The 72,089-nt window shown below is 36.2% G+C and overlaps 4 protein-coding genes across 8 annotated transcripts; 1 reads left to right on the top strand and 3 right to left on the bottom strand.

Moving 5' to 3' along the window:
• Positions 1-49,261: 49,261 nt before the first annotated feature.
• Positions 49,262-50,765, bottom strand: LOC129884929 (uncharacterized protein At4g06598-like). The gene is made up of 5 exons (XM_055959196.1): positions 50,307-50,765; positions 50,064-50,221; positions 49,826-49,901; positions 49,580-49,706; positions 49,262-49,485 (listed from the first exon to the last, which is right to left on the bottom strand). The coding sequence occupies exons 1-5, from the start codon at positions 50,763-50,765 to the stop codon at positions 49,262-49,264; spliced, it is 1,044 nt and encodes a 347-aa protein (XP_055815171.1).
• A 3,075-nt stretch (positions 50,766-53,840) lies between these two features.
• On the top strand, positions 53,841-55,811 carry LOC129887201 (uncharacterized). 2 transcript variants are annotated; one of them, XM_055962197.1, is made up of 3 exons: positions 53,841-54,056; positions 54,164-54,209; positions 55,339-55,811. In XM_055962197.1, exons 1-3 carry the CDS (start codon positions 53,910-53,912, stop codon positions 55,410-55,412), a joined length of 267 nt encoding a protein of 88 aa, XP_055818172.1. In that variant the 5' UTR covers positions 53,841-53,909; the 3' UTR covers positions 55,413-55,811. The 2 variants fall into 2 exon arrangements, with proteins under 2 accessions (XP_055818172.1, XP_055818173.1); XM_055962198.1 differs by having other exon boundaries at positions 53,845-54,056; positions 55,538-55,811.
• Positions 55,812-55,965: 154 nt separating this feature from the next.
• On the bottom strand, positions 55,966-56,872 carry LOC129887200 (peptide methionine sulfoxide reductase B5-like). The gene is made up of 3 exons (XM_055962196.1): positions 56,691-56,872; positions 56,399-56,555; positions 55,966-56,301 (listed from the first exon to the last, which is right to left on the bottom strand). Exons 1-3 carry the CDS (start codon positions 56,771-56,773, stop codon positions 56,137-56,139), a joined length of 405 nt encoding a protein of 134 aa, XP_055818171.1. The 5' UTR covers positions 56,774-56,872; the 3' UTR covers positions 55,966-56,136.
• Positions 56,873-64,566: 7,694 nt separating this feature from the next.
• Positions 64,567-70,682, bottom strand: LOC129887198 (probable protein phosphatase 2C 35). Of its 4 annotated transcripts, none has more exons than XR_008766306.1 (5): positions 69,117-70,680; positions 65,897-66,028; positions 65,344-65,537; positions 65,188-65,256; positions 64,567-65,065 (listed from the first exon to the last, which is right to left on the bottom strand). XR_008766306.1 is itself a non-coding variant. In XM_055962194.1 (4 exons), the coding sequence occupies exons 1-4, from the start codon at positions 70,026-70,028 to the stop codon at positions 65,250-65,252; spliced, it is 1,245 nt and encodes a 414-aa protein (XP_055818169.1). In that variant the 5' UTR covers positions 70,029-70,680; the 3' UTR covers positions 64,567-65,249. The 4 variants fall into 4 exon arrangements, 2 of the variants coding, with proteins under 2 accessions (XP_055818169.1, XP_055818170.1); XR_008766307.1 differs by having other exon boundaries at positions 65,344-65,533; XM_055962194.1 differs by having other exon boundaries at positions 64,567-65,256.
• Positions 70,683-72,089: the final 1,407 nt, after the last annotated feature.

The raw sequence follows: 72,089 nt of genomic DNA, 5'->3' as shown, positions 1-72,089 counted from the left end.
AAGTATGTAAGACATCCAAGTTGGTATCTTACGCAGGAAAGTTGAGTCCCACGACTTGTCATTTGGCCCCCAACTCCTTTCAAATCCTTATAACCCTTACTTCCAACCTTCAGTCTTGTGGAGCCTCATATCCTTCCTTCCTTAGAGTTATTTAATAAAATTAAAGATAATCTGGGTCACATGGTAACTTTTAAGAAGTTTCAAAAAACATTCTAAAGTACAAAAGTATGGGGCATAACACCCCTATAGGTTCCGGTCTAAGGTTATCAGTAGATATGTATCATAGGATAGACATGCATCACGATATTTGACATTGTATTTGCATTTATTTATTCCTATGCCTCCTTTTCATAGCTTCCTTGTAGATTAGACCGAGATTCTAGATGTGTGAGAAGTAGCAGCTTGTTTCCTTCAGCAGACCCTCACCTTCATTTACCTTATGCCTTGTTCTATTTGAGAACTGATACATATAGACTTATATTTTATTTTTATTTTCATTTTTATTAAAGTAGTAGCTTGTACATGAGACACCAAGTCTTAGGTTATTTAGAATTTACTTTTTGCTTACCCTTATTTATATCATATTAGACTTTACATTTCCGCTTTCACTTTTCCTTAATTTGTGTTGTTTAGACTCTCAGGCTGACTCATCTTAGTGGGTTAGGCGAGTGTCATCACACTTGATTTTGGGTCATGACAAATTGGTATTAGAGCTCCAGGTTCATAAGTCTCACGTATACAAGCCAAGTCTAAGTAGAGTCTGTAGGATCAGTACGAAGACATCTGTACTTATCTTCGATAGGCTATGAATACTGTTAGGAAATACTTTCACTTCTTGATTCTTTATTGTGCATCCTTGATCCGGTCAAATTCCTATCATTTCACTCTGTCCTCTCTTTTATAGTGATGACTCATGCTTGGTCCTACGAGTACGCAATTAAGGTGTCTTTGCTTGGATTTAGTGTCAAATATGTCATTGAGTAAGAAGTGGTATAATTATAGGAAGAATGTGTAGTCAAACTTGGAATGCTCTCTGATCGAAAGGGATGAGTAAGGTTGTGGTTCGATGATATGTTTAGAGGTTATAGCATTGAAGGATGAACAATTATTAAGAGACTCATGAACAGCTCATCCTGTCTGATTATTTATTCAGTAATGAAAAACAAAATATTAGTGTGACTTATTCGATATCTGAAGTGGTTTGAAAATGAAGAATTGTATAATTAGGGGAATGAGTATTCAAAAAGCACTATGACTTTGGGGACTATAGACTATGAAATTCATCATGACAAGATAGGTTGCATGGTGTATGATGATGATGATGTTACGTCATTTGAGACTAGAATTTCTAAGGCAATTTATAGAGTGATTCTATATCAGGAAAGGTTATGAGATGTCTGATATCGATGTACCTCTGTATACTTAGGTGAGGTTATGGGTTGTGTTGCTTCTACTATCGACCTGACTTATGAAATGATGCATATCGCTTTCATCCAAAGACTGAAATGCTTTGTAGCTATTTAATGGGTATAAATATGTGGGTATTTGAGTACGTCCTTCTCAATGGATATAATGTGATATAGTGGTAGATCGAGTGGATATTCGCGGCGTGGTACTGGTGATTCATATAAACATAGACATTTATGGAGTCATCAGTTATTTCTCCTACTCAGGTAACGAGGTTGATGTTGCATTCTCAGTTGAGGAATCAAGTAGTTGTTACTATGAACACTTGGATTAAGCATTATTTATAAGGAAAGCTATAGTGGTAGATCAAGTGAATCGATCCTATTCTGTCTCTTCGGCAAGGTATGACATTTGAGTTAACATGGTTAAATTGGGAAATGGTGACTTCATTATAAGCTAAAAGGAGTTGATTGATATTGAAATGACAAGTTTATGGGTAAGAAAAGTCCCAAAGAGTATATCTGTATGGAAGGCAAGTAAGTATACGAAGGAGAAAGTACACATGAGAATTGGATAATTCATGGGATTTGACTGTACTACGAGTTTGAGGTATCACGTCAGTGATAGTATTAACTTCGTGATGATAGAAAGGGTTGTTAAGTATGGTAATATAGTTCGAGAGAGACTATAATTAGGGTGAAACTATATGGTAATGGCTTTTGGTTAATGGGTCTAGTGTGATAATAACAACCTTCGAGCATCGAAGGTCATGGCTGCCACCACTTGATAAGTAGTGTAGATATATGGAAGGTGGTACGATGTGTCAGAGATTACTCGAATAGAATCAAGAAAAGTTTTAACTTATAATGGAATTTGAGGATGTAGTTTGGCCTTTGCAATGAGGTAAGGACAAGAATGCTTACAAATATCATAAAATTCAAGGATTTTACTTAGAGGATGTTGGAGAGTTGGGTCCAGAAAACACGTGGCCTCATCTATCTTGTTCTGATTATGGAAATAGCACCCGATGTTCATCATTCTGGTTGAGTATACTTTGAGAGTAGAGTCCATAAACATGCGGCTTTGGCGTCGTGATATGTTTTATAGAGATACCAAGTTTGATGACTAGCACATTTTGGGCTCCTAATGAGGGCATGGTAAGATGGACATATAAGTGTTTAATGATAGGTTAAGTTGTGTGATTGCATAAAATATTCAAGGTATGGACTAATGTCGACCGATAAAGGGAGTGTCTTACATGGTTAGGATAAAAATTCAAGTTTTGTATCATAATGTCTACTTATGTAGTGGTTGGGTTTTTAATGTATAGTTTGGCAAGGTAAGGAATAATTGATTATGTCAATTGTTGAGCAGTTGAAGGAACTTGTGCATGATTCAAGAATGGAGTTATTACTTTCGGTTGTAAAAGATTTCAAAAAATTCTTCATTTGAGAAGTTTGATGTAAGGTAAGAGGTAATACTTGTGGATGTTTGGCCAAGAAATAATGATGATAAATGAGTTAAGGAAAGGAACACAAGACTTGTACATCAAAGAGTTCAAGCATTTGGTATTGGGTCATGAGTATGAGTTAAGAATTTGAATTTTTTGTCGTATTGTGTGGTGGATACAAGCTAAGAAATGCGAAAAATTAAGGCCTCAAATGTAGATTCCTAGGTTCAAAGTTGAAGGTTATATGGGTTTTCGCCTTTGAGTTCAGGTATGACAATGCAAGATGGGCTGATTGAGCACAGATATATGATGGGTCATCAATGATTTTCTGAATGTTTGGTTTAATTTTTGATGGGATGAAAGATAGTAAGGTATCAAAGATTTTGTGTTTTATGTGGGGTTAGATTTCTCAACTTATTGTATGTGACTTATGGGCACACTGTAGGAAGGGCTTATAACTTTTTTGTGGTTATTAAATAATTAAAGTTGGATTAAAACTACTCGACTGGTGGGACTACATATATTGTTGCGATGCAATATATATTCACTTGATGGTACATAGGGGTTGTGTGCTCATGGTATGCGGAACTATCGGGGTGACAATGAATTTTTCTAAATTTTGTCATGAAGTACATGATGGTTAAATGGTAGTTAAAATTGGGAAAGTATAAGCTTGTGTGGAATTAATATTAGTCGTGTTTTAATAGTTCTATCTTATTAGAAGGGTACTATGAGATTTGAAACTTGGAATTTGGCAATTGGTTGAGACTTGTACCTATCATGGAATGCATAAATGGAAGGAGAGAGTTCAAAAGTTCAAATTTTCAGAGACCACAATGTGATGCTAAGAGGACCTTGATACTAGTCACAGTTTGAGTAATAAAGTAACCGGCTGGTGTGACTATGATGTTTAGTAGTATTGGTTGGGTTAGCTTCATTGGAGTATTGTAGAGAGAATGAGAAAGTTGATAAATTAAGTGTGTCTACGATTGTATGAGACCAGGCTAGCTGATTGTGGAGTTAAGCGAATGGGAATGTTTGTTATAGACACTATGGAAGGAATATCTTATGTCATTCGACTTGGGTTCTATACATTCTTTTGTGACCACCTACTCTGTTTTAGATATGGTTCAAGAGTATGAATCTTTGTCTATGCCTATGTATGTTTTCACTTCTGTGGGTGGATTCCTAGTAGTGGATTAGATGTACCGATCCATGCCCTTTTTGGTAGGGTAAGATACTAACGTAATTTTAGTTATTTCAGATGTGATGGATTTGGTGTTGCCTTGTGGTAGTTGAAGGTTTCAGAAATTCTGCAAGTGTCATCTAGTTTAAGAGAATTTATAAAAGAGCTACCTTATATATTGCAGTTTCTTGACGGTCTTGGTTTTACCTTGTCATTGAGAACATGTTCAGCTAGGTGTGATTTGATACTTGTAGGACCATTAGGCCTAGTTCTTCTATTTGGGAATTGACTGCAATCACTGCTATTGTTTCAGTTTTTCAGCGGCATTATTAGAGGTTTTGTATGCTTAGATTTACTGTTCATCAGGTGGTTACGTGATCATCTCCTTCTTTGGATAAAATTAGTTGGGTCCTCCTTTGAAGAGTATGCATTGTTTAAAGATCAGGTGTTTGCAACTAATGGTCGTGGAAGGATTAGGCTAAGAAAAGGAAATTTAACTAAGATTAGTGATGGGTATGTGCATTATGCATGTTTGCTGGTTGGTTCTTGATTCACTCTGGGTTTTAGCAGGTAGTAGTTAAGAATCTTGTCATGGTTATATGAAGAAAGGGTTCATTCAGATGGTTGTGCTGTGATTTAGAGATTTTTGATTCAGGTTTGGTTCATGGATTAACTTGTGGTTTGGTAATCACTCTTGGGTTGTAGATTTTTCAATTTTGATTCAGAAGTTCAGTTTTGATAGTTGATCCAGATGATATGGTCTAAGGATGAATTCAATTGGGAAAGAAAAATACCGAACTAGAGATTATGCCTCAGACTCTTGGTAGCGTCGAGTATCCTACTTTCTTTTACTTTATGTTCGAGGACGAACATGGTTTTTGGTGGTGGATTATGTAATGAATCGAAAGGTTATTTTTGATAAAATTACTATTTTACCCCTCTCATTAGTTGTCCCGAGTCATTTTAGATTGGATTTGAATGTTGGTTTTTAGAAATCTTGTGAAAAGTGGAGATTTTGCTAAAGAAGTGGGTTTTAAAGGCTTAAGTTGTCAAAAATTGAGTTTTGGAGCCATTCAAAGTTTCGAGTCTCGGAATGGAATTTCGTCAATTCCATCAGCTCCGCAATGCAGAAATTAGTCTAGGAGAGTTGTTGAAATTAGATTTGGAGTTAATCGTGGATTTTAGGTCCGATGTTGGAAATTGAGTTAAAGTTTGATCCAAATTTGACTTTGGTCAACATTTGGGGTTCGGGTGCTCGGATGGATTTATGATTGTTTCAATGGTTTTGAAAGGTGATTCTAACGTTGGAAATGACTTTGTTATAATTTTTAGAGATCCCAAGGCTATTTTGGGTATTTTAAGTGCCAAAACTAGTTTAGTTGTGACTTATCAGATTTTGAGTTAAGAGGGCCTCGAACTCAAATTCTTATAGTTCTATTGAGTCCGAAACATCAAATTTGGTAGGGTTGCATATATGGTTTGTGAATATGGGGTTCCGAATAAATCTCGAGGGTCCAATTAGAGGCTTGAGTGTGACTTAGCTTATTTTGCTGGTGCTGATACAGGGTCCACTTAAACGAAGGGACTTACTAAGGCGGGGTTCACAAAAGTGAACCAGGTTCACAAAAGCGTAAACCCAGTCTCTTAAGTGACATCTGAGGGTTGTAATGTCGGGATTTCACCATTTTCACCATTTCTTTTATATTCCAAAGCTAGGGTTGGCTGATTTCTTCAAGGTGTTTTTGACAAAACTCTTGGGTAATGCATTTCTAAGACTTTCCTTCTATTTTCATTGAATATTTCAAATTTTAACTTCAAATTGTGGATTTCAAATTGGAGTTTGAGTTTTCTTGAACATGAACTTTTGAAAGAGAAATGGGGATTTTGAACTCATTTTGACCTCATTTATGAAACGAATATCACCATTAGATTCTTCATTTCTTGAGGAATATTTTCATCTAAAAATAATCAAATTCCAAGTTTGATTTTTGATATGAGATTTTTGACCATTTTACCCTTTGCACCCGAATTTATTGATTTTACTGTCAATAGATTTGAAATGTGATTGTGAGTCTATATTTAATTAGATTGTGGTGATTGGAGTATCGTTGGAGAGGAAAAGCAGCGATTTCGGATAGTTTGTGACTTTTTGGCTAAGGCGAGTGGAATTCTAACTTTGTTAATTATGTTGAACCTTGCATTTTCTATGTGAGGTGATTAGGGTGTGTTGGATCATTAGATTAAATTGAATTATATGAGTGGAAGGGTGATATTGGATTTGAACAGGGATTAATCGTATAAGTGTTATGGATTTTGGGACAGTGATATATTATGTGATTGTGGTCTATATGACATACACAACAACAACAACAACAACAACGACCCAATAAAATCCCACAACGTGGGGTCTAGGGAGGGTAGAGTATACGCAGACCTGACTCCTACCAAGGTAATTTGTGGTCTATATGACATCATTATAAATATTTATCTTGCTCACTCTTTATTTGTGCATATATTACATCTGTGATTGCTGAGAAATGATATTAGTAAGGTACTGAATATTGGGACCGAGGTTTCTTCCGATCGAGGTGATTTGCCTAGGTTTCTTTTGGTGTCTAAGGTCTCTTCTAGCTGATATTGGTCCAGGTCTCTTCTAACGGGTATTATGGCTTAGGTCTCTTCCGACAAATATTGGCCGAGGTCATTTCCAGTGGATTCATGGTCTATGTGAGGCCCCCGTGGGTTCCGATATGAGGTGATCAGCGGATGTGTATCGTAGAACAGACATGCATCACGATATTTGACATTGCATTTGCATTCATTTATTCCTGTGATTGATTATGATCTAAGATTATATGTGTTACCTGACTGTATTTGCACCTTCTGTTATGGACTGTCTAGTATTCTAGTACAGTTGTGATATAAACTATATAGATTGGGCTTGTTGAGTGCAGGTGTGTAGTTGTGGAGGATTGTATTTGGGATGTCAAGAGTACCCGTGTTACGCATTACTTTACTTAGGGTTTAGTTTCCATTTTGCTGAGTACTGTATTGTTGGTGCTCACCCTTTGCTTTTACACCGGTGTAGGATCTGAGCTCGGTGCCTCCTATTCATAGCTTCCTTATTGATTAGACCGAGCTTCTGGCATGTGATGGGTAGCAGTTTGTCTCCTTTGCCAGACCCTCATCGTCATTTAACTTATGCCTTGTTCTATTTGAGGACTAAGACATGTATATTGTTTTTTTAATTTCTGCTAAAGTAGTGGCTTGTACATGTCGCACCAAGTCTTGGGTAGTTTAGAATTTACTTTCCGCTTATCCTTATTTATATCATATTAGACTTTACATATCCCCTTTAACTTTCGCTTAATTTGTATTGTTTAGACTCTCAGGCTGACTCATATTGGTAGGTTAGGTGAGTGTCATCACACCCAATTTCAGATAGTGACATGGTCACTTCTGCAGGCCCTCCTGCAGGACCTACACCACGGCCATAGTTCGCGGACTGTGATGCCCTCCATGGACCGTGAAGGTCTCCGCGGAGGAAGTTCGGAGACTTTCCTGCAAACCCCCAAAATCTTCCTCTAAGTCATTTACCATGGGAGACCACCACAAGCCATGGTGAGCACCACGGACCATGATAGGTCCCTATGAAGGTGAGTCTGGTTAGTTTTCATAGGGGTATTTTAGTCATTTCCCATATTTTAACACCAAAGTGTGGTCATTTTGGGGTCTGAATTAACTCTATCTAAAGGACCCTATGCTTTACCAAACTCATTTCTCTCCCTCACATTATAAGATCCAAAACCCTAACCTTTCAAGTTTCACTCAAGTCCTCCTCCTCACTAAGAAAGCTAGGGTTTTATTCCAAGAGCTTCAAGCCTCCATTTTCAAGCGTGCATTGGGAGTTATTCCCCAAGGTATGTGGGTCGATTCATGGGTTTTTCTACCCATGGAGCCCAAGTAATTTCTAAACTTAGCAATTCAATTTCGAATGATGAAATCTTATGGATTTTTATGTCATGATTCCAAATGCATAGATTATTGTCTACTAGAAGTTTATTCACCTATATTGACTTATATTGACTCTTATTTACATGAAATGGAAGATTTATCAAGGTCCTTATATGAAGGTATGAAAGAAGTTTTAAAGTATATCGGTGGGTTATTTTAAGATGCTTTAAAAGGTTTATCGAGGTCATTTACTCTCATGCATGCTAGCATTGATTTAAATGACTAGAAAGTTAATTGATTTGAACCCACCTAGTTTTATTATGGTTCAATAAAGTTTGAATTGAGAGCTTTGAGTCCAAAATGAATGTTTATGAAAGCAAATATTTATGATCAAAATTAGTATCATGAAATGAAAGAATGATTGAATATGATGAAAGGGCTTCTTAGCCAAATAATGGATTCTATGTGATAAGGAGAATTCTTACATATTTGAATCAAAGAAAGGTTTTTAATGAGCTATTCTACCAAATGATGTTTTAGTGATCTAAAGTTATGTAAATGATTATGTTCTTATTATATAAACTATTTCATTGGATTGACTTAACAATGAATGGGGAATTGAGGTGGAATTCAGTAAGGGAATCCTAATAGCAATCCCTTATCTCATTAACTAAGCGCCAACATAGGAGCCCTAGTAGGCTTAGGCTAGTGCATCCAAAAAGAGCCCTTAACATTAAAGTTAAAGAAATGAATGAAGTTTACGGAGCTCTACCTGGAAAGTAGTCTCCCTATGCCAATATAGGGGGTTATGTTGGATTCCATGTAATAGCTCGCATAGTATTAAATGTCAGTTACAGTCATCTTCCTGCAAAATAAATGTTTTCAAATATTATTTACATGATTGATTATGCATGCATTGCATGATGCTTCATACTATATTAATGTTCTAATGTATCCTTAATATTCATGCATGCCTACATACTTAGTACATTCAATGTACTAACACATACCTTTTGCCTACATGATATTAGCATGTAGGGACTGGCATTGCTCCACATTCACCTCCTCGTGGCTAGTTTGATCGTTGAAGGCTACTATTTTGGTGAGTTCACATATTTCGGGAACAACGTCCCTTTTATTTCTAGTTCATGTTATGTAAAGGCCTTTGGATTCCTTTTTGTTTCTTTTGACACATATTATGTAGGTGATCTAGGACATGTATTATCCCCCGTCAAGTCTATGATGTAGAGGTATTGTTCGACATGTAAAAGCAAAGTTGGACTATTTTGGTTCTCATTAAATGTTTCCCTCTGTCCCATTATCCCTTTTATTCTACTTGTTATTGAATGTCATTACCTATGAAAAGCTAAACAAATGCTAAGAGGCTTGGGTGAGGTAACTTCGGGTGTCTCATTCGTCGTGTCACATCTAGGGCCTAGGCTTGGGTAATGACATACGATCCACACAAATCGTCTGTTAACCCATATACTAAAGTCCTAACTTTCAGGGATTCCTTTCTATGATCCATAATACAATCTACCGATAGTAAAACCCACTTGTCATTTTCAAGTTTCCATAATCAACTCTCTTATTCTCTATCTACATCCACTCCTATAGTTCGTTGGACCTTATATGGTGTGTAGGTAGTCTAGTATATGAACTTCTAAAACTTGATAATTTTCCAAACATAGGGTACCTTCTACGATGACCTTTTATAGACCGTAGGACCTTGTACGGTCCATACACAGGCTCGTATGAAACATATGTGGCCAAAATTTTCTCAAGTCTCGAAATCCCTTTCTATGATTGATTCTTACGGCTAGTACAACTTTCTATGGTCCGTACATGGGCTAGTGGAACTAGTGCACCATCAAGATTTCTATTTTTTTCTTTTCAGTTCGAGTTTCCAATTTTTGAGGTATTACACATTGGGTTCGGAACATCAAATTTAGCAGGGTAGCATATCCGATTTGTGTAAATAGAGTTTCAAACAAATCTTGAGGGCCCATTCAGAATTGTGAGTGTTGCTAAATTTTGTTTATACTGGTGCAACCCTTCTTATTCATAGGGCTTAGAGTTGTACTCATGAAGGGTATACTGTGGGAACCCCAACATTTGTGAAGGCCTGACCATATTTGTGGGAGGTCAAATTACTGACTTTCGAATTCGTAGAGGGTCAAACTGTTCCTCTCCGTGTTTTAGAGAATAGGGCCTTATTCTTGGACTAAAATAAGCTGCATGTTCATGTTCATGAGCAAGGGTCTACAATCACGAAGGACCCTTGGCTATTTTATTTCACGAAAATTCTAAGTTTCAACCCCATTTCTCCATTTTTCAAATTTAAGAGCTCGATATTGGTAATTTTAAATAGACTTTTAAAGATTTATTAATTAGGTAATGATTTCTAACATCATAACTCTTTTACTCATTAATTAGTTCCTGATTTTGATGATTAAACATGAGTTTTGATCCGAACTTGAAAAGCTTTTGAAAGAATTTATGGTGTTTGATAAATTGATGATTATGGACAGATTTCAACTCCATGTTTGAAATGGTTTTCAACATTGGTTTCCAAATGTTTTTGGTGACATATTTATTTATTGATTTCCAGATTTACCCTTTATTTCTGGAATTTGATTTTTGTGTCAATTTGACCCTATTTTCCAAAATATTGATATGGGTGTAGATAGTTCAAAATTCTTATTATGATTTAATTATTGAATAGACTTTGTTTATTTGGAGACCCAAAGAAGATGGAACACCCAAGTTATAGAGTGATTATATGCTTGAAGTGAGGTAAGTGAATATCTAAACTTTTGTTGAGTATGTATAATATTGTATTTCCAAGCTCCGTATGTTAGGAAGTAATGAGAAATTGGATATGGAGTTGATTGTTCAAAGTGTTTAACCTTAATGATAAAAAAAGGGTAATGAAAAAGGCAATGTGATGGTAATTTGATGTGTGTGACGTTGCGAATGAATTAAGTGGCAATATTAATACATTATTGATGAAATACTATGATTGTATTACTGTGAATTGTGAATAGAAATGGAAGTTGTCATCTGATCATTATTGTGAGAAGATGCTTATTTGTATTGATTTGGAAACATTGTAATGAGATCTATTGTGATGATGCTGAGGTTTCTTTCGGCGTGATATATTTATTCCGAGGTTCTTCTGAGGGTGGTATTGGTGCTAAGTTTTCTTGTGGCTGATACATGGACCTTGAGCATCTCCCTTGGGATCTGGACTGAGTCTTAGAAGATGTGTATCTTTAGTATAGATATGCATAACTTTACTTGGCATCTCATTTCATTGCATTACACATCAATTGTCATTTGTGAACTTGTGAATACCTGTAAGTCCCTAAAATTTGGAAAGTTGGAAAATGAGGATCGAAACATAAAATTTCTAAGAACCTACAATTTTGGCACCAGGTGTGACCATAGAAGGCCATCACGGGCCATGGTGAGCACCACACCTTATGGTGAGACACCATAGTGGTAACCCTGAGGCTCAATCCTACAGGGTGAGGTCTATAATAGGGCACCACGGGCTGTGAAGGTCTCCATGGTGACCCCTTCCCTGAGACCTCAGAACATGACTCCAAGGCTAGGACCATGATTGGCCACCACAAGCCGTGTAGCTCTTCAAGGACTGTGGTGGGTTCCGTGGTTGTCACTCTTACAGACCTACCTGCAGTCCTGAACCATGCCCACTCTTGACGGGCAATAGTGCACTCCACGGACCGTGAAGGGTTTTATGAAGTGGGTTCTAAAACCACCCCTTGCAACCTTAGAATTTCCAATTCTATGGCTAACATCACGTACACCACCATGAACCATGATGAGCATCACGGACCACGATGGGTCCTCCGTAGTGAGTCCTAGTCTTAGTTAAATAAGGGGTAATATGGTCATTTTCATATTCACTTATTAGTGTATGTGGACATTTTTGGGATTAGATTTATTAGGAAAATATCCTAAATACTCCTAAACCCATTATTTTCCCTCATTAATTCTCAATCAACTTTAAGAATTCTCTCTCAAGGCTTATTCCATGATTCATCTTCTACATCAAGTTTGGCAAGGGAAACATTTAATAACAAGTCTCGTTTTTCAATTCTAAGCTTAAATTCATTCAAGGTATGTAGAGATTGATTCATAGGTCCCTTTCACCCATAGAGTCCCAAGGTTTTTACTCAAAATCTCATGAATTTCAATTGGTTTATAACCATACTTTGATGAATTGCATTAGGCTATTTAAATTATGTTCTAAATAATTATGAATGATCATTATAAGTATGTTTCTACATGAATTACATGATTTTAAGTTGAATTCCAATTGCCCATGCATGAAACCTACTTTCAATGATGATATTATGAAGTAACATTATGAATCTAATGATTTCAAGGTATAATAATGATTTTCATTCAAATTGACTATGTATATGAGTTTTACTCTAAATTCAAGTATGGATTATGATCATGAATTACAAGTATGTTCAAGATATGAATTTTATGTAATTTATAAAGAAAGGTGACTTAGCATCCTATGTGGTGACCTAGGACCTAATTATATGAATTTTACAAGTATGATTTCTAATGATGAAAGGCCAATACCCACATTGAAATTATGTTATGAAATGAGCTATTCTATAAATTATGAAGTTTATGAACAAGTTATAATATATGCTAAGTATGTTTACCATGCTACGTATTCCATGGGATTTAACTTAGCACTGAGTGGACTTGAGGTGGGGGCCCTACTAAAAGCCTAAGTAGCAGCCTCTTGTCCCCTAAGTTATGTGCTTCCGTAGGTTGCCTTCATGTATTAGATAGTAGATCCACGTATAACATATGTACATGACCTGCCTAGCCGGGTAGAGTCTACCTTAGCAAGTAGGTTCCTCTTTCTTCCATTATTTAGGGAGACATTGGAATTCCATGTTATAGCTCTCATGGTCTTATTGTTGGTTATGGTTCTATCTGACATATGTATGACCTCTTATGTACTTTCATGATCTCAACAATACTTTTCAAATACTTTGATCATTATCATTCTCTCATGACTTTACTTATCTCATATTACAGTGTACTTTACTTGATCATTGCATTTTATGATTTATACTATATGTCATTCCCTCATACTTAGTACATTCAAACATACTAACGCATATTTTTATCTACATTATCTCATAATGTAGTGGTTGAGGATCACATTCCCACGCGTGGCTAATAGATTTTATTCCGACGAAGTTTTGGTGAGTCCTTATCCATCGAGGACTAGTTATGAGTTACTCTTTCGTATATTTCAAAAATATTTATTTCTTTTATTTTGAGGGTGAGAGATACACATGTATTAGCCCTCGTCCTTCTTATGTATTACCGGTATTTATTGGACCTATGTATGGAGTCTATGTAGTCGAATTTACATTTCCTCTATGAGCATGTTTTAGACTCTTTCAATGTTAATTTCGCACTTGTTTTACCTTATGAATACTTCATGATATGCAATAGGCTTTCCTTTCGCGGTTTATATCACCGTTTTATACTAGGCCCTTGGTCGGGTCGTGACAAACTTGTATCTGATCACAATGTTTAAAGTGTCCTAGGGTATTCAATATGCAGCGTCAAGTTGAGTCTTATTCATGATTGTGAAGTGTGCCACATCTAAAAATAGGAGGCTATTTGGCATTTTAGAAAAATCTCACTTCTTTTATGGTCTATGTCATGTTGAAGAGTCTACCCTAAGACTTTTATTCCCTAATGATCTTCTTTTGCAATTTTCAGAAAAATGCTTCCAAGAAGACCCCCTTATCCAAGGGGGGTCAATGCTAACGAAGCCCAAGATAATGGTCCCATACTTGACCAAGTGACTATTGTAGACATCTGATCCGCGATTACTATATTAGCTCAAGTTTTGGACAACCAAAGGTTGTTTCACCTCCTAATGTTCCCAATCCAGCTTCAAGGATAAGGGATTTTGCAAGGATAAACCCTCTAGAGTTCCATGGATCAAAAGTTGATGAGGATCCCCAAGATTTCATCGATGAAGTATACAATATAGTGAGAATTATGGGGATGACATCGGAAGAAAAAACGTAGTTGGCGGCTTACCAACTCAAGGGGGTTGCTCAAGTTTGGAACACTCAATGGAAGTTGGAGAGAGTAGACGAGGATCTTATTGAATGGGAAGCCTTCAAACTTTCTTTCCTTGATCACTTTCTCCCTCTTGAGCTAAGGGAAGCTAAGGTGTTGGAGCTCATAAATCTTTGATAAGGAAACATGGGAATGAAGGACTATGTCCTCAAGTTTACTAAGATATCCAAGTATGCTCCTTCATTGGTTATCGATCCACGTTCCTGAATGAGTCAATTCATTTCGAGGGTATCTGACTTGGTTTCTAAGGAATTTTGTTCCGCTATGCTCATCATGGAAATGGACATATCTTTGCTCATGACTTTCACAGAGCAAATTGAGAGAGAGAAACTCAAAGAGATGAGAATGGGAGATTCTAAGAGCCTGATATAGAGGTGGATTCTCAAATGCTAAGTCCTGTGGTGGTAGCGGCCGTTCTTAACAAGGCCAAGGTTCCAAAAAGAAGTTTTGTAATGATAGGGTTCCATACCCTACGGCTTAAAGAGGAGGTGGGAATGCTACTAGCCCTTCATTTTCCAAAAGTGCAAAATGCAAGAAGAATCATGGAGGGAGATGTTTGATGGGGATGGTGCTTGTTTTGGATGAGGAAAAATGGGCCATAGGTAATTTGAGTGCCCTTATGTTACTAACAAGGGTAGAGAAGATAGTCCTCAAGGCCAAGTTGCTCAAGGTGGCCAAGTTCCACAAGGTGCCCAAGCTCAACCTAAGGTTGGTCAATGCAACAACTGGTTTTATACTCTTCATGGTAGGCAAGAGGTAGAGGAGACTCCCAATGTTGTTATCAGTATGTTATGGTCTTTCACTATGATGTTTATGCCTTGCTTGATCCGGGTGCAAATTTGTCTTTTATTACTTCTTATATGGCTATGAGGTTTGACGTGTGCCTCAAAGTGTTACTAGAACCCATTTTCGTTTATACTCCTGTAGATGAGTCAGTTAGGGCTAAAAGAGTCTATAGAAATTGTTCCGTGATGATTTTGCATAAATTTATCCATTGCAATCTTGTTGAACTTGACATGACGGATTTTGACATTATTCTTAGTATAGATTGACTACGTTCCTCTTCTGCATCCATTGATTGTAGAACCCATAGAGTCAAGTTTTAGTTTCCTAATGAGCCTATTATTGAAAGGAAGGGTAATGATTCAAAGGTTAAGGTCAATTCATTTCATGTCTTACTTTCTGAAAAATGATTTCCAAGGGTTGCGTCTACCATCTAGTTTGGGTTAGAGATACTAACTCTGAGACTCTTATTCTTGAGTTAGTTTCAGTTGTAAATGAATTTCCAAAAGTTATCCCTGAAGATCTTCCAAGTATTCCTCCCGAAAGGCAAATTGACTTTGGCATAGATTTCCTTCCTGATACACATCTTATTTCTATTCCTCCTAATTATATGGCTCCAATGAAACTTTAGGAGTTGAAAGAGCAATTGAAAAATTTGTTGGATAAGGGTTTTATAGGGACAAGCATTTCACCTTGGGGTGATCCATTATGTTTGTGTGGAAGAAAGATGGGTTACTTCGAATGTGTATAAATTATCGGCAATTGAAAAAGGTCATAATTAAGAATAAGTATCTCATCCCAAGGATTGATAACTTGTTTGATCAATTTCAAGGAGCAAGCTACTTTTCAAAGATTGACCTCCGATCGGGTTATCATCAACTCTGAATGAGGGAGTGTGACATCTCAAAGACGGCTTTTAGAACATGGTATGGTCATTTTGAATTTGTGGTCATTTCTTTTAGACTAATAAATGCCCCTGCAGCTTTTATGGATTTGATGAATAGGGTATTCAAGCAATATTTGGATATGTTTATGATTGTCTTTTTAATTATATTCTGATTTACTCACGGAGTAAGGAAGAGCATGCCAATCATTTGAGAATTATGTTGTAAATTCTCAAAGACCAACAGTTGTATGCGAAGTTTAGCAAATGTTATTTTTTACAAAGGTCGGTTACTTTCCTTGATCACATTATTTCTGAAGAAGGAATTATGGTTGATCCAAAAAAGACCAACGAAGTTAAGAATTGACTTAGATCATTGATTCCTTCTGATATTCGGAGTTTCTTGGTCTTAGTCAGTTATTATAAATGATTTATGGAAGGTTGTTTTTCCATTGCATCGCCCTTGAGTACTTGAGGCATGTGAGAAAAGCTTCCAAGAGTTGAAAGATAGGCTTACCTCCGCTCTAGTGTTGACTTTATCGGAAGGTTCCAATGGGTTTGTTGTGTATTGTGATGCCTCATGAGTTGGTCTTGGTTGTGTGTTAATGCTAAATGGTAAAGTGATAGCTTATGCTTCTAGATAACTCAAGGTACATAAGAAGAATTACCCAACTCATGACTTGGAGTTGGCGGCTGTGGTATTTGCTTTGAAGTTGTGGAGATTCTATCTCTACAGTGCCATGTAGATATTTTCACCGATCACAGGAGTTTGCAATATGTAGTTACTCAAAAGGACTTGAACCTTCGACAAAGAATATGGTTTGAGTTGTTAAAGGATTATGAAATGTGTCTTATACCATTCAGGTATGGCAAATGTGGTTACCGACACCCTTAGTAGGTTTTCCATGAATAGTATTTCCCATGTTGATGATGAGAAGAAAGAGTTAGTGCAAAATGGTTTGAAATCATCTCTTGTGGAGGATGTAAAGGCAAAGCAAGCTGATGATCCTGCTTTGGTTGAATTGAAGAAAACAGTAGCCAATAAAGCAATTGAGGCTTTCTCCCAAGGGGGAGATAGTATTTTGAGATATCAAGGCTGATTGTGTATTCCGAATGTTGATGGCTTGAAAGAAATGACATTGTTCAAAGTTCATAGTTTGCAATATTCTATTCATCCCGGTTTCACAAAGATGTATCGATATTTGAGGAAAGTGTATTGGTGGAATGGTATGAAGAGAGACATTGCAAAATTTGTGGCTAAGTGTCCTAATTGTCAACAAGTCAAAGTTGAACATCAAAAACTGGAGGTTTGACTCAAGACATTGAGATTCCTACTTGGAAGTGGGAAGCATTGAATATGGACTTTGTTATTGGTTTTCCCTGTACACATAGGCAACATGATTCTATTTGGGTGATCGTTGATCAAATGACTAAATCAGCTCACTTTCTCCCAGTTAAGACTTCATATTCAGCCGAGGACTATGCTAGATTGTATATTCATGATTTAGTTAAGCTTCATGGTGTTCCACTTTTTATCATTTCTAATTGAGGTACTCAGTTTACATCTCAGTTTTGGAGAATTTTCCAAAAGGGTCTTGGTACCCAAGTGAAGCTTAGTACAGTCTTTCATCCATAAACGGATGGTCGGGCCGAATGTGCCATGCAGACATTAGAGGATATGTTGAGAGCATGCATGATTGATTTTAAAGGAAATTGGGATGACCATTTTCTATTAGTAGCGTTTGTTTATAATAACAATTATCACTCTAGCATTGAAATGGCTCCATTTGAAGCTTTTTATGGTAAGCAGTATAGATCCCCTATTTGTTAGTTTGAGGTAGGTGAAGTTGCTTTGATAGAACCCAAGTTGGTATTTCAAGATATGGAGAAAATTGGACTCATTTGAGAAAAATTGAAAATGGCTCAAAGCCGACAAAAGTCATATTCAGATTGAAGGAGAAGGGAACTTGAATTTGATGTTAATGATTAGGTTTACTTGAAAATTTCAACCATGAAGGGTGTGATGCATTTTTATAAGAAAGGAAAGCTAATTCCTCTCTATGTTAACCTATATCAGATTTTGGGGCAAATTGATAAGGTGGCTTATGAGTTGGATTTGCCTTCAGATTTAGCATCGGTGCATCCGGTGTTCCATGTATCATTATTGAGGAAGTTTTTTGGTAATCCTAGCTCCAGTGTGTCATTAGATAGCATTGAGGTCAAAGAGAATCTTTCATATGAAGAGGTTCCGATTGAGATCTTAGATCGGCAAGTTAGAAAGTTGAGAAACAAAGAAATAGCTTCATTAAAAGTGTTATGGAGGAATCAAGAGGTTCAGAGTGCTACATGGGAGGTTGAAGCCGATATGATGTCCGGATATCCTCATCTCTTTCTTGACATGCCTAGTTGAGGTATTTGTCTCTTTTATGATCCAACCAGCCCAAATCATGCATTTTAGTTATTTCATAGTTTCATATGCATTCATATTCATGAAATGAGTTCTAAAGTTATGTTTTTTGCTTGAGATTAAAGATTTCACATTTTATGCATTACCGAGATGTCTTGCATTCATGTTGGGTTGTTATGTTCCTTTTCTATTCCATTCATAATATATTGAGTCCCATTTGAGGAAAATATTCCCAAGGGAGAGATATTGTAAGACCCCAAAATTTAGAAAGTCGAAAAACAAGGATCAAAATATAAAATTTCTGAGAACCGATAATTTTGGCACCAGGTGATGACCACAGAAGGCCATCACGGGCCATGGTGAGCACCTCGCCTCATGGTGAGCCACTTTGGTGGTAGCACTAAGGCTCAGTCGTATAGGGTGAGGTCCAAAATAGGGCACTACGGCCAGTGAAGGCCTCCGCGGTCACCCCTCCCCTAAGACCTTGGAACACGACTCCAAGGCTAGGAATATGATTGGCCACTATGGGCCATATAGATCTTCACGGACTATGGTTGGTTCTGTGGTGGCCACTTCTGCAGACCAACCTGCAGGGCGTACACCACACCCCCTCTTCATAGGTCGTCGTGCACTCCATGGACCATGAAGGGTTCTATGGAGGAGATTCTGAAACCTTCCCCTGCAATCTCAGATTTCCAATTCTAAGCCTAACATCACGAACACCATCATGGGCCATGATGAGCATCATAGATCGTGATGGGTCCTCCGTGGTGAGTCCAGTCCCAGTGAAATAAGGGGTAATTTGGTCATTTTCCTATTCTCTTATTAATATATGTGAAAATTTTTGGGACTAGATTCATTACAAAAATATCCTAAATACTCCTAACCGTATTTTTTCCCTCATTAATTCCCAATCAACTTTAAGACTTCTCTCTCAAGGCTCATTCAAAGATTCATCTTATTCATCAAGTTTGGCTAGGGTTTGTTCAAGAACAAGTCTCCTTTTTAAATTCTAATCTCAAATTCATTCAAGGTATGTACGAATTAATCCACGGGTCCCTTTCACCTATGGAGTCCCAAGTTTTCTACTCAAAATCTCATGAATTTCAATTGGGTTTGCAACTCTAATTTAATGAATTGCATTAATTTGTTTAAATTATGATCTAAATCATTATAGATGATCATTATAAGTGTAGTTCTACATGAATTACATGATTTTAAGTTGAATTATGATTCCCCATGCATGAAGACTATTTTTGATGATGAAATTATGAAGTATCATTATGAATCCAATGATTTCAACTTATTATCATGATTTTTATTCAAATTGACTATGTATATGAGTTTTACTCTAATTTTAAGTATGTATTATGATCATGAATTGCAAGTATGTTCAAGATATGAATTTCATGAAAGTTATAAAGAAATATGACTTAGTGCCTATGTGGTGACCTAGGACCTAATTATCTGAATCATGCAAGTATGATTTGTAATGATGAAAGAACAATACCCACATTTCAATTATGTTTTGAAATGAGCTACTCAATGAATTATGAAGTTTACAAACAAGTTATGATATATGCTAAGTATGTTTACTATGTTATGTATTTTGTAAGATTTGACTTAGCACCGAGTGCACTTGAGGTGGGGGGCCTACCAAAATCCTTAGTAGTAACCTCTTGTCCCCTAGACTATGTGCAACTGTAGGTTGCCTTCGTGTCTTAGCTAGTGTATCCACATATAGCATATGTACATGACCCGCCTAGTGGGGTAGAGTCTGCCTTGGCAAGTAGATTCCCTTTTTTTCTGTTGTATAGGGAGACATGGAAATTCCATGTTATTGCTCACATGGTCTTATTGTAGGTTATGATTCTATCCCACATATGTATGACCTCTTATGTACTTTCATGATATCAACTAGGCTTTTCAAATACTTTGATCTTTATAATTCTCTCATGACTTTACTTATCTCATCTTATCATGTACTTTACTTGATCATTGCATCTTATAATTTATACTACATGTCATGCCCTCATATTTAGTACATTCGAAATTACTAATGCATGTTGTTATCTATATTATCTCATAATGTAGGGGTTGAGGATCACATTCCAACGCATGGCTAGTAGAGCTTCTTCTGGCGAAGTTTTGGTGAGTCCTCATCCATCGGGTACTAGTTATGACTTGTTCTTTTCCTTCTTTCAAAAACATTTATTTCTTTCATGTTGAGGGTGATATAGGGAATGTCTTAGCACCTTCCCTTCTTATGTAGTAGAGGCATTTGTTGGACCTATCTATGGAGTCTATGTAGTCAAATTTACATTTCTTCTATGAGCATGTTTAAGACTCTTTCTACATTAATTCCGCACTTGCTTTACCTTATGATTGCTATATGATATGTCAAGAGGCTTGATTGGAGCCCTTCAGAATTTCAATCATGTTGTTACGACTAGGCCCTAGGTTTGATCATGACAATACCCTTATGGTGACCTTGTAATTGATAAACTTGGTGCTAATGATTGATGAATTAAATTATTATGGATTTTTTATTAAGTGATGTGTTACGTAACTTGTGAACTATTAGGTTGAATTGATTTCTATCAGGTTATAGTTATCGAGGTTTGGTTTGAGTGATAGGAGTTTTCATATTTTATATTGCTTTACTTCTTTTTTAGTGGTTTGGTTATTGAGTACTGTGTTGACGGAAACACACTACTTCCTTCTATACTTGTGTAGGTTACGATCTTGGACTCCTTCGATTCCATCTTCTAACCTTGTACATCTAAGGCTCTATTGGAGATGAGCCAGGTAGCTGCTTGTCACCTCGGCGAATACCTCATACTCTTTATTTATGTTCTTGTTCTACTTTAGGAAATAATAAATTAAGACTTGTACTTTTTTCTATGTATTTTAATATTTAGAGGATTGTATACATGACAACCATTCCTTGGGAGATTTTGAGTTTAGTTATGTTATCCAAATGTTTATGAAATCTAGTCTTTTATTCTATTTTACTTCTGTATTTTTGTTTGTTGGGTTTTGGACTGACTTATCTTTCTGGGATAAGGTATGTGCCATCACGTCTGATATTTTGTCATGAAAAAAATCCTACTAACTGAATTCCAGATGTGGGGCATGAGGAACAACTAAGTCCATCACTATGATAGCCTTAATTTGCTCATTCTTGATTCTTGTTCTAAGCCTTGAGAATGATTATGAGAGTAATTAGATCGAGCTCTACTGATAAAGACCTTAATTGTGTCCCAAAACACCAGGGTTTAGGCTTGGAAAAGATGAGAAAGTATAAAAATAGCCCTCTTTAAAAATATCGGAGCTCTACGAGGGTCATCTACAGTCCGTAAAAACTTCTATGAGCCATAGTTGCCTCTCGTACTAGAATGCTGAAGTTTCCAAAGTTGGGATCTATAGAGTCTACACCGTAGGAGTGGCCAGCACTCAAAAATCATTACTGGTCCCCAAGTAAACCCTTGACTTGGATAATCTGATACTACGTTGAAGACTTACTTAACAAACAAAGTTTAAAAGCAATGAGCATTTTAAATACTTAAAGAAATCTCCTAAAAACTATCTAAAATACTCTGAATATATATAAAAGAAATGATTAAACCACTATACTGAATTACTTCTTCAACTTTTTACTCTGTCTATAAAGCCTCTAAATTACTATAATAGGTATCAGGAAAGTTCCACGACTACCTCAAAGAACTGGTGAAATGAATGAATGAACTAAAAGAAATTTCTCCGAAAGCAAGGAGGTCTCACCAAAAACTAGAGGACTATGATCTTTAATGATATGCTTGTTTAGGATCTCTAACACTTGTATCTGAATCATAAAATGATACTGCATCGAAAGACATCAGCACATGGAATATACGATATATAAAATGGTTGAATAGAAATACTGAACTGAATTGAATATTCATGCTAAAAGAAATACTGAAAATAACTTGACTGAAATGTAAAACAATGCTAGTGTAATAAAAACCTTGAAACTTCAAAATGAAAAATAGAGCAATAAATTCAACTCTTTAAAATAATACTTATTTTTTATTGGGTATTTTTCTAACCGACAATCATCATTATAAGCCTCGCGATGATACAACATACTGCTCACATTGCCAAAGTTGTCCATTACCTTTCCAGGATAAAGAATGCAAACTCAACTCATGGATCCATATAAAAGTCCTTATTAGGGACTGAAGTGAGGAGTTGCCCGAACCGAACGTAAAATTCTATCCAACGCTGGCTACGTAGTTTACGAGGTTAGAGTTGTCTAAAATCTTATACAAAGCGGTACTCAATAATAATCCCAAAAACATGCATTAATGCTCTTATATTACTGTGAGTGAAACACTCAAAATACATCTCTTCAAGTCTCATGGAACTTAACTCAGTATGACTCAACTCTTTCTCAAATTCATTATACTTCTCTGTTAAAATAAACATATTTTCTCAATCTCAGTAAATATAATTAAATATCACTTGTGTTTTTCAAACTTTTTCTGAAGATAAAGTAATGCATAAATGACTTAGTTTACTAAAACTCTGAAATATGCACAATTTAAAGCCATGCAACAAATTTATCTTCTCAACTAGTGTAGAGTTCATGTGAAGAATAATCATGAACTACAATCTAAGAAAAAATAGAATTTTATAAGGAAACATATACTCAATAGTACTACTCCAAAGTTAATAGAACGAATGGAATCTCAATTAAGAAACTCAAGAAACTCGAGTTAGAACCCTAGATTAACCTTATATTGACTGAATTTAAATGTTGGGCATGAGGAACAACTTAGTACAACACACTAAGTAACCTTATATACCTAGAAGAACAATGTTCTTGGCGAAATTTGAAAAACTCAATGAACACGCTTGAACCCTAGCTTTTTCTACTCTCCAATCCTTGCTCTAAGTCATTGAAGTGATTATGAAGAAAGAAGGATCATTGGGTACTGATAATGGACTCAATGTAGTCCCAAAACATCAAGGTTACTGAAAAAGGGCAAGAAAAGATAGAATTTCCCCTTATTAAAAAGTTGACTGGACTTCTACAGTCACCTTCTACGACCCGTAAGAGTTTCTATGGGCCATAAGAACCTTCTTGTCGAAACTAGGTGCAGAAATTGAAGTTCACTAGAATTGCAAGGGATTGGGTATATGGATCGCTCCTACAGTTTGTAGATCCTTCTACGGGTCGTGGACCTTTCTCGTAGAAGCTTGGTACACTTTACAGGAACTACTGGAATTGCAGAGTTGGGTCTACGAGTCACTTCTATGGGTGATAAACCCTGGTCATAGAAGGGGTCTGAGGGTAGGGCTACAGGACCCTGGTCTACAGGACCTTCTACGGTCCGTAGGAACTTCTACAGATCATAAGATCTCTTTTTCCTGTACACTTAGAGACTTCAAAGTCTCTGAATTTGTCCTACAGGTACCACCTACGATCCGTAGGAACTCCTATGGGTTGTAGCTATATTTTGTAGGGAGAGTTGAAAGAACTTGAAATTTTTCTAAGTCAAGAAGTAGACTACGAGCCCCACCTACCATCCGTAGCTTCTTCTAAGGTCCATAGGTGCTACTCGTGGCCCATAGATAAGGGGACTTTTCTCACTTTCTTATGAGCTCTTTGAGACTTATCTAAGTTAAAATATTTTTGAGTGTTACAGAAAAATGTTGTAGCAACCTGTTCCTTGCATTTATTCCTTTACTAATTTTTGGGAACGTGCATTGCACGTTTATCCCTTATCGTTATCATAAAACTTCTATATTATTTAAAAATTTAAAGTTAAAATTCTTTAAATAACTCAAAAAACAATTGCAAACCCTTGTCATATGCAAATTTTCAATGCAATGATCTTTTCTCCTAAAATAATCACCTTATGAGAGTTATAATTAACTACATTAGAAGAGAAGTGCATATAGAGGAGGAGAATTTAAAGTAGGGAAATAAAAAATATCTACGTCAATAAAAAAATGAAATACTTATTTAGGAAAATAGAAGAAATAGACTTTTCTTATCAAACTTATTCCATAGAGAGCATGAAGACAATTATTTTTGAGTGACTTGACTCCACCTTGCATTCGTGATCATCTCACAATCTAATCTTATCAAATAATTAATGTAATTAGCCATATATATAGTTGTTAATTATTACGTTAGAAGATGATAATTATGTGGAATAAGTATCATCTAATAAATTAAGCATTAATAGATATTAATTGTTTTTATGGAAATAAATATGAAAGGATGAAGGAATTGCAATTGATGTTGGTTATGCTACGTTGGTTAACAAAGATAAACAGTTAGTTTGGATTTTATTGCAAAATGTACGTGGCTGGCTCAACAAACGCTGAATGGGCTTTATTACAAAAGATTAATAATTACTTTATAATCAAGAATTTTGTTAGTATATTTATTTAGTGTATTGTGTAGAGAAATGAAAGGGAAAAAATAAAATATATGAGATATGATTTTTTTAAAAAAATTACTATTCAATATCAAATCAGAAAACTAAAAGAGTTAAATGAGTGACTTTTGAGTTTTCAACTTTTAGCTTAACACCTTCCCACTTTTAGTAATTAGTATAATATAATATGATTACTATTTAATTTTTATAGATATTAATTGATTGATTAGATATATTATTGTAATTACCCTGAAGGTTATTTTTTAAAACAAAATTACAAAAAGACCATTTTATCCTTCCCGGTAATTGTTTTGAGTTATATTTGGTCGATATCTGATGTCGGTTTCGTGATTTTTCTTGAAAAATTGAGATTTTTGGTAAACTTTGAGTTTTAGAGGTTTAGAATGACTTAAAAGTGGTATTTGAGGTCATTCTGGGGATCGGATGCTCGAAACTGAATTTCGATGACTCATTTGGTTCGGAGGGTGATTTTAGGCATAGGGAGAGTTCTTGTGTATTTTTTGGAAGCTCCAAGGGTACTTTGATCTTTTGAGGTATAAAGTTGGTCTAGTTGCGACTTTTTGATTTTTGGGTCAAGGACACCTCGAAATCAAAATCTGGTGGTTCCGTTGAGTCCAGAACGTTAAGTTTAGTAGGGTTGCAATTTTGGATTGTCTATATGGGGTTCCGAACAAATTTCGAGGGTCATGTCGGAGGCTTTGATACTTGGGAGTTTGAAACTTCAGCCGAAGTATTGGTGCAGGCCTCGCGATCGCGAAGGGGTGGTCACAATCGTGACGCTCGCTTAAGCGAGCCCCTTTCGCAAAAGCAAAGGTCAGCCTGGGAGGAGAAGTCAATAAAGAGATGACGCGGGGGGCACAAAAGTGACTAAGATGTCCCCATAGCGACGTCCTCTTAAGAAAACCCTATTCGCTTAAGCGACATCTGAGAGGGGTTTTGGCCGGAGTTTAGGCTATTTTCTCCATTTTTGAATTTTGGAGCTCTGTAGGGGAGATTTAGAGAGGGATTTCTTGTGGAATTTCATTGGGTATGGTATTTTGACTCTACTTTGTCATTTCTCAATAATTAATTGTTGATTGTAACATGAATTTGGGGATTTCAATGGGTGAAAATGACATTTTTCAAGAACTTTGAGAAAAATCTTTAATCATTGATTGTGACTTGATTTGGGTAGAATTTTTGAAATGGTTTTCACTAGTGAGTTCCTAAGACCAAAAGGAAAAATTTCATCCAAAAATTCTCGTATTTAAATCCCAATTTTCAAATTTACATTTTGAGCCTTTGACCCCTTTTTCGTCGAATTTTACATTCTTGATACCATTGGATTGGGTTTTTGATTGTGAAATAATATTTGAATAGATTGTGTTGATTCAGAGTATAATTAGAAGGGCAAGGGTCACGTAGATAGATTGATCGCGTCTCGGTTAAGGCAAGTGGACTCTTAAAACTCTATAAATCTCTTAGAATCCCGAATATCTCATTGTATATATGTTGGGGTGTAATCGGATGAGGTTACGGGTTTAATTATGATATGAACTAAACTAATATGAATCAACAGAGTTAATAAAATAAAATGAGTGTTAATGTAGAGAATTAAATATTACATGTCGTAATCTAGATATCTATGTGTATTTGATAAAATACTTGATAGTTTGATTGTGATTTTGTCTGAATTGATAATTCTTTATTACTTGTGTGAGTATGTTATTTCCATTATGCTGTTTGCATTAGTTATGAAACACTATGATGATAGATATATGATTGTGAGATCGAGGTAATTTCTGGCCAAAGGTTTGATATTGTCGAGTTTATTTTTCGATGGAATTCTATTGCTGAGGTAATTTCTGGTGGGATTATATTACCAAGGTCATTTTCAGTGGGATTATATTATCGAGGTTATTTTCAGCGGGATTATATTGTGAGGTTATTTTTTATGGGGTTGCATGATCGAGGTCATTTCCGGCGAGGTTGTGGGACTGAGGTCATTTTCGATCAAATATTATGAGACCGAGGTCATTTTTTATCAGAGTTATCATGTTGAGGTCTTTGCTGGCAATTCCACATATGCATGATCATTAAGTGTGCATATACATGTTCTGCATATCTGTGTGTGACAGTTTTGATGCTTATTTGTCACTTGTGATTATTTGTACGACATACCTTGTGATATTGAGTTGTGATATAAAATTTATGGAACTGCTTAGCATGAATTGTTAGGATGGGCTGGTTTTCTATACAGGTTGTAGTCTGGAGGTTCAGCCGGGTTGGAAACTGAGTTTGTGAATCCTATTAGATTTACTTAGTTTTTCTAGTTAGCTTACTGGGTATCTTCTTGTTTGGTACTCACTCTTGCTTCTACACTTGTGTAGATTCTGAGCCTAGACTTTGATCACCATATCTTCTGATCACCAGTAGACTCTCATACTTCCTGTATTTTTATGTTTTAATATGTTTGAGAGTTGAAGACATATTGATACTTGTACTTTTATTTTTGTCTTGTTATTTTAGTGGCTTGTACATATGACAATCAATCTTTAGGGGTGTTTAAGTTGAAAGACTTCTATTTTTTCTTATTACTTACTTATTTAGACTGTTTTCATTTTATTTTTCATAAATGTTGGATTTTAAGTTGACTTGTCTGGTGGTAAAGGACAAATTCCATCACACCCGGATTCGGATCGTGAAAAATTGGTATTAGAGCCCCAAGTTCATATGTCTCACGTGTATAAGCCAATCCCAAGTAGAGTCTCGAAGATCGGTACAAATACGACTGTTCTTATTTTCAAGAGGCTATGAAGACTGTTAGGAAAACTTCATTTATTCATTCTTTCTTATCATGCCAAGTTATTATCGCTAGTGCTGAGTGTCCTGTATTGTTTTGATAGATGCCGAGGACCAAATCAATATCTATTAGTACGGGAGAAAATCCCCGAGGCAGTTTTTAAGACCCAGCTAGGGGTAGAGGTAGTGGCTGAGTGAGAGGACGAGGCCGTGGAGCAGTTGCCGACAGAGGCCATGCCGAAAGAGCGGCACCTACCCAAGGTCATACTAGAGAGGCATCCCTAGAGCCACAGGTTAAGATTGCTAAAGATAAGGGTTCACAGACCTTATTGAGTATGCTGCGTATGTTGGTGAGATTTACTCATGGCTCTACAGGAATGCCATAGGGTTCACAGACTAGAGTTGGTGTAAAGACTCCAGAGCATCATCATGTTCTAGTAGTTTAAGGTCAGGTGGGCCACTATTAGTTCCCGCTGCAGCTGTCGGTGTGCAGATTGCTCCAAATATGGTTATGATTATAGCAGAGCAACAGTGCTATAAGAGGTTTCAAAAGATGAAACAGCCCCAGTTCCACGATGGTAAGAGTACGGATGCACATGAGTTTTTGATATTGTGCCGTGAGATGTTAGAGGCAATGAGCATGGCTGATGCCCAGGGTTTTCGATTTGTTGCACTCTAGCTCTGTGGGTCAGTCATAGAGTGGTGGAGGACATTCATGAGGTCCAGACTAGTTGGATCCCTTCCGATTGAGTGGAGAGTTGTTTCTAGTGATTTTGAGAATCACTTCATCCCATAGAGTGTATAGGAGATAAGTAGATTGAGATTCAAGAGTTTGACTCAGGGCATTATGTCAGTTGCTGAGTATAAGGCTTATTTTTGCTAGTTGTTGAGGCAGGCTTCAACATTGATCCCAGATGAGAGTGGAGAGACTCAGCAGGTTTATAAAGGGTTTGACCTTCTCTATTCGACCTTATGTGTTAAGATCGGCCTGTGAGGGGAGCTTCCTTCCAGTCTATTGTGAGAACCTCCAAGGAGGCAGATTTGATGGTCAGAGGGGAGTTTGGGGAGCCCAAGAGGGCTTGTGCTAGTGGTTAGTTTTTGGGTAACTCATCTAGAAGTAAAGGTTCACATAGAGGCATCAGTCAGTTTCAACGCCAGAGACCTGTTAATGCTTTTATGCCAGCAACCGATAGTGGGCAGTTAGTTCAAGGGTCACAGAATTTAGGTCGAGGTGGTTATGGTATTCCATTAAGGTCATCGTAAAGTCTTCTGTCCTGAGGTTGTGTTTTAATTATGGATATCCAGGTCATTTGATCCGCCAGTGCCCACTACAGACTCATTCAGGTCCTTAGTGCACTTATTCAGCGGCTCCAGAAAGAGATTCGGCACATTCGGGTTGTGATCGGGGTAAAGCTCAGACGGGTAAAGGTGGTACAGCCTTTAGTGGTAGTGATGTGGTTTTGTGAGGTAGGGGTATAATTCAGGGTGGTGGTGTAGAGGAGCTCAGTGCTATGCTTTCGAGCGGAGACCCAAGGCTGAGGCTTCCAATGTAGTTATTAATTGTATCATCCCGGTTGGCCATCAACCTACATCTATGTTATTTGATCCTAGATCTACATTCTCCTATGTGTCTACCTATTTTGAATTTGGATTTGATTTGACTTGGGATTGCATGCCCGTGCTTGTATATGTCTCTACACTAGTGGGTGAGCCCTTAGTGGTGGATGGAGTGTATCGATCTTGTCTTGTTTCTTTGGCTAGGTATGATACTTGGGTAGACATGATTATACTGGGATGGTAGACATTGATGTGTTATTAGGTATGGATTGGCTTTCTCCTTATCGTGCTATTTTGAATTACTATGCTAAGACGGTGACTCTAGCGATACTGAGTGTTTCGAGGATCGAGTAGAAGGGCACTAGTAGTTCCTAACCTAGTAAGTTAATCTCTTATATGCGTGCCTAGAGATTAATTGATAGAGGGTGTGTGTCCTACCTTGCTTTTATTTGGGATACTAGCGATGAGTCACCTCCTATGGAGTCTATTTCCATAGTTAAGGAGTTCGTTGATGTATTTCCTACTGATCTTCCCAGGAGTCCCTTCGGATAGGGATATTGATTTTTCTATTGACTTTGAGATGGGCACTAAGCCCATTTCTATTCCAACTTATTGCATGGCTCTGGAAAGGGTTGAAGGAGTTGAAAGACTTTTTTTTTCATCAAAATTTTCATCTTATATATATAAAAGTAAGCTTACAAGTATAAGGAGGGGGACGTTAAAGGCCTTACCTCCGAAAATAAAATGGAAGATATCTAATGAGAGGACTCCTCTCGTCTAGGAAGATCAAGTATAGGAAACTAGTTCTATTCAACTAATGTACAGAACCTAGCTAAATTGAAGAAAATCAAGTATACCCAATTTCCTTTGCATGGGTCGAGATCGGTCATATCTTCTATGGTGCTCGACTAACATTTCCGAGAATCCATTCGGGCTTTAAATTCTTGGGTCTATATAATAGCTAACATACAAGTTGTTGAAAGTTGTTAAAATTCGGATTTTGCCAAAGAAAAAGAAACAAAGGGGTTTTATAACAATCGGCTATCTTTTTCAAGGTCGCTCCACTAATGTCTCCGATTCTCTGTTCGGGATGAAATTTCTTGGACTCTACAATTGTTGGAGTTGCTGTATTCCTGCAAAATTTAGAGCATTTTTGATGATGTATATTGTTTCTCCTCTTGAGAGTTACTGTTCTGCCTTCAACATCGGCTATCTTTTTCAATGTCACTCGACTAATGTCTCCGGTTATCCATTCGAGCTGAAATTTCTTGGACTCAACCATCTTTGGGGATGCTATTATCCTGCAAAATGTGGAGGATTTTGGATGTTGCATGATGCATGTTGTTGAGGGCTGATGGTTGTTGCTGAGGTGGTGTGCTGTTTCTGGCATCTACTTCTCCTTAGTTTGGATAACTTGTTGCAAGGAACAGCTCCTCTTGTTTCTGATCTTGGGATCTTGCTGAATATGAAGATTTGTAGAGCTGCATATCTGCAAGTTGTTCAAATTATCACAGCTGGAGTCTATTGTGAATCTGTACTGATAAATAAACAAACACAGATGGCTCAAGGGTGCAATTTCAGGTTGGTAGGAGTTGTTGAGAGGTGTTCCTGATGAATGCTTTTGGATTATTGTAATTGCTGTAATCTTGGAAGAGGCTGGATTGTTGTTCCTGTTGTAGTTTGTAACCTGCACAGAAGCAAAAAAAACAAAGTCTGGAAACAATTCTATAACCCCAAAACAAAGAAGCACTTCCCAAGTGGCTCCTCTTGTTGTTACTGATGTAGAACAATTCCAGGATGTGTAATGTGGTGTATCTGCACAGACCAACAAACAAAAACAAAAACAAGAATTTGAATGTGTCCCATGTGTGATGCAAGGAAACTAGCCTGGGCTTCTAATCAAGATTCCTATACCTATTAAGCCAAGAAAGAAGAGAAGACAAAATAGAAACTACTCTACTCCTCACCTCTAAAGTTAGACTGGTTATTCTAAGAAAATAATAAAGATAATAATAAGGAAGGGATATTTTCCATTGTACAGGCGTTCTAACTGTGAGATCTTCAAGGTATTTATAGCTATGCATAGACAAAACTATGTTGAAGTTTGAGTTAGAACCAAAATGGAAGGAGTTAGGGAGGTTTCTTGATTCTCCTGAGTTTCTTTCTTCTGAAAGAAGGCATTTCCAGCTTGTCCATTTCAAGGTATGCCTTAGCTTGTTTGGAGAGATTATGCATAGTGAAATAGAGTTCAAGAGATTTGGATTTGTGGCTGTGTTTGGATAAGACATCAGCTGTGTAGTTTGTTTCTCTAAGGATGTGTTTACAGCTGAAAGTTTGGAATTAGTTGATGATGTTGTTTAAACTGTCCAGCAGCTCCTTGATTGACCAAAGGGGTTTTGCTTCTTGTTGTAACCACCTGATTAGTAGTTGAGAATCTACCTCTAACTCTACCTGTAAATAACCAAGCTGAATACACCAAGATAGACCAAAGATAACAGCCCTGATTTCTGCTTGGTTGTTAGTTCCTTCCCCCAATGGAATTGCATAGGCAAAGATAAGGTCGCTATGACTATTTTTAAGTATTCCTCATCCACCAATGTTGCCTGGGTTGTTAAGGGCACTACCATCTGTATTTAGCTTTACCATGTGATCACCTGGTTTGATCCAACATACAAGGGTAATTTTGGTGTCATGGTAGCATTATTCCACTGAAATAACTAGGTCCTTCCAGTTATTTGGCCACTCAATATAAGTAAAGGTTGTGATGAGCAGGTTAGAGATATCTTTCTAGACAGAAAATTTGACTCTTGAAAGGTTAGATTTCTTCCCTCCATATTTGGAAGCACATATATTGTTCCATAAGTTCCAACAAATAAAGACAGGGACTGCTTGTAACAGGAGCTTATGGGTTTCATTCTTATATTTAGATGTCCACCATCTCATAAGCATATTTCTAAGAGGTGTGTAATCCTTGTTTATGCCCAAAGAATCAGCAAACACCCTCCAAGTATTCTTGGCAAAGGCTCCTGCAACAAAGGTGCGATCAATGGTATCTTGGCCAGGTTTATCACAACAATGGCACTGAGAGGGGGCTTTGCCAAAGCTGGTTATTTTCTCATTGTTAGGTAATTTCCTTCTAAGAGCTCTCCAAACAAGAAAGGGGCATTTGAAAGGTATTAGTTGGTGCCAAGTACATGCATTCAGCATAGTATTTGTCCTCTTGTCTCTAATGAGCTCCCAAGCAGAAGAGCAACTGAACTCCCCATTGGTATTAGGAATCCAGCAAGGATGGTCCTGTTTGAGAGGATGGTAGCTGAATTGAGTTGCTAAAATATTAGGAACAAACTGAGGAGGGGATTTTTGGATAATAAGATCAACATTCCATTGGCCATTAGTTAGAAAAGCTGAAACTTGGGTATGGTTAAACTTACAGCTATTAGCAGAAAAGTAAGCTAAAGGGCCAATACCTAGCCAGTTATCCCACCAAAAAATGCAAGAGCCAGACTTAATTTGCCACTGAATGTGAGGCTCAATGTTGTGTTTGTTGTTCATGAGGTGATTCCAAATTAAGGACTGACCAGTGTCCCATTGTTTTGTAATAATATTGGCCCTTTAACAGTATTTGGATTTAAGGAATTCTCCCTACAAGGTGTTCTTGGTTCTAAGGGTCTACCACTGCTTGTATTGAAAAGATTTAGCCACATCAGTGATTTATCTAAACCCTATGCCCCTTTCATCATAAGGATAGCTAAGGTTCTTCTATGAGGACCAGTGGTACTTCCTCTTGTCATTTTTCCATCCCTAGAAGAAGTTAGCAGTGATGCTCTGAATCTGCTTGATGATGGTTGAGGGAGGGACGCTGGCTGAAAGCAAATGTATTGGCATGTCTTGAATAACATGCTTCACAAGAATACCTCTACCCCCATAGCTCAGGATTTTAGCATGCCAACCAGTGATCCTGCTTACAACTTTTGCAATAAGATCAGAGTAGTAAATAACTCTTTGCCTACAAATATAAATAGGACATCCCAAGTATGTTATAGGACTACTCTTTTGGTTGAAACCAGTGATTCTCTTGATTCTCAGTATAGTAGACTTGAAAGAATTGGAGGGAACCATGAAATGACGTTTTTGCTTGTTGATCAATTGTCTAGAAATTCTTTCATAGGTAGCTAATATTTCCATAGTGAGAGCTAAGGTATGCCTTCTTCCACAAGTAAAGATGATGATATCATCTACAAAACTCAGATGATTGATCTGAGGTCCTTTTTTTGCCCTAAAGAAACCATGGAATTGGGGATGCTGATGAAGATTATTCAGTAGTCTGGACAGCACTTCAGCACCTACGACAAATAAAGCAGGGGAGAGAGGATCACCTTGTTTGAGACCCCATGTGGAGTGAAAGAAACCATGTCTTGAACCATTGACTATAACAGAGTACCAGTTATCAGCCATGATTCTCCAAACCATGTCAATGAAAGTTTCTTTAAACCCCATTCTTCTCATTACAAGATAAGTGTAAGTCCAAGAGACCCTATCATAAGCCTTGGTCATGTCAAGTTTGATCACAACATTGCCTCCAACATTTGGTTTTTTGATTTGGTGGATTATTTCCTGGGCAAGCATGATATTTTCAAAGATGTTTCTATTCTTGACAAAGCCAGATTGGTTCAAGGAAATGAGGTTAGGGAGAATAGGAGCAAGTCTAAGGTAAAGGAGTTTGGAAATGATTTTGTTAGTGAAGTTGCTAAGGCTTATGGGTTTGAACTCAGAGATTTTTGTAGGATGGTTTACTTTTGGGAGTAGAACCAAACAAGTATGGGTGAAATATTTAGGCATAGTTTGTCCACAAAAGAAGGATGTGATCACTCTAAGGAGGTCCTCTTTATTGATGTCCCAGCACATCTGAAAGAAGGTTCCATTCATCCCATCAGGGCCAACAGCAGAGTGAGGATTCATAGTAAAAACAGCAGTTTTCACTTCTTCCATAGTAGGCATGGCTTGTAAATCTTCATTGTCTTTGTTAATCACCATTGTAGGGATGCAATGGAGTGTCTGCTGTTGGATGTGCTCTTCCTTTCCAATAAAAATTTGTTGGAAATATTCACAAGCAGTATCAGCTATCTCTTCATCACCTTGCACCCAAGAGCCTTCTTCATTTTGGATCCTGTGGATGTAAAGCTTTCTTCTCCTACCTCTGATGAGAGCATGAAAATAGCTAGAGTTCCTGTCACCTTCTTTGAACCAGTGAAGTTGATACTTTTGTCTGAGAATAGAATCCTCCATCTTCATATATCTAATATACTCAGCATTGATAGCATGCAGTTGAGACCTATTTTCATTGGAGTTTAGACTGATCAGATTCTCTTTAGCTTGTCTAGCCTTTTCCTCATATTCTTTGACTTTAGCATAGATGTCTCCAAATTGATTTCTGGACCAGCAGCTAAGAGTAGCAGTAAGTCTCTTTATTTTCTGATGAAAACACCACATTGGATTTCCTTCAGAAGGTCTGCTCCAGCAATTCTTGACAGTATCCATGAAAGAAGGTTGCTCAGCCAGCAGTTCAGGAATTTGAAATACTTGATGGGGTTGTATTATTGGTCAATCATTTCCAAGAGCAAGGGGCAGTGATCAGAACCCACAGAAGGAAGATGAGTGATGCTGGTATGGGGAATGGTCTCTAGCCAGTTATCATTAACCATCCCTCTATCAAGTCTCTTCCAAATTCTAAAGTTGATACCCCTCAGGTTGGACCAGGTGTATTTCGGACCTGAGAAACCAAGATCTTGAAGACCTGAGGCCTCAATAATGCTAATGAACTCAAAACTCTTTCTCATATTATAGAGGACACCCCCTAGGTTTTCTTCAGGGTCTACAATAACATTAAAGTCTCCTATAGTGCACCATGGATTGGATGTAGTAGATTGTTGTAGAAGGCTATCCCATAAAGGACTTCTGAGATGATATTTACATTTAGCATAGATAAAGGTAGTGATGAATTGATTTGGGATGATGACATGATTGAGCTCACAAGTGATTAGTTGCTCATCATTCTCCAAAATCTTGCAATTCACATCTTTGGTCCAGAAAATCCAAATCTTACCATTGGGATTATGGATGGCATGGTCCATATTGAGCTGGTTTCTAAAGTATTGTAACTGAGAGTTATCAGAAAAAGGTTCCATTAGAGCTATAAGAGAAATTTGATGGATATTTTTGAGAAGTTTTATTCTATCCATGGCTCATTGGGTATTAATACCCCTTATATTCCAGCTAAGGGTACTAATCATTGAGAAATTCTTGAAGTATGGGACCTGGTACTTTGTCTGCCTGTGGGGGCAATTTTTGTAGAAATGTTTGCCTTGTTGCTAAATCTGGTCCTATGTATCCCTCTAGGAGATAGACCTTGTGAACTAGCCACCTGTTGGATGTCTTCCTCATATATATTCTCAGAAGAGGGGTTGATGGTTTTGATTAAATGCTCACTTATAATATCATCTTCTTCTTGATCATGCAAGGGCTGATAATTATTATCTTCTTTATTTTCTGACTCACACATAGCATACTCATCAGTAGGGTCCTGTATATTGGTGTTGAGGGTGAAGTGATCTGTAGCTACCTCTAGAGTTTGAAAAGGAGTGATATCTATACCCACCTGATCATCATTAAGTACAAATTGTTGACATCCCTGTTCATTTTGTTGCATTGCAACACTATCAGTTAAAGGAGTTTGGTATTTCTCAGAAAGGTTTGTTTTTTTTTTGATGGCCTCTCTCCTTTTCTTGCTTAACTTGTTCTTTTTAGCATTACATCCTTTGCCACTAGTGCTTGCAATGGATCCCAAATCCTTGGCCATAGAGCCTAAGATGTTTTGCATGGTAGATTCATTAGTAGGGGGATATTTTCTGATTGATTCAGGATTTGGTATATCATTTTGAGCCTTGTGTGCAGGGGTAGCAGGGGCTGTAAGGTCACTCCTAAGGTCAGTGATTTTCTCATGCAAAATATGAGACAAAATCCCCCCCACTTGGGGTTCCCCATCTTGCAGATTAGTGGGGTTCTCCATTACTCCTCCAACCATTCCTCCATCAACTACACAACCAACAGGAGCAGAAATATGATATGGGGGTGTAAGGGGTATGGGGAGTAGTTTGTCAATACCTGCATTCCTTGTTATATTGCTCCCTTGAGTAATACCTTGTTGTTGAATTATGGTGTTTTCCTGTATTTTTGCTGAATTTTTCAAAGTGGAATTCCTTTGGTTACTTGGTTCTCCTGCATCTTGGTTATTGGTTTGATCCTGGGTAATAAGATCAACATAATTATTGGAAGTATAAATAGGAGTAGAGGGCTTACTTGGACCTGTGATGTTTTGCTGAGGTTTATCAACTCCCCTATTCTAATGTGGTTGAATAGAGCTGATCACATTTGTTTGTTGGGGCTTGTTTTATCCCTTAGACTGTTTCTTCCTCTGAATTTGCCACAATAGTTCTTTTGCATTATCAAGTATTTGTTGTGGCTGAGCAGGAGCATCCTTTACAGATGTATTGATGTGTGTGTCATCATGATCCTTGGTTATCATACCCTCCTTGTTTTTTTTCATTTTTGTTGTTTCCTCTTCTTTTCTTTTTTTTGTTCTTCATCCCTTCTTTGAATATTACAAGCATGTATCAAATGACCCTAATGTTTGCAATACATACAGTAATCAGGTACATTTTCATATAAAATAGCTTGCCACCTCCCTAGAGTTTTATCAGTTTTGTCATATCCCAGCCAAACATGGGGAGGTCTTTTATTGGTGAGGTTCACTTGAAGTCTCACCTTGGCTATGCTTCCCCTTGTTTTTTGTATGGAAGCAGTGTCTAGATAAAGTACCTTTCCTACAGAGGCTAGTAGGGTAGTGGTGAACTCCATGTTATAACAATGCCAAGGTAGTTCTGGTAAGGCTACCCAAATTGGCACTATTGGGGTTTCTTCATCAAGTTTAAAAGTAGGTGTCCATGTCTGAATCCTCATAAGTTGGCCCTCTATTTTCATTCTCTGTTTGGTCCAGACAGTATTGTAATCCAACTCATTGTCCAAGTTAATGTAGACATGTCTAGCATTGAAATGAGCAATTTCGACACCTTTTGAGAGTTGAGTTTGAATGATAAAGCTCTTTCTTATCAACTCTATCTTTGGCATGGTGTGGGTAAATTTACCAACCAAGGTGTATTTGCATCTTTGAGCTAGTTTGTGCATGAAGTCTTCTTTTTCAAAAAACACAGTAGGCAGGCCCTGTTTGGTTGTGTATTCAGGGGTGGCTAATTCAATAGGAGCCTCATTCTTTGCTTGATTATTTTTGAGTTTGGCAGCAAAGGTTTGAACTACAGTGTAAGGGGCAGGCTGAGGGACCTGGTCCTTTAAGTTGGGAAAATATTTTTCTGGGGTTTTTGGTTAGTGGTATTTGGTTGAGGTTGGGTATTGACTAATTTAGTTCCAACATATCTAGGACTAATATTAGTAGAGCTGCTGGGCAACTTAGGTTGACTAGTCTGAACCTGGATGTCAAAATTACTAGACACCTTAGGGAAGCTATTGTGGGTAGTGGTAGGCTATTGAGTGTGTAGCTGGTTGCTAGGTTGAGGAATAGAATTGTTAGGCATTTTGGTAGGAATTTCAGGGCTGCTTTTAGAATTGATTTTGGTATGATCAGTGCCCTGCAAGGAGTTACCTACAGCATTACCAGGGATTATATTTGCAGGAGGTTGCAAATGAACTCTACTGGATTTCAAATTGGCAGTCTCAGAGTATATCAAGTTGGAAGGATTGGTCTTACCTGTAGTTTCCCCTCTTTGAGATTGAACATTGTTGTCAACATAGTTAGTACAAGTTAAAGATTGGTTAGTTAGTTCAGGAAAATTACCCTAGAGGTCTGCAACATTAGCACTATTACATTGCTGTGAAGTTCCTGAGGCATGTTTACCATTTTTGGAAAAAGGATGCATCAACTTTGCATTATTAATTTTGTGCATATCATCCTTTAGCTGATTGAATTGATCATATTGTTGATATTGGTCTTGAACCAATGTGTGTTCTTCACCTTGATTATCAGTGAAAATGTGCATATCACCTTGACGAGTGTCTTGATGACTTTTTGAATTTGAATTTATTGTTGATGATTCGAGACACCTCTTATGTCTGGGAAGTTGCGCATTGCCTTTAGGGACATGTTGGATTTGATCTTGTGACAAATGACTCACCGGAGCTCCGGCGCCGGCACTCTGACAGTGACCCTGTTGATTTGGCAAATTCGAGCTAATTTAAGAGGATTTGATTCCTTCTCTAGTGTTTGTGAGTTGCTGAAACTTTTTTTTATTAGGATGTAGTCCAATAACTTGAACATTATCCAAATTCCAAACTTGAACATTTTTTGCAAAAAACTCGACTGTGGCACCTTCAGTAGCACCAAATTTGAAATTCGAATTGCTGGGCATATATTCGAGAGAGTTCACTTGGTGGGGTGTATTTGTATCATTGAAATGCCCCGTTTTGCATTGGTTTCCACCTGAAAATGTCGCCTGAGCTCCGGCAACCTCACCGGTACCATTGTCCCCAACGATTTCACTGTCCATTTAGGTTGAAATTTTTGTGGTAGGAGCGCCATGAGGTGGGGAACAAACCCCAGGGGGTCCACCGGCTCGAATGTCACCAGAGCCCCTTTGAATATAAAGGCGCAACTCCGGCGACTCTGCAATGTTTCCCTCAGGAGTCGCCTGATCAGTGCTTTCAAATGGTGTGGTGGTTTGATCTAATTTTTGGACTGTATATAGTCCAAACGATAAGGAATCATCTACCATAGCTCTTGATACTCGAATCAAACCATGTTTCTAAAAATTGATGATCTTGTGTGCAATTCTCAACTCCTCTTCAAAGATAGTAATTGCATCAGTATTTTGTTGATCGATCGATTGTAGTTGATTCAAACCAGCTTCACTTGAAATTGCTACTGTATTTTCAGCATTATTTTGCAGATTCAAAGTGTCATTAGTTGGATGAAGGGGTGATGTTTGATAATTTATATTCGGTGGCCAAGGGAGCTTCACCGGCGGCGGTGAAGCCATTCAGACTAGCCAGAGATGATGAACAGTATGAGAGAGAGAGGAGATGACCGTGGTTTGGCTTATCTATCAGGGGATTATGGTAGAGAGACATCCACCTTGAAAGACTAGTTATAGGATTTGTGGGTTCATTAGCTCTAGTGTGTCACCTTAGGGTGTACCAATTCTATTTGTGAAGAAGAAGGATGGGTCTTCGAGGATGTGCATCGATAATAGATAGTTGAACAAGGTGACAATTAGGACAAATATCCTCTTCCTTGTATTGATGATTTATTTGATCAGCTTCAGGGAGAGGCTTTGTTCTCCATGATCGACTTGAGATTCGAGTACCAACAGTTGAGGATTAGATCGTTAGATATTCCTAAGGCCATTTTCCAAACTCTTATAGCCATTATGAGTTTCTGGCTATGTCATTTGGGATTACTAACTTCCCAGCAGCATTCATGGAATTGATGAACGGGGTGTTTAGGTCGTATTTGGACTCCTTTGTGATTATTTTCATTGATGATATCCTGGTGTACTTCTAGATAGAGGAGGATTATGCTAGTCATTTGAGATTAGTGCTTTAGAAGTTGAGGGAGTGGAAGTTGTATGCAAAATTCTCCAAATATGAGTTTTGTCTTGATTCCGTAGCATTTCTAGGAAATGTGGTATCCAAAGAGGGTATTAGGGTGGATCTGGCCAAGATTAAGGTAGTTAGAGGCTGGACCAGGCCTACTTCCCCAATCGAGATTTAGAGTTTTATTTGTTTCGCTAAATATTACCGATGCTTCGTGCAAGGATTCTCTACTATTGCGTCCCCATTGACTAGACTGACTTAGAAGGCGGTAGACTTTCATTGGTCCGATGAGTGTGAGGCAAAATTCCAAAATCTTAAGACCTTGTTTACTTTAGCTCCTGTTCTGACCTTACCTGAGGAGGGTGTAGACTCCACCGTGTATTAGGTGGAGTTTTGATGCATAAAAGGAAGGTAGTTGCCTATGTGTCTATACAGTTGAAGGCTAATAAGAAGAATTACCCTACCCATGATCTAGAGTTAGTGGCATTGGTATTTGTGCTAAAACTATGGTGACATTACTTATATGGTATACAATGTGATGTATTCACAGATCACCAAAGTGTTCAGTACATCTTCAGTGAAAGGGATCTGAATTTGAGACAGTGTAGGTGGCTTGATCTATTAAAGGACTATGACATAACTATCTTGTATCACCCGTGGAAGGCCAATGTGGTGACCGATGCTTTGAGTAGGAAGTCTCCTAGTATAGGGAGTCTTATAGTAATTAGTGCTGACAAGAGGCCCTTGGCTAGAGATGTTCAGAGGTTAGCCAACAACCTTGTCTAATTGTGGGTTTCTAAGGAGAGTGGATGATTTATCGCTTGTATTCCATTCTTTCTTAGTTGAGAAGATTCGGGAGAGGCAGTTTGATGATGAGAAGCTATGGCTCATTCGATACAAGGTGTTGAGGGGTGAAGCCAAGGAGGCTAGACTTGATTCAGAGGGTGTCTTGAGGATTAAGGGGTGGATTTATGTGCCCAAGGTAGGCTATTTGATCAGATTGATACAAGAGCAGCCTCATTATTCTCGATATTCTATTCATCCGAGTGTAGCAAAGATGTATCATGATCTTCATCAGCATTATTGGTGGTATGGGATGAAGAGAGACACTATAGTGTTCGTGTCCTAGTGTTTGACCTGTCAACAATTTAAGTGTGAGCACCAGTGACCCAGAGGTATAAGTAAGAGGATGTCTATTCCTACTTAGAAGTGGGAGCGGATCACCATGGAATTTTTCATAGATTTTCCTCTCATCGTGGGTGGGTATTATTCTATGTGGGTGGTTGTTGATAGACTGACCAAGTCTTCTCATTCCATCCCCGTTAAGGTGTACACGACGAATAGACTAGCTTATTTGTATATCTGTCAGATCATTCGGCTTTATGGTATCCCAGTAACTATTGTTTAGGATCGGGGTTTAGTGTTTGCTTCGCACTTTTGGCAGGCTTTATAGAAGGGCGTGGGCACTAGGCTTGATATGAGTACAGCCTTTCACCCACAAACTGATGTCCAGTCCGAGCGGATGATTCAGGTGCTGGAGGACATGTTCTAAGCTTGTGTTATTGATTTTGTTGCTACATGGGATCAGCATTTTCCCGTAGCAGAGTTTGCCTACAATAACAGTTATCACTCCTGTATTCAGATGGCCCCATTCAAGGCATTGTATGGTAGGGGGTATCAATCTCTTATTGGGTGGATCAATTCAGTTAAGATGGATTCTTTAGACACGACTTGCTTAGAGATGCTATGGAGCAGGTTTAGATGATCCAAGGTAAGCTATTGACAGCCTAGAGTAGGAAAAAAAGTTACGTGGATAAGAGAATTCGACCATTGGAGTTCATGAAGGGTGACCATATTTGGCTCTAAGTGTCGCCCATAAAGGACATGATGCGGTTCGAAGAGAATGGAAATCTTATCCCTCGGTTTATTTGCCTATTTGAGATTTTTGGGGTGAGTGTGTGAGGTGGCTTACAAATTGGCCTTGCCATCTAGCTTATTAGTGGTACATCTTGTGTTTCATATTTTTATGCTCCAAAAGTATGTTCTAGATGAGTCTCATGTGTTATCTCTTGACACTGTAGACTAGGTCCAGATTTGACATTTGAGGAGGAGCCCATAGCCATTCTTGATAGGCAGGTCCGTAAGCTTAGGACCAAAGAGATAGCTTCAGTAAAGGTACTGTAGAGGAACCGCTCAGTCAGAGAGGCGACTTGGGAGTTGAAGGACGACATGCATGCCCCATATCCAAAACTTTTTGAGGTTTCAGGTACTTTCTTTTACTTTATGTTTGAGGACTAACATAGTTTTTAGTGGTGGATAATGTAATGACCCTGAAAGTCATTTTTGGAAATTTTTGTAAAACAACCATTTTACCCCTCTCGGTAGTTTTCTCGAGTCATATTTAATTGATATCTGATGTCGATTTCTTGAGTTTTCTTGAAAAGTTGAGATTTTTGATAAACTTTGAGTTTTAGAGGTTTTTTTTTTATGGGAACAGACCCTACACGAGGCTCCCACCTCTCGTGCATAGTCAGGGGTTGAGCAGCACCCCCAAGCCTTAAAATAAATAACAAAAGTAAAAGTACAAGGAGGAGGACATAAAACCTTACCTCCGATCCTATGTTGGTTCATAAGTCGGCTAACCTACTAAGGTCGGCTAACTCATCCCCGATACAAAAAAAAGGGCTAACTATAACTAGAAAGCAGTAAACTTATGAGAGAACTCCTCCCGTTACAAATCGACTAAGAAAGCATAAATGAGGGAGACTCTCCCCTTCCATGAGAAAACAAGAAAGTAACTTACACTAGTCTTATTCAAATATGCTACGAATCAGACATAGCTACATTGAAGAAGAACAAGTATACGAAACTTCTATCTCGCATGGGATGGGAAAATTCTTTTCATATTTGCCCTTTTTAGTCATGTCGTACCAAGTAAGTCCAAAAGAAATATGCAGCAACAACAATAGCAGGATTAGCAGCTAAGGGGGATGAAAGGATAGGAAGTAAATGGAGCCATAGCAGCCAGCAGCCTTGGGGTGGTTGTTAAGGAAGCTGAGGAACAGAGTAGTTGTAAAATGCATTTTGTATGTGGTGCAGCCCTGACTTGAGCTGCTGGTTGGAAGTCTATCAGTGTGTGCCTTGCACTTTGCATGGTTCCAGTGCTGTCGAGGCTGATCAGGGATGTACCTACACATCCACAAATAAACCAAGAAAGAGTTCCAAGAGTCTTGGATGTAAGGGAGCTGTTGCAGATGTTGATGGAATGCATCTGGTATGCATGGAGAGGTGATGGGAGTAGGTGAGGCCCTTGTATGTGTGGTTGTTGTCTCCCTTTGTCTGAGACTTTGTGTACCTGCACAAACAATTAACCAAAGAGCCAAACAAGTATGGGAGCTGTGAGGACTGTTGCAATCCTGTAGACAGCTTCTTGTTGCCTCCAAAGGAGAGTTGATCAGCTCCTTTGAAGGTACCTTATGTGCCAGACAGAAAAACCAGGATGGGCTTTGAGTACAAGGTTGTCTCACTTTGTTTGACTCTTTGTGGACCTGTACATAGCTTCTTGTTGCCTCCAAAGAGAGAGTGATCAGCTCTTTTGAAGTGTGACTCAAAAGTGGTATTTGAGGTCATTCGGAGTTTTGAGTCGTGAAATGAAATTTCGTCAATTCCATCAATTCTGAAAGGTTGAAATTGGTCTAGGAGAGTTGACGAAATCATATTTGGTGAAATCGTAGATTTGATCTTGAGTTGGAAATATTTGAATTTTTTGCCATAGGTTTGACTTTAATCAACATTTGGGGATCGAATGCTCGGAAATGAATTCCGATGACTCTATTGGATTCGGAGGGTGATTTGAGGCCTAGGAAGAGTTACTTTGTATTTTTCAAAAGTTCTGAGGGCGTTTTTGCCTTTTGAGGCATAAAGTTTGTCTAGTTTTGACTTTTTTATTTCTGGGTCAAGGAGACCTCAAAATCGAAATCTGTTGGTTCTGTTGAGTCTAGAATGTCGAGTTTAGGGTTGCATTTTTGGGTTGTTTATACCGGGTTCCAAATGAATTCCGAGGATCATACCGGAGGCTTTGAGACTTGGGAGTTTGAAACTTCAGCTGAAGTACTAGTGTAGGCCTCGCGATCATGAGGATCTGGTCGCGATCTCGACACTTGCTTAAGCGAGCCCCTTTCGCGAAAGCAAAGGTCAGTCTAGGAGGAGAAGTCGTGAATGCTACGAAGCCATCGCGAAAGCAACGGTACGGGGGTTGCAAAAGAAACCAAATTGCCGCGATAGCGACGGTCTGCTTAAGCTAACCCCAATTGCTTAAGCGACATCTGAGAGGGGTTTTGGTCGAGATTTATGATATTCTCTCTATTTTTGAACTTTGGAGCTCGATAGGGGCGATTTGGAGAGGGATTTCTTGTGAAATTTCATTGGGTAAGTTATTTTGACTCTACTTTGTTATTTTCCAATGATTAATTGTTGATTTTAACATGACTTTGGGGATTTCAATGGGTGAAAATGGCATTTTTCAAGAACTTTCAGAAAAATCCTTAATCATTGATTATGACTTGATTTGGCTTGGGCTTTTTGAAATGGTTTTCACTAGTGATTTCCTAAGACTACGAGGAACAATTTCATCCAAAAATTTCCAGATTTAAACCCCCATTTAAGAATTTGGATTTTGAGCCTTTAACCCTATTATCGCCGAATTTCACATTCTTAGTATCGTTGGGTTGGGTTTCTGATTGTAAAACAATATTTGAATAGATTGTGGCAATTTAGAGTATAATCGGAAGGGCAATGCTAATGTGGATTGATTGATCGCGTCTCGGTTAAGGCAAGTCGAGTCTTAAGACTTTGTGAATCTCTTAAAATCCTGAATATCCCGTTGTATATGTATTGGGGCGTAATGGGGATAAGGTTATGAGCTTAATTATGATATTAACTAAACTAAAATGAATCAACGGGGTTAATAAAATATGATATGTGTTATTATTGAAAATTGAATATTACATGTTGTAATCTAAATATCTATGTGTATTTGATGAAATACTTGATAGTGTGGTTGTGACTGAAGTTTGTCTGAATTGATTATTTTGTGAGCATGCTATTTGCATTGGTTCTGAAATACTGTGATGAAAGGTATATGATTGTGAACTGAGGTTATTTTCGGTCAAAGGTATGATATTGCCGAGGCCATTTCCAGCAAGAGATTGATAGTGGAATTATATTGACAAGGTCATTTAAGACGGGATTATATTACTGAGGTCATTTCCGGAGGAATTATATTGGCGAGGTCATTTCTGGTAGGGTTGCATGGCTGAGGTCATTTCCGGCCAGGTTGTGGGATCGAGGTCATTTCTGTTCAGAGTTATTATGCAGAGGTCTTTGCCGGCAATTGCACATATGCATGATCATTGAGTGTGTATCTACATGTTTTGCATATTTGTGTGTGATAGTTTTGATGCCTATTTGTAACTTGTGATTATTTGCACGACATACCTTGTGATATTGAGTTGTGATCTGAACCTTATTGAACTGTTTAGCGTGATATTGGGCTAGTTTTCTGTGTAGTTTGTAGTATAGAGGTTCGGTTGGATTGGAAAAGGAGTTCGTGAATCCTATTAGATTTACTTGGTTTTTCTAGATAGATTGTTGTGTATCTTGTTGTTTGGTACTCACCCTTGCTTCTACACTTGTGTAGGTTCTAAGCCTAGACTTTGATCATCGTCTCTTCTGATCATTCGAGGTTTATGGGAGTTTGAGAGAGGTAGTTATTGATATCCATCGGACTCTCACACTTTCTGTATTTTTATGCTTCACTCTTTTTGAGAGTTGAAGACATATTGAGACTTGTCCTTTTATTTCTGTCTTGTTGTTTTAGTAGCTTGTATATGTGACAACCAATCTTTGGGAGTATTTAAGTTGAAAGACTTCTGTTTTTTCTTATTACTTACTTATTTAGATTGTTTTCGTTTTATTTTTCATAAATACTGTGTTTTAGGCTGACTCGTCTAGTGGAAAAGGACATCTGTCATTACACCCGGATTCGGGTCATGACAATTATAATATGATTGAATTTAGTGTAGGGGTAAAATGGTAATCAAACTTTGCATTTTGGATCTTCCCACTTTTAATAATATATGATATATGATTTGTCACACTAATAAACATAGTGTTGTTTCACACTGATAGAGACAAAATCCAATGCTATGATACTTTACATAATCACATCACATCATAGACTAAGTTGCCATGTTTATTACAACCAAAACATTGACTCACGAGATTGAGAATATAGTCATGATCTTACAAGCCTCTAATTGTCTACCCATATTGGCTTCATACCTATACTATTAAGTGATGATAATTATCACTAACCCGGAGGCATTTATATCTCTTGTATGGGAAGTAAATAGGGAAACTATGTATGATTCTCATCCTAGCCGCAAAATCGTCTCGCGGAATGTATCCTACGCTCCTCAAACCATATTTCATTCCTAAGTCTCCTTTGTCGAGTTCCATTAGAGATTATCTATTTATCCTATTGTTGCGCATCAAAAGAATAGTAAGCATAAGATTAAGAGAACAAAACATATGATTAAAAACTATAATAACTACTATATATTAGAGTACGATGTTTATACTACGTCTATAATCCTAGAAAGGGGCTTTCGATGTACCACTCATAATCTAATTACAAAAGTTATAATTCATGTAAAAACAATAAGTAATTCTAAGTAAAAAGGTGAAGAGTTTTAACCCTAAGAAATTTTCACCTGCACGCATGCTTTGTGCCTCCACAATATTTGTCTATCAAAATAATAATGATTCCCCATCAAAGGTTGGAGTGTTTATAATAGGAAAAAAGCATTAAGAGGTCCCACCGAAATTGACTAGGAAAAGGCAAAATTTGGCCTTGTCTTGGCTGCCTCACCCGGCTAGGGACACAACCTCACTATGGGCTTGGCTCCGCGTGAGCCACAACCATGTTTTGGGCTTGGCTGGTTGAGGTCCATTGGCTCACTAGGGGATTTTTTGTGGGGAAACATACATAAATATACGATATTAAAAAAATATTTATCATTTATAGCCATAATTTTTTTCATTAGACACTTATAATATATTTATAATACAATTTTAATACATATTATCGAGAATAATTTATAAAACTCATATAATACAAGTTTTATTCATGAATAATATATTTATCATATACTGTAATACACTTATAATACATTATATCAATTTCTTACCAAACAAGTGTAATATATTTTAACACACTTATAATACATTTATATTGCATGCATAATTTACTTTTAATACATGACAGATATATCATAATATTATTATGTATTGTTATAAATGATAATAAATAAAAAATATCACTAAAACAAATAATTATTTATTAAAAAGTGTTCTTTCTAGTAATTTTTTCTTTTTTCTGTGGGGTCAAAACTTTAACGACCTTAATTTTTTGCCTTCGTCCGGTCCATAGTATATTTTTGAGCATTTTCACTTATAAATAAAGCAACATGTCAGATTAGTTCCAAAACACTAACATGCATAATAATCAAGAGTATTTAGTGTATTTTACTCTCAGAAAAATGTATAAACATGGGCAAATCATGGCTAAAAAGAATGTAAATATGCTCAACATCAGCAATCATGGCCATTACATAAGTACACAATAATCGAACAAGAACAATTATAAGTTATCAAGGAGGGATAAGCTCCCGATGCGAATATTCAAGGGTGTACTCCACGCCCCTTCCGATACTACCACATTTTCACTATGAGCTACATAACCCCTTTCCCGGTGACAAGGGAGAAATATTCCTTACTTGACTACAAAATTCTTCGATTTGGACTCGCGGCTTCCTAATACCATCTCGTGAGATCAAGTAAAAAATTTAACTTATATGAATCAGAAGAATTTAAAATAATAGATCTTACCTCGAATTACTTAAACTTGAAGCTCTATCTTTACGTTGCCTTCAGGTAGAACTTACAATCCACAACAATTCAGAGTCTACATGAAACAAGTATCGAGAAGCTAGCGAGGGATCTATCGAGTTTAACTTGGGAGAGACCTCACTTTTAATCCTTGAAGGATTATACATATAAATCTAGAGAGAATTGTGAGCTTCGACACCTGAAAATTATAGGAAATGAGCCACCAACTGTCAAGTGTGATATATATACATCACCACTGCCTCGCCATTGCCTCACGGAGCGAGGCTCAATGCGACCCTAAGCCCCTCACAATGTGAAGTTGAGGGCGAGCAGGCGCCTTGCTCTGTGAGCCCCTATCCTCTGGTTGGCAGTTTTGTCTCCAAACTCGATGTTGCACACAGAAACTTTTCCCCTCGACATCACATCAACATACGACATAAAACTCTAGAATTATCTCGTAAGCCTTCGAAGTGCTAAGTAAAACACTACGAACGTGCGGGGTGTTACACTTTTTGAGGCTGGCTAAGGAATATTAGTAGACATTTCCAAAGGCCTCGCCACATGGCCCAAGGTCATTGGCCATAGTAATTTAGGGCTATAATGGAACTTTCCTATTGGTTAAAACCTCACTAGTGTAACCTATGTATAGTTTACTCCATTAACTTGTAAGGCATTCTGGATTCCAAGTAAAACGAAGGGAAATACATTAGATTCTTGAACATCAAGTACACATTCAGGTTATCTGGTTCCTTGCTTAGCACATTTATACGAGAATAGTCCGGGAACTAAGACTGGAGCTCCAGCACATGCTTGCAAACACCTCTGAAGCTTCGGAACTATAATCCATACTCTCTAATTTGCTTTATTTACTTTGCATAATAATCACCCAATATTTAAACTGCTAGTAAATGAACCTAAAAAAGCGTTAGATTAGGATGCATGCTTTTAACTTGTATAAACTCAACTGTACTGTTTTTAGGGTAAACAATAACAATGGCTGATCTCCTAGTTTTCTGTTGGGACTCCAAGCAAGAGAATGGAATATGTGTTCTCCTCTATTATCCCTTCCAACTTTCTTTTCCTTAGTTTTCAAATGAAAGACTTAGAAGTATTTCGAGAATTTGATGGAGGTTTTAGCAGTGCTACAAAGATCTGAAGCTGATCAATATGACATGATCAAAAACACCTTAATGACAATTGACAACATCAATATCAAGTTTGAAGAACAAACAAGAAATTTATTGGGATCTGCATTAATACAAGAACCATCTCTACTATGCATAGGATCATGTCACATGTGTGAAACCTGAAAGCAGAATGGATGGTCAACTTTGTCGCAGTTTACAACAAACCTCACAGCTATATCTGCACAATTCTTTTTTTAACTCCAGAGGACTATAGTTCAGTCAAGACTAGGCTGTTAACGACGTAGAAGCCTAAGATATTTTTTAGCCTAAGATATACAATGCAGGGTAGAATTTCAATCATCTTTACAGGCCCTGGTATGTCGTGGATCACATATGTTTTAGCCTAAAAAGTTTCTGTGGTAATACCAAATCGGGATATTTGAAGGTTGGGGAAAAAAATTACAGACATTCCATTTGGGAGGTAGTGAAAGAATGAGTCTCTTTTACATCCTGACTGAACCAGTCACCTGAACCCTGCTGGAACTGGCTTCATTGTTCTTGATTGAAAGGTTGGCAAATTGTGCTTCAAGATCCCTGCTTTTTTTTCGACGATGTTTAGAGTGATTCTGCTGTTGCGGCTGCTGATGCTGTTGTTGCATCTGTTGCCTCTGCATCTGATACATAGTTTGTAGCCTTGTGAGCTCCCTCTCCAACATCTCTTGCTCCACTGCATCAATCAAACATCATCTTAACTTTTGCTATGAAACAATTAAAAAGTATGCTTACAACATTAAAAAGGGAAAAAAGAAGAAGATGCATACAATGTTTGATGAGCTGCTCCTGTGATAAGCTATCCAAACGCTGCCTCAGCGCTCTATTCTCCATGCTCAGTATAATGTTCTGTTGGTCAACAAATTCAAGCTCCGCAGAGAGCTCAGATCCTTCTGCCTGAAATCCCACCAAATAGAAATAAGTTACAACTCAACCTCTCTTTCCCTTTTACGTCTTTATTTTAAAGGGAAGTGCAAATACAAAATGAAATAATGATAGTCTTGTATTCTTTCTACCTGTAGAGGTTGAACTGTTCTTTCAAGTTCAGCTATGTGCTGAAGTTTCCTGACACGTGATCGGTGAGCAGATTGCCTGCATATATATAGAGTCATGTTATTTAACAAAAGTTTACATGTTACATTGTTCCACTATCAACTAAGCTACTACTTTGAAAACAAACAAGTCTAAACTGTTCAACTAGTTTTTGTTCTGAGTTAGAAAAATAAACTTGTTGACATTGAAACGAAAGCTTACTGTTTAGCACGTTTTGCATCTGCCTTGGACATGGAATGTTTGGCTTGTGCATTGTTTGATCTTTCACTAGAGCCCTCTTGGGTTTTTGAATTATTGATCTCTCTCATGTTATGCTTCTCCTGGGATACAGATGGTGCACCATTCAATTCCTGAGCAGCCTATGAAGAAGGAAGGCCTCTGATTACCATCAGAAATGTTTCAATTGAGTATTCAGATACGTATTAAGTAATGTAGCTAACTAACCTTATTAAATTTCTGCTCATCGGAAGAATTTGGCTTTGAATCAGAGGAAACTGCACTCAAATCTTTGTAACTCACATAGTTGACTGAACCCCAAGAAGCTCCTATATTTACATTCTTATTTTTAGGTTCTTCCCACGTGTTTAACCTCTCTGCAGCTGCTCCTAAATATGCAAAAGTGTCACTTGCTGAACGTCGATGACCTTTGTGTACAACTGTCGTTGTCTCTGGAGGTTCATTCAAAAGGTCATCAAGCCAAGAAGGTTGTTCCTCTATAAGAAAGCTCTCCGAGTTACACCGATGATGGTGACTCGATCCCTCTGTTTGCTTTGCTTTTCCCTTTGATCCATCCATGTTTGAATCTACATAGGATTGGAGAAAGGGAGAAGTTGAGTCCATGATCGACTGCTTGTTCGAAAAGGAGAAGTTTTTCAAGCTTGATGAACCATTTAAACTCTCCATTTCTAATGAAAATCTGCAAAAGTGTGTTTGAAGTGATTAATTTATAATAAAAGCCTTACTATGAATACCTTCTAAATGACATAAGATATCAACACATCCGCAAATTCCTTGAGGCAATTTGTTTGCTACATAGATAGGAAAAAGAAAAAGAGATGCCTTTGGAGTAACAAATACTCCCTCTATTTCAATTTATTTGTCTGGTTTTGACTTTACACATAGTTTACGAAGCTAAAGAAGACTTTTAATCTTATGGTATTAAACTAAAAATATGTAGAATATATCAAAATGTACGTACGGAGTACTAGCGTGGAAATCGTCCTTTCTTTTACATACACATTAATTTTGCTCTAGGCAAATCTTGAGATGCTGAAAGAATAGTAAATAACAATCCAAATTTGAAGGTAAAATAAGATTAACAAACACACTAAAACCAGACTATAGGGTAAGATCAGCTAAATGAATTTTTCTAATGTAGACTTTAAACAAAGTTTCATATTGGGATTCGAAATCAAACAACATTGGGGTCATGGTTCGTTCTCTCATGGAAAATGTATTGATTAGGTAAATATATTTATTACGGTAGGGGAAATCCCCATGTCTATATATAAGTAAAAATACCAATAGGTAGAGATCGACAATCAAAGGAAAAAAGGAGAAACAAGTAGAAATAAACCGATTTTTGATCGCCTCATGGTGCAGTATGGTGAATCCAAAATAGTGGCTTGCTAGAACCCTGAGTTTTGGGATCAATCCCTATATATGTGTGAGGATAAGTAGTATAGTATATATTGAATTAAATATGCAATTCAAAACATCCACTCTCCAACTTATGACTTCTAAATTCTGAATCCTCAATTGCGCAACGCCAAAGTCCTTCACATTCAGGATGAAAGGACACTAATGAAATAGCAAAAATGCTTGATAGAATTCAAAGCAACCATTTACAAAAATCAAGTGATCAAAAGCGTGAAATTTCACAATATATAAACAATTCACAATTCTTACAAAACTAAAAGCAAGCCTATTTACAATATGGATCGGAAAACAAAGATAAAAACAAAATTTTGAATTACCAAAGAGGGACGTAGCCCCAACGTGGGGTGTCTCAATGAAGAGCTGAAGTTGAGAGACCCCACGCTTTGGTCCTCAAACCTTTATGTTCATTTGCATTTGATTTTTAATTTTTTTTTTGTGGTTTGATTCAACAGCCTGTTGTCATCTTCTTGAACTCAAGGGGATAAATGAGAGAAAGACCGCAGTTTACGTAACCAAATGGAAAGGGATCCTACCACATTTTTGTACTATTATCAACTCTCTTGGGAATTTTAATTAAAAGAAAATTTTAAATTATCTATTTGAGGATATAGGACAAAAGTTTTAAAAATTAAATAAAAAGGGACTCTAATATAAATCAAAAAGAACTTGCCTGTGGTTGGCAAAAAGTATAGAATTAAATGTCCCTTGTGATATGCTAATAGATCTTTCTTTTAGCAAAATGTTGACTTTGCCTTTGATCCTTCATACATTGAATACTTCTACTGATCTTTAGAGCCATTCAAAGCTTTCTTCTGTTTTATTTTTGTGGTGACTTGTGAATTAGACTAGATGCTAGATAGGCCAAATGCATCTTACTCTCCTCTTATCAATTCATGAGACACAGATGAAATTTAAAAAATCATCTATATTTTTATATAATTTTTAAATATTTTAAATTATTAATTATTGTAATTTGTTATATTTTTTTATGTAATTTTTAAATAACATATGTTATCTTAATTTATGTGCCACCAATAGAATTTTTAGAGTCAATCAATTTTTTTATATATCTTTTAAATATTTTAAGTTTTTAATTATCATGATTTATAATAGTTTTTACGTAATTTTCAAATATATAAAAAAATTAAAAATAAGAGATATATATTAAAATAGAAAAAATACAAAAATTACATAAATACTCTCAACTAAAGAAGATACACCAACAAAGATGTCTGCTTCTAAACTACTCCCTCTAAACTACTTTCAATTTGGATCTATTTTTTGACCTTTTCCCAAAAATATTAAGTACTCTCTCTTAATCATAGGCCATATTAAATGAATTGTTGGGGTTTGACACAATCCATAAGAAAAATATTTAAGAACATAAATTAAAAATTACTTTTTATTATTACTCTTTGGATTATTCTCAAATTATTTTACTAGAAAATATAAAGTAGTTAAAAATCTAATTAAATAAGATATAAATATAAAAAATATTTCAATATTTTTTTGACTTTAAAAAATTTATTTATTTTTCGCTACGAATTTTTTTCAATAATTTACTTAATATAGACCAGAAGTAGGGGTGTGCATTCGTCTTTTCGGTTCGATTTTATGTTATTTGATTGAGATTTTTTGGTTTTCGGTTTTGAAAAAGTGTAATCCAATTTAAACCAAAATAAAATTGGTTTGGTTCAATTTTTCTCTTTTCGGTTTGATTTATTTCGGTTTGGCTATGTCAATAATTCATAGCATAATCAAAGTTATATTTGCATGCTTAAAAAAATAAAAAATTACATACAAGGAGGAGTAATAATATTAAATCTCTTAAATATACTTTCTAATATAAGTCATGAGTAAAATTTTAAAAAACAATAACTTAAATTATACCAATAGATGTCCAAACATAAAATCTAAACTAAATCATAATGAAACTTTCAATGAAACTAACTCTAATTTAAAATATTATAACCTAATACCTATAATTTAGTCAAATAAGAATGACCCATGAATTGGGCTTAATACTAGTACGGTAAATTACTAACCCTAATAAAAATCATGTAACTAAAAAAATGGGGATGAAAGTAGTTAATTATAACTTTAATTCTTAACTTAAATATTATATATGTAATTATTTACATATATAATTCGATTTTTTTAATTTTTATTTTTCTAAATCCGAAACCAAACCAAAAAAAGTAAAATTTTAATCCAAAACCAACCAAAAAAAAAAAAACAATCCAAATTAAAATTTGATTTAATTTGATTTAAAACAATACAAAAATGAAAAATTTGCACAATATTCCCATTGGGCTTTTGGTTGGGTAATGGACCCAATTATTCTAAAAACAATGTCCAAACACAGTAAATAGCACCCCACTGAAGACCATGACTCAGCCAACATATATGGACCGTCAACAAACTCCCAACGTTCCGCCGCCGTTGCGGCCAACGGTACACCAGGACGACGCCGACCAAGAAGACGAAACTGTGAAGCAGCTCAACGAGTGCTCATCTGTCTACTTATCTTTACAGGTGTTTAATTTTCAACTTTTTTTTTGTTAATTTTGAAAAACAAAATCGAATTAAATTCTTAAACCCTAAACCCTGAATTGGAACTGATCTGGAGTTTATACAAGCAGGATTGTCTGATCAATTCTGACCGGAATTGGAAGTCTTGTCAAAAGGGTATCTTCTATTTTTCTTATTTTGCTTCAGATTTTGTTAATTTTATTAAGAATTATTGTGAAATGGGCAAATTATGCTTGATGAATATGAGTTTAGTATTGATTTAGAAAGAGGGAAAAGAAATGTTATCATTTCGATTTGAAATCAAAGTTATGATTTGCATTTATTTTACCCACTTTGTTGATAATTTTCGTTGGAATTATGGAACCTATATGGCTTTTAAATGAAGCGAGATGAATAGCGAAGATTCGTATAGCCTACCCAACTTGCTTGATATTGAAGTATATCAGGAGTTATTGCAAACGAAGATTGAGAAAACATAGGTATACCGGGATCTCTAGTAAGGATCTCATGTGTAAGTTTTCAGCCATGAGATAAGGGGCAAAACTGCTTTCATGTTCAGATGTGTGCATACTGAGATTCTATTATACGGGGTGGAGTGTTGGCCAATCAACAAACTTCATGTTCAGAAGATGAAAGTCGCGGAAATGCGAATGCTGCGGTGGATGTGTGGGCACACTAGGATGGATAGAATTAGGAATGAAGATATCCGAGACAAAGGTGGGAGTGGCATCGGTGGAGGACAAGATGCGGGAAGCGAGACTGAGATGGTTTGGGCATGTGAAGAGGAGAGACACAGATGCTCCAGTGCGGAGGTGCGGGAGGTTGGCTATGGACGGTTTCAGGAGGGGCAAAGGGAGGCCGAAGAAGTATTGGGAAGAGGTGATTAGACATGATATGACACAGTTGCAGCTCACCAAAGACATGACCTTAGATAGGAGGCTGTGGAGGACTCAGACTAAAGATAGTGGGCTAGGTGGCTGTGGAGGACTCAGACTAAAGATAGTGGGCTAGGTGGCCTATCTTTTCTCCATAGTAGTCGTAGTCGCGCTCATTTGTTTATTAACATATGATTTTTGCATGGGATTACTGCTTATATTAGTTGGCTCAGTTTACTTTGGGTATCCTATTTTATCTATAGTAGTTAATGTTCCTTTATCCCCAATCTTTCCTACCCTGACTTTATCGCTCTCATTATTCATATTTTTATATTGTTTGCTATATGTCTGGCTATACTGACCTATGTCTTGTTTTCCTTGTTTCTCCTCCCTTTTTCTTCTCTCTTAAGCCGAGGGTCTTTCGGAAACAGCCGCCCTACCTTTTAAGGTGGAGGTTAGGTCTGCGTACACTCTACCCTCCTAGACCCCACATGATGGGACTATACTGGGTTTGTTGATGTTGTTGTTGTAACAGGGACAGGGAATAAAAAAGAATGCTCAATTGTTTACTGCTTTATAGTTATTCCAAAAACTGCTTGATGCTTGCAGAAGTTCGGGCTCTCAAGGCGTGTAATGAAAGAAGACACAAGGACAAGAGGAGTTGAGAAGCCTTTTGATCTGAAGTTACTTCTTCTCTGCTGATTATTGTTTTAACTGTTGCTGGTATTAGATGAGTATGACTAAGACATGTCTATTTTCTCTCTGTATTCTATGATTATTACGCTGTTAGTTTGGTTTCTGGAGGCTGATACAAACTACAAAGAACAATTTAATATTATCTAACTTTAGTTATACTTTTAATTGGAAAAAATATTAGCATGTCCATACTATTTTCTAACAGGTTGAGACTACAAAAGTAAGAAATTTTGATGTTTTCTGGACAAAACCAACCATTGACCTCCTCCTCCTTTAGTTCCTCAATAACCAATACAAATATCAATAAATCAACTATACTTCAAGTCTTTATAACAAAATGATCCATGAAACAAGTTATTATTATAACAAAATAATCAATTGAAAAGCATTTCTTAAAGAAACATTTAAAACAAAATAATCGATGAAACAAGTTATTATTTTAACGAATGGTACTAAGATGTAGCCGTCTAGCTCAGAATAACTGATTTCTAAACATTACAAATGGAAAAGTTTCAGAGTGAAGTAGAGGTATTCGCAGGGATAAATTTGACAGAAACGCTATTCACACAGTGGCGTTCATCTGTGGGTGTTTTGTGACCTTCTCCTTTGAAAACATGACCAAGGTGTCCACCACAGGCAGCACACGTGATCTCTGTCCTCCTTCCATCTGGATCCGGCTGTAAGTATACCGAGTTAGGATTTTTACTAAAGAGATTCACAACACAAACAAGTATAAGGATTCAACACTACTAGATATATAAGCAATATACTAACAGAGCGATTTATTGTCCCCGGGAGACCCTCAAAGAAAGCAGGCCAGCCACAGCCAGAGTCAAATTTGGTTGAGGATTTATAGAGTGGAGTTCCACAACCAGCACAATTGTAGATCCCTTCATCAAAAAATTTGTCATATTCACCAGTGCCCTTCAGCCTGTAAAAACACTAATTTCTCAGTAAAGTTGCACATAACATCTACTGCATCAATCAATTTTTTTTTTTTACTTACTTACCGAACCCCCGAAAGAAAAAGAAAAAGAAAAAGAGACAAGTGAATAAAAGAAATTACTCAGTTCCTTTCTGACGGAGGATCCGAAACTGCTCGGGAGATAGAACGACACGCCATTCTTCCTCTGATTTCTCAACGGCCATTGATAACTAAACACAAATATGGGTTATGTGACTAATTATATAATTTCTTCAAACAATGAATGTGGACGGAAAAATAGACTCAAGGGCTATTGATTTGCTGGAAATCTATTCAGATTTGGAATCTCACTTATGAAGGTGCTGTTTGGACATCATTTGAAATTAGATCTAGTTAAATTTAAAGTTTTGTCTGGATATGTAGATTTGGATTTATTGAGTTGTATTTTTTTTTTAGATAATTATTGAAAACACTTTAAACTTAAAGCGTATTATTACTTTAGTCTCACAATTACTGACAATCTTAAAAACATTCTTCGACTTGAATAATTGAATTTAAAAACACTATTCTTATGCCACATGTCATTCACCCATGTGTATATGATGTGATATATATATATATTAACTCATACTAAAGCTGCAGACTCATAAGCAATGAAACATATATCAAGACACACACTAAACATAGATAACAAAAAGGCTCAATGGCTACTTACAACTTCAACAAAGCTAAGTCTAAGAAGCCTCTAAAGAGTGCTTCTGAGAAACACTAAACATAGATGACAAAAAGGCTCAATGGCTACTTACAATTAAGTCTAAGAAGCCTCTAAAGAGTGCATCTGAGAATCTTATAACTAATCGGGACAGGGCCCCGACATACCATTCTAACATATTTACATACATAGAAAAATAAAGGCTTTAGATATCTGATAGCTCCAGGTAGAGATGGAGCTTACCATTGCTAAATTGGAAATCTCGGGTCTACTGGAAATGTCTGTTATCCTAAGTACCTGAGCCTGCATCGATGGAAATGCATCGCCACAAAAGTAGGGACGTACTGGTATGTAAAACAAACTGAATAACAAGTAGACATGTAAGAATACTCAAATGAATCAAGTATCAAGATAGGCCAATTTGAGCATATGTATGCAGGAGATGTAATCCAACACTGGAACTGTGACCAATCTCAAGGGTCCTCATCTAGCGTTACATGACTTATTCATTTATATATATAAGATTCTTATAATTTTTCTAAGTGATATCTTTCCTCCGTCATATAACTTTGTGGCTCTTTGTAAAATTAACTATCAAGGAGTCACATGACGGCCTACTATGTGCAATATATGAACCCTGTATGGCATCTATAGCCCATTATTACTACGACCATGCGTGAAATCTCATAGTTTGGATAGCAAGGTCTATCAAGGCAGGCCTCTTGGGCTCTTGTATGGTCTGCCCGCAGGCCTGTATAAGTCAGGTGAATTCACGATGAAAAATTCCAACTGACTCTATTTGAATTTTGTGAACAGAATAGTGTCGCACATAGTAATCCTAGAAATATCCACCCCACGTTGTAGAGTAGGCTATAATTTCAACTTGTATGTAAAGGCTTGTTATAAGTAACTCATGAACCATATAACTAATGAAACACTTGTTGATTATTTTCTTTAGCTTACGAATTGTTGACACCCAATTTTGACCCTCCACAACGCAAATTAGCTATCGAGTTTCTTTGAATTTCGAATTTTTTTGAAATAATTAGTTTTTATAAACACAAAGATATTTTCATGTTATTTTTAACTATTTTTATTTTTATTTTTATAAATTTTAGTATAATATAAATATTTCTATATAACTATATTTTTGATTACTATTTATGTAATTATTCGAAAATCATCTCAATTTTTTTTATTTTTCACTAAATATAATGTTAGTTATGTTAGTTTAATTATAGTTTGCAGTTTTGAAATTTTTAGTTTTTTCTAAAATAAAATTAAAAATCTCCAATCTCCCACATCGAAAACTATATGAAAATTTGAAGTTTTTGGAGCCTATATGAAGGCTCATATTCTTGTTAAGAAAGGGGAAGAAGTGAGAGATTTTTTAGCCACCCAAAGTTAGAAATTTTCTTAACTTGACTAGGATTTTGGACTCTTGTTCCCAGCCTAAAAGTTGTGAAAATTTCTAGCTTTCAATCTATATTTTTCTTCTAGGAAAATAGGAGATTGAAGTCGAAATTTAGGCTAAGAACAATGTTCTTATAACATTGAACCCACGAAGTTTCGAGTCTAATTTTTTTGGTGTGGATTGGAGTTCCATCAAGCTCTTGGGTGGTGGTGTTGAAGTTGTCTTCCGCTCGTTGTCTTCAGTCCCGCTGTCCGAAAAGAGGTAAAATCTTTTTTCAGCTTTATTTTATTTAATTATTTCATGTTTTATATTTAGTTGATTGGTATTTCTTTTTTTTCTTTTAGTTAGCATGTATTAAGAATAATTAGATTGATGATGAAAATTTCTTATAGTTAGCATATGTTAGGATTAATTAGCTATCATGTGTTAGGATTATTTCCTGAAAGATCTTAGTTTTGTTCATTATTTTTCCAAATAGTTTTCTTTGACAATATAGATTTTCATGTTTTTAATTTCTTATTTTAACATGATTTAGATAAAAAAATATATGCTTAAAGTTATTATTTAATTAGAACTTTCATGACCTAATTGATTTAATTCTTTCTTTAAAATTTGAGCTAGTATAACATATATATTAAATCTGTGTTCTTTAGCTACTTGAATATATTTCTTCTTTCCTTTCCTTTGTCTACATATGTGCATGTTGTTAGTCACTTCTAGGCTGCCCATCAATTTGATAACTTAAAATATCATGATATATTCCTTGATTTAGCTTAAAATGAGTAAATGCTTATGTAATTTTATTTTGATGCATGTGATATCAATTCGAGACCATCTTTGGACTCCATCCTTGCATATCATTGAGTTTTGAGTCACCCATCATCTTGCTCAAATGGCTGAAAAGTTGATACATGGAAAAGAATGTAATATTCATCATTTGAATAATGATATTGGGCTGTATACACGGAATACATGTGGAAAACAGTATCGTATACACTGATCTACAGTATCTATACAGTCTGATATGCGAGAAAATAATGTTGTATACACTGATATACAATACTGTCTGATATACAGTGATATACAACAGATATAGGGAAAAAATAGGTTGTATACACAGTGTATACAGTTTGATGTACAGAAATAAATACAGTGTATATACAGTTCAATATACAGTGTATATACAACTGCAATATACATTGAAATTTTGCTTAAGGCCCAAAACACAGATGACCAACAGCTTAGTCCAGGCTTACAGAAACTAAGTGTCGGACTATATTTTCATGTGTTATTTATTGTTTATTTATATTGATTCCGGTTGTAATAATCTATTTACTTACGTTATTTATGCTTGCTTAAATATTAATTTTATTTTTTTTAACTTAATTAGATTCTCCTAAAGATAAATCAATTCATATTAATTTACTCTTTAAATGATTTTCTACATTTACTTATTCATTTGATAAACTTTTACTTTCTTTTATATACATGTATATTATTTTCAATGTTTAAGTTGATCATTTTTTTCTAAAAAATAATTTTAAAGTCTTCGTTTCCTTTTAAATTAATATTTTCAAAAGTTAGTCAAATAGTTTTTTAAATCATCAGATAACCGTGCATTAGCGGCCACTTTGAATGCTCAACACCTTCTCAAAGTGGAAATAAGAACCTCGTACTTTTTTCTGTGAATTTTTAAGACTTAAATCTGTTAGGGTCTTTTAAATTAAGTTTTTTTAATTTCTTTAAAAAATTAAGTGGCGACTCTTCTTTTCTAAAATTGATTTTTTCTCTATAAAGTTGAAATTAATTTTAAACCGTCTTTTTTCGACATAACATGAATCATATATCTATGTGATCTATACGCATATGGATAATCTATGGCCAATTGCTTCTTTTAACTTTATGATACACATGCACCCTGTAACTTCTAGGAGTTTTAAGTGAAGACAAATATGGGGATCTGAAACATATGACTTTTCTGACTAGGAAAAAGAGTACTATAACTCTATCGGTTTAGATATCCAACATGGGAAGATTTGCAAAATAGGAATAATTCATCATGTAATCTCGTATAAAATTTATATTAGGAACATGCGACTCTGGGTCGTGCCTTAATGGCGAAAGAGGTTTTAGCTTTACATACCTTACTTCGGGACTTGCTATCTTACATCATGTCGTCAAGCTCCTTTGTTGATTTTTATAAGATAACATCATATAGGACAGTATAAGAAGCTGATCAAGAAGCACAACAAGGCCAAAAACACAATAATGGTTCACAAGCGATTAGCTCAACAATTACGATAGATAAATAGCATATTCCCGCACTCTTCTCTTTATCTATTTTTCAAGTGGGCTCATGACTTACCTATGGGGTTAATATTACTCCCCAATCCATACTTCACGAAGAATCAGCCCCTTAATCATTCAAATTATACATATAAACTCAAACTCATAGTTTTCAAACACCATTCCGTGAGTTCTTTATCAAACGATGTCAAATTTCCTTATAAGCTCATAGTTTAAGTTGGTCGGAAACTAGTCCCATCAATGAAAATAATAGAAGCTCATATAAACACCTACAACATATTCTTTAGCAATTTAGGCATTTCATCCTTGGCAAGCGACAAACTTGCAAGAACTATAAAAGTCACATTTTCTATACCTAGCAGGCTAGCCTTCTATTTTATCGTAATGAAGTTGCTGCCTCAATACAATACAATTGAATCCTTCTTTAATCAACACAACAGCCAATGTATCCTTCTACATACTCCATCCTCACCAATTACATCAATTACAATGGGTAAAACATGGACTCACAGTTTTCTACCACCGTCTCATGAGTCCTACCCGTAAATTGAACTTAAAACATCTTTACTATATATATATTTATGTGTATGCTATATCAGTGAAACAATTCAAATATTCATACGCATCGATAGCATGTGGCATAAGAGAGGTGTTTTTAAATTCACTTAGTCAAATAAAGAGGGTTTTTACGGCTGTCAATAGTTTGGGGACTAATGTAATAATTCGCGCCACGTTTATGAGTGTTTTTAATACTTATCTCTCTATGATATGAAAATTGTACAAGTTGTAAAAACTATATAAAAAAATTTCAATTATACAATATTATCAAATGAGCAAACCATAGTTCATAAATAAGATATAAAAATATCTTAAGGCGTTGTATTGATAAATTGTATATCTCCGTATTTCTTTTATAAATAAATATTTACTATTATAAACTTTCACATATACATAATTTAATAAAGATCCACGAGTAAACAAATAGTAATAACTCGTTATTCTTTAATATAATTATTTTACATCATACAAATAATTTCTTCACCATGAGCATAAATCTTTTTTTCTTATAAAATTTAACCTACTTGTCTTTAACCTCTTTTCACAATTTTGTATTCACGTTATAAAATTTCTCCTAATGGATGGTAAACCTTATATAATTATTGGTTCATCAAACATTTGGGTCAACCCAATTTATCTTGAAGAAGAAGGGTACAATTATATAATATCTTTATTTTCATTTTGAAAACCTCTTGTGCAACACTTGAAATCGGAGGATGCAAAGGCGAAAATACGTAGGTGCTAGGGGCGTTAAAAAATTATACGTATATATAAAGTGAAATTATTACTTTGAAAAATAATCAGATATGCCTAATTACTATAATGATCCATTTCGTTATTATTAAAATACCCATGATAAAATATTCGAATTTGAAAATTAGTCTATCTAGTCGAGTTAAATCAGGATTTGCTCTCCTTGGCTAAACAAGAATTTCTTTTACACGGAAAAAATCGGGGGAGGACTGCCTACAGTGGCCTTAATGATTTTTATCCTTTTCCTTCTAAAAAACATCCTAGGGTTATTCTTAAGAGAAAAATCCTAAAAACTTAGAGCCAAGACTTTCAAAAAACGCATCTCCAAACCTCGTCTTCTCAATCTAGCTAGAATTGCGCTAAGGGTCGAGAATTTGTGTGCTCCGTAGCAACAACTTGGCGCCCAAGTAAACTATGATTTATGAGCAGTTAGAATACATTTAATTACATAATATAGATGTGACAGGAGAATCATGATTAGGCACAATTAGATCTGTATCATTATTTAGTGGATCGGGTATCACGCCGATACAAATATTATATCTAACATTATTTAGTGGATCGAGTACCGCATCGATACAAGTACTATATTTATTATTTATCATTATTGTGTATCAGATATGACGTCGATATGATACATGGATGAAGTTGATCCCATGCAAGTCAGGGCAATTGGACATAAATAAGACCTTTAGCGTGTGTGTACACTTTACTATTGTTGTGTGAATTTTTATTGAGTTCTGTGTTATTTTATATGTTGAGATACTTGATAGTTATGTGACCTGTTAACTTATATGAGTTATTCTGTTGTGGCTATACTTATGGGTAGGGGAATTATTGCTATATGTAGCACGTTTGATAGTAGATGGGGTGAATCACTAAATATCCATGTTTCGTAAAACAAAGACCTGAGGGTTAGAATGTTAAGATTGATGAATGAGGGTGATTGAGATGGCATAGAATTTTTATGTTGAACTTGTGATTTTTATGTTATGTTGCGTGATTTAACCTTGATCAATCGATTATGTTTATCAATTTGTGTGGTGTGTTGATACTATTTTTGCTACATCATTTATGGAGTGTAGATTTGTTGCAGATTGACTAGAAGTTTTTTATATGTATTGGCGAATAATCATCATTAACTTCTACACTTGTCTTTCCGGCAGAAGTTGTGGCTATTCCTGTCTTATCCTATGTAGAGCTCTTGTATATACCTAGACTAGATCTTATGAGTTGTTTAGCTAGTTAATTTACTTATTAATATTATGGGTTTGTAAATTTTGGCATTAACAATATATTTGTTATTTATTTAAAGGATCTGCAACTGATTTTTCCACATATTCCTACTTGGGTCGTTAGGGTTCACCCCAACTCTACCTTCCATAATATTTATCTAATCATATATAAATGCTTTCAGAATAATAACTTTTGTTTACCTACCAAACACAAAAATAAATAAATAAATACCCCACTTATTTTCCTAGTTAACATTTTCCTTCCTACCAAACACACCCTTAAAATTTAGTTCTCTAATAATGGGAAAACTTTATACGTATATCCCAGCGTAAATAACAATGCTCTTGAATTTATCAACGTATGCACATAAGAAAAACAATTCCCGATTCTTTCCTTCATTTGACCTAAGGTAAAAAAGAATATACTTTTTTTCTTCTTATGGAATAGTTTAATAGATCACTACTATTAAAATTCAGTGATGTGCTTTACTACGGACAAGTTAACTAGTGAGGCTTAAAATCACTAACGTGGCAAATAAAGCCAATACATATGTTTATTCTTCCTTCGTTCTCTATTTCAATGGTGTACACCTAGATAAGGTGTCTAAAAGATAATTTTTGCCTAAGTTCAAAGCGTGATCACTGTATTCACCCTAAACAAATCGTTAGATCATCTAACTTATTAAAAAATTGAAATCATATCATTTAAATCTACCACTCCCTATTTCCAATGAATGACTCATCTCTCCATCCGATGAGAAATAGGGTGGGGTGGAATGGGTCTTTGATGATTTAGTTTCAAGTTCTCGCCTTCACCTTCAAACCCAGGAGAATAAAGGTCAAGCCAAGCCCTAATTCACCTAAATGGAATTCATATCTCCTTTGTCTGGTCGTGAAGAAAGGTGAACCATACTCTAGCACTTCTATTACATTTAAATTACGTTATAGAGAAATCCATGTCCTAGTGTAGTGCCCGCTTGCTTAGCTTAAAAAAGGACTAAGAAGTCGTCACGAAATTGTTTACCTGCAAAAAGGCAATAAGAAATCTTGTTTTTCCTTGAACAGCACAAGTGTTCTGCCTAATTCACTGCACGACGATCACTACACTATTATATACAAATTTAACCAATTTTCATGCGTGGCATACTTGATTGATACTTCATACAACAATAAGTTCTTCCACAGCCAAGTCGAAATGACCTGATAGAAATATTGTCATTCTAAAACTGACAAGTTTAGATGGAATACAGTACAAAGTTTGCTCTTTTTATTGCAAGATGCAACTATTGACTAACCCATGTACATGCGTATCAGTGTTAAGCTTTTGACAGAAGCAACGCCCCAGCAAGGAAGTCTCAAGAACAACCCAGGTAAACTTGATTCATGTGCTATGCACGAGAACGTGAAGTGTGAAGTAACTGAAGTGAGTAGTAACCAATTGAAGTCAGAGGGCAATAGATCCATAAACTGCTAGATTCTTTTACAAGGAAAGGACATAGGTTCAACTGCTAAATGAATGCTGCTCAGGTCCTGCTATCTGCCATATTCAGTCACATGTGTAGAAGGGTATAATAAACGCTATCAGTTTTTGCATCTACTTATGCATGGCTTGTTATGTACATTTCTAATCATCAATGACTATGGAATGAAGGAAGTTACCGTTTCAGGCACATCTAAAATATGTTGAAATGCATGGAAACCCTTGGAAGTCTTTTCTTTGTTCAATTCCTGCAAGAGAAGTACAAGCAAGCCGTCACTTGTAGAACAGTATACAGATAAAGAAAAAGCGTAAAGTTGGGAAAGAGTGAAACCCACAAGCTAGATGAAACTACTACTCTGGAGCTCTGATCTGACGATGAAACAGTTTGACAACAGCTCACTTCAGACAACTCACTCCTTACTGACCGATAACCTTCTGAAGCACACGGAGTGAAATATATCTCCAATGTTTCTTTCTGTGTGTTCGTTGTTCTTCCTCCATTCCTTTTGGGTGTGGCACCACCACCTGACTATCCCAACTTCAAAGTATATTAGCCAATCCAAAAGTAAACAGAAACATGAAGTAATCTTGAATCGTGGAATACCAAAGGCAAGAAATTGCAGGCATGAATTTGGGAACTATGTTATTTTGATCCTATTTTAACTAAGTCGTTAGACCAAATCCATAATGAAGAAAGAACTTAGTCCAGTAATATTAGCAGCAGATGCTCCTAGAGTCCATCGATCAAATTGTTAGTACTTATTTCTAACCATAGGAACATACTGATATACACAACGAAAGCAAAGAAGAAATATGTGAATTTGTATATATCCAGAGAATTAGAAAAGAAACAACAAAATCAACAAATAAGAATAAAATGGTTCATACATTGGATAAGGCTTTAATATGTACAATGATGATTGTTATATCATCTGTCCGATTTTCATGATCTAGCCACAGTTTGTAAGATTCTCCAGCGATGGCTGAACTTGCATCCCTAGGATCTGTGCATCTATTTACCTACACAAGAAAAAAATTAGAAACAAGGCAGAAAATGTTAACAATGACTTAAGACAAATGGTAGCTGAGATCAAGTAAAAAGATTTTGCTGGTTTACTTGAAGATAGATCACATTGATTTTAACTAATGTCACAAACACATGATCCAGCTTTTCTATTAAACTTCTTTTTTGGCATAGCTACCACTAATCACCGGTATACGAAGTGCCACCAGTGTTGTCAAAGCATCGAGTATGTTGAAAAAGAGGATCAAGGGTTTGCAGTGGCTTTAAGCCCAGAGCACAATTAATGCATGAACTTTAAGAACTTTAGCTAAGGAAGGTGCAAATGATGAATATATATTATATACACACATGCAGCTACACACTGACACACTTAATGTATGAAAAGTATCTATTCAGACAAACTACATGGACAGAAAAATTGTCAATAAATTGAAATATATGAAGTCAAAATCGTGTCGATCAAGTACAGAAACCATTTGATATTTACACATTCAGATGTAAATATTATTTTAAGTTTCTAATTTTAGCTTTATCTAAATTTTTTTAACCAAGAGATTTAGCTCGTTTTATTATTACTGAATTTCTTATTACCTCACTTTAATTATTAACATATTCACTTAGAATGTTATTTAATTCTGCTCCTTAGAAATAGTGCCTATGAGGATGTTGCGCACGGCAATCACCTATGAGCTTGCATTAGAGTATTGCATGAACCAGAGGAAAAAAAACAGCTTGCAATGCACCTAGTTTCAAATGCACCTCAAGCGAACCTTTAATAACACTAAATGCCACATTAATATGAAAAAGGATGAGATGAACCATCATGAAAAGAACACTCGAAATATCCACAGAGGAAGAAGATAAAAAGGACAGAAAGAAGAGGAAGTAAAAAAAAAAGAACGCAAAGACACATGTAGTTACGTGTTCAAGAACTTCCTCCTACCACCAAGGGATACAATGGAATGCATGGATCCCTCCACCCTTAACCAAAGATGTCGAGTTCAGCCTCTGGGAGTGGAGAAATAGGTGTGAATCCAGATTAGTCGGGCCATTGAGTACCGTATACCAGATGGTTTAACCGGAAAAAAATCCTTCTGTTTATCATTAGATAACAGGCTCCGCATTGAAATGATATTAAACAAAACATGTTTAAATGCAGACAATTCATCTGATGTTGCTTTGCCAGTTTGGACAGACAATTGATATATCTAGGCTTCATTGTCCAAAGAGGATAATTAAATAATAGATGAAAATGGAACACATACAGGAGTGCTATGTGATAAGAAGATTCCCATCAAAGTCAAAAGACAATTGAATAAATGAGACCACTAATATTATAGTGGAGATATCCACAAAAAGTGTTCTGTATGCGGATATTAAGTAGATGTACGACAAGATTAAAAATTAAAAATCAGATATAAGATACAAATAGCAGCCATAGAGGACAAAATGAGAGAAGACCGCCTAAGATTGTTTGACCTTGCTACATAGACCTCCAACTACACCCCAGTCTATAGGTGCAACATAACGATGATTCAAGGTGTAAGCCTAAAATCACATGAAAAATTTATTTCAGAAGACTGATAAACCCTTGAAATTCAAGCGAAGTTAACAAAGAATAAAACAAATGGAAGTAAAAAGTACATGGAGACCATATCAACTGGTTGAGATCAAAACTTATTCGAGATCCTGTCTTTTGCCAGGAATATAGTGTTTTCAGATTTGTATCTCAATGTAGGGATAAGTGCAAGATGTAAATAATCTCCAGCTTCTAAATACCGTAATTATTAATGTCTTAAAGGACAAATCATCAAATATTTGCATAAACTTGGTCCAGATTGAGCAGGATGGATATAGTGGATTCATATCACTTAGGCCAACTAGTTTAAGATTGAGGTGCAATAATAGTAGTTTCTATGTTTTCTCATTAGATACTAACGTTAACTTGTCTTCAGACTTCAGCTTAACTAAATGGAGATACCAACAACTCAATAAATTATAATGGGCTAACCCCATACACGAAATGCTCCCCGACCAGTGGAAGGGTAGAGGGAGAATGTGTATACAGTATGCAGCCTTATCCTCACATTTTCACAAAGAGGCTGCTTTAACACCTTGAACCTTAGACGTATAATTTTTTTTTAATCATGAACCTGAGATCTAACCAGACCCCACTTGTGGGATTTCACTGGGTATGTGACCTGAGACCTAAAAGTAACCAAAGGAGCAAATCCATCATTGTGCCTAGTTCACCCTCAACTAGTCAAGAAAATGCTACTTAAAATTCCAACAGTAAACCCACATTCTGAGTTCTCTTTTAATATCATCAGAGTTGAGAGCATGGAAAAGGCCATGATACAAGGGCAATTCATTGACAGTCGATCCAAACAAAGGAGATATGTCACAGAAAGTATACTGATTTCAGTTACAGAAAAAATATGCAAGATAAACGACAACTCTTAGATAATGTTCAGAGACTGAGTTTAGATACCAAAACTAAGGAATCACTGCTTTATGTCCAAAAAAACTCCAAAGTTCCACTAAAATAATTTACTTGAGACAAAGTTCAGAATATAATGTGTTTATCCTTCAATTTTGACTTTTAATGGCTACCTAAAGTATGACATTCATCTCTTTAACATTTTCTTCCTTGTTTACTAATTACATTTCTTTTCCATTGTATCCATTATTCAGACTCAATACAATTTTATGCCGAGCATCTTATTTGGGACCTCTCAAAGGCAAAGAATTTAGAAGAATCTTGGCTTAATGTAGTGTAGTCTCCAATAGGGAAAACATCATCAAGATTTACTTCACAGTTGATACATACACATATACTGACACAGTAACACAGACATAGAAATAGACAACATACACTAACGGATTTGACATGAATAATGTCAAACATCTTGCTGTAACAGAGCATGTCATACATAAATTCTGATATCAAAACTACAGGGAGCCACACCACCAGTGACAGATTGCTAATAATGCAGATGTGCTAAGCAAAACACAACGAAGATGAATAAAAACAAGAACAAATAAATTTCTGTAGATTTTAGCATCAAATGAAGTAACCCTTACCATGTCCACCACAGTTTGGCTGGAGAGGAACTCAAAGACACCATCACTTGCAACTACAAAGAAAGGATGATGAGCTGTAAGATGTACTGTTGTCACTTCTGGGACAGCAACAACACCAATGCTTTCAGCTGTACTATCTCCAACGCTCCGTGTAAAAGCAGTCCCTGGATACATCCCATTTTGAACCCACAATCTAGGTGGATCACCTCCTTCTGTTTCCTCATCCCCCCATGATTGAATATCAGGATCCTTTAAACCTTCAACCTGATCAACACTAAGAACTCTTGCCCCACAGCTTTTCACTCTCTGACATTCATCTTTCCTAAATGGCGTCTGATCAGAAGACAAATCTTTGGCAACAACTCTATTTCCTTCTTTAACAGCCATCACTGCTCTTGAATCACCTACATTTGCCACATACAACATGTCTCCAACAAGAAGAGCAGTTATAGCAGTTGTCCCACTCATGGAATCATCAATATCACTATTATGAAGTTCTTCATTTGTTATTGAAAATGCAGAATTGTAAGCCTTAACAGGGTCATCCAACAATGTAGGATCATTTGATAAAATCTCAACAAGCCTATCTCTAACAAACACAGAACATTCAGTACCAAACTGTCCATGCCCATCAAACACACCAAAGAAATGAACATTTGGATTACCCTGAAGTTGTGTTCTGATACAATAACTATCCTGATTTTCTTTCTCAGGAGATTCAGGGTAAAACCCGCGTTGCGTGAGCACTGAATACTCTAACCTGAAGTTATGGGAAGGAACTTGAGCACTTTCAACAGACCTTCCAGCAAGAATATGTGTTTGAACCTGAGCATATCTACCCAAATCTTCCCTGTTATCACCATCTGAGGATCTTGGGTATCTACAACAACACTTCCCATGAACACAACCCATATCTCAAGTCAAATTCACCAACCAAGCAAAGTTGCACACCAATTATTTGTAAAAATTACTGAACGAGGTCTAAAAACTATTCTGGGTTAACAAGGCCAAATCTGCATAACCCATTTACAGTATTGTTTTTCCCAAAATGGGGTTTTTCTTTTTAATTCAAACCCGTGAGACATAAAGCCAACAAGAAAAAACAAACCCTAATACCAAGACACCCAAACAAGGATTTTGGTCTGGGCATAGAATTGGGGGTGTCAGAAGAAAACGATTAAAAAAACTTATAAAGAAGAAAAATTAAACCAAGATTGGAACAACCCAAAACCCAATGAACAAGAAATGATCAAAAGAAAGATTGCAAGACAAGAAGGGAACAAATAATGGAACCCCAAAAGAAGAAGCAAGAGGAAAGAAAACTTTTTGGTGTGATCAAAGAATGACTTTTTTTTTGGTTAAAGAAACATTACGATAGAAGAAGAACGTGTGTTGTTTGTGTTTGTGGGGTCTGTGAAGAAGAAAAATCAAACATTATTCCAAAACAGTTCTTGGAGAAAATGATGTATTATAGGGGAATAATCAAAATGTAAATGAAGATAACCCAGAAAATGTAAGAATAAAATGGTTGATTATAATAGGGATAGGCGTTGGGTTATGTGGGGTTGTGCAGAGGAGGAGCCCATTAATGTCTCTTTCCTTTCAAGAAAATGACATGCAAAACACTGAAATGCGAGCATGCGACACCAGATTGAGACAAACCAAAATACAAATGTCACTTTATTCTCTTCAAAATATACCTACTATAATAATAGCACTTCCTTTTTTCATTTTTTCATATCCCTAAATATTTCCAAAAAAAACATCCTCTCTAATTATATAAGGAGTTGTTTCGTAGAGTGTATTAGAAAAGTAATGCATCTATTGTTGTTTGGTAAGGTGTATAAAAATAATGCTAAATAAAATGTATTAGTAATATTTGTATTAATTATGTTTGCATTAATTATACATAGATTATTTCTTATGCATTATTTGGTTCGGTATATTAAAAATAGCACGAATTGCATAAAAAAATATTTACAAAGATATTCTCCACAATTATGGTGAAAAAGATGTAAAAATAATTTTGAGGCGTATTTGGGTCTTTAACTATGCTAATGCATGCATTATATCCCTTTAATTTGCATTACTAATACCTTTCAACTTTTATTTCCCTTTGCATGTATTTTTAATACACCAAATCAGGCACTGCATAAGAAATATTGTCAGCATAACTAATACAAGTATAATTAATATCAACATTACTAATACATCATATTTAGTACTAATCTTATATATTCTACTAACACAACTCCTAAGTGGAATTTAGGCAGAGTGGCGCGTACATAACCTTATTCTATTTTACTAGTGATTGTATTTCATAGACCTTCTGACCGGGGTGTGAAAACATTTCTTAAAATCGATCGAACTGAATCGATTCAAACCTAATCGAATCAATTATTAGTTCTTTTAAAGTAAATTCGTAGATTGCACTTATATATATATTTTTATAAGTAAAGATATTTTAATATCAAAGAAAACTTTAAGGAACATATTATAAAGAATTGAGAGTTGGACAAACTGTTTCAGACTTTTAGTGTCCTATGTTATTACTTGCTATATACAGAACTACTATAAAACTAGACATATATTCTCATATATACCAAAGCCTTCACCTCATTATATCCCGGCTAGTGTTAGGGGAGGAAGCACCATAACTAAAGTTTTGATATGATAATAAATAATGAAAATAAATTGGCACGAGAATTTTATGTGGAAACCCTCAAACAGATAGAGGGGAAAGACCACGGGGTAGAAGGATTTTACTATATTAATATGAGAGTACACTGCTCTCTAATACAAGGAGAAAACAACAATAAACACTTCTCTCTTGTAAAAGAAATAACTCACTAAAGAGAACACTCAAGACTATAATATTTATCTTTGTATAACTCTCTTTGTGTTCTTACTCTTTTGGATTGTATTTTTGTGGGATGATCTAAATGAGGGCAAGAGGCCCTCTATTTATAGGAA

The sequence above is a fragment of the Solanum dulcamara genome, chromosome 4 (assembly GCF_947179165.1).
Source record: "Solanum dulcamara chromosome 4, daSolDulc1.2, whole genome shotgun sequence".
In the NCBI taxonomy this organism is placed as follows: domain Eukaryota; kingdom Viridiplantae; phylum Streptophyta; class Magnoliopsida; order Solanales; family Solanaceae; genus Solanum; species Solanum dulcamara.
Note: the sequence above shows the minus strand (reverse complement) of the source record. Positions and strands in the feature narration are given on the sequence as shown.

Coding starts and splice junctions, on each gene's coding strand:
- LOC129884929 (XM_055959196.1), bottom strand. CDS start 50,765: ATGGAGAGTTTAAATGGTTCATCAAGCTTGAAAAACTTCTCCTTTTCG. Junction 49,707..49,825: donor GAACAGTTCAACCTCTACAG/GTAGAAAGAATA, acceptor GTGGGATTTCAG/GCAGAAGGATCTGAGCTCTC. Junction 49,486..49,579: donor GGAGCAGCTCATCAAACATT/GTATGCATCTTC, acceptor TGATTGATGCAG/TGGAGCAAGAGATGTTGGAG.
- LOC129887201 (XM_055962197.1), top strand. CDS start 53,910: ATGACTCAGCCAACATATATGGACCGTCAACAAACTCCCAACGTTCCG. Junction 54,057..54,163: donor CTGTCTACTTATCTTTACAG/GTGTTTAATTTT, acceptor TTATACAAGCAG/GATTGTCTGATCAATTCTGA. Junction 54,210..55,338: donor TTGGAAGTCTTGTCAAAAGG/GTATCTTCTATT, acceptor TTCTCTCTTAAG/CCGAGGGTCTTTCGGAAACA.
- LOC129887200 (XM_055962196.1), bottom strand. CDS start 56,773: ATGGCCGTTGAGAAATCAGAGGAAGAATGGCGTGTCGTTCTATCTCCC. Junction 56,556..56,690: donor CTCCGTCAGAAAGGAACTGA/GTAATTTCTTTT, acceptor GTGTTTTTACAG/GCTGAAGGGCACTGGTGAAT. Junction 56,302..56,398: donor CGGGGACAATAAATCGCTCT/GTTAGTATATTG, acceptor GTATACTTACAG/CCGGATCCAGATGGAAGGAG.
- LOC129887198 (XM_055962194.1), bottom strand. CDS start 70,028: ATGGGTTGTGTTCATGGGAAGTGTTGTTGTAGATACCCAAGATCCTCA. Junction 66,029..69,116: donor GCCAAACTGTGGTGGACATG/GTAAGGGTTACT, acceptor TTTCTTGTGTAG/GTAAATAGATGCACAGATCC. Junction 65,538..65,896: donor ATATTAAAGCCTTATCCAAT/GTATGAACCATT, acceptor AAGTTGGGATAG/TCAGGTGGTGGTGCCACACC.